At 37.6% G+C, this 72,089-nt stretch overlaps 5 protein-coding genes across 9 annotated transcripts; 3 read left to right on the top strand and 2 right to left on the bottom strand.

The window, feature by feature from the left end:
* The first annotated feature begins 454 nt into the window (after window positions 1-454).
* si:ch211-196f2.6 (immunoglobulin domain-containing protein) lies at window positions 455-5,570 on the top strand. The gene is made up of 5 exons (XM_060874473.1): window positions 455-721; window positions 2,553-2,912; window positions 3,024-3,171; window positions 3,768-3,822; window positions 4,215-5,570. Exons 1-5 carry the CDS (start codon window positions 670-672, stop codon window positions 4,470-4,472), a joined length of 873 nt encoding a protein of 290 aa, XP_060730456.1. The 5' UTR covers window positions 455-669; the 3' UTR covers window positions 4,473-5,570.
* Window positions 5,571-6,105: 535 nt separating this feature from the next.
* nat16l (N-acetyltransferase 16, like) lies at window positions 6,106-9,886 on the top strand. 2 transcript variants are annotated; one of them, XM_060874470.1, is made up of 4 exons: window positions 6,106-6,232; window positions 6,822-7,017; window positions 7,642-7,866; window positions 7,993-9,886. In XM_060874470.1, the coding sequence occupies exons 2-4, from the start codon at window positions 6,829-6,831 to the stop codon at window positions 8,572-8,574; spliced, it is 996 nt and encodes a 331-aa protein (XP_060730453.1). In that variant the 5' UTR covers window positions 6,106-6,232; window positions 6,822-6,828; the 3' UTR covers window positions 8,575-9,886. The 2 variants fall into 2 exon arrangements, with proteins under 2 accessions (XP_060730453.1, XP_060730455.1); XM_060874472.1 differs by lacking the exon at window positions 6,106-6,232 and adding an exon at window positions 6,280-6,421.
* Window positions 9,887-39,783: 29,897 nt separating this feature from the next.
* On the top strand, window positions 39,784-45,358 carry vgf (VGF nerve growth factor inducible). Its single transcript, XM_060874469.1, has 2 exons — window positions 39,784-39,973; window positions 41,729-45,358. The coding sequence occupies exon 2, from the start codon at window positions 41,761-41,763 to the stop codon at window positions 43,708-43,710; it is 1,950 nt and encodes a 649-aa protein (XP_060730452.1). The 5' UTR covers window positions 39,784-39,973; window positions 41,729-41,760; the 3' UTR covers window positions 43,711-45,358.
* Window positions 45,359-51,727: 6,369 nt separating this feature from the next.
* Window positions 51,728-59,507, bottom strand: ap1s1 (adaptor related protein complex 1 subunit sigma 1). Of its 4 annotated transcripts, XM_060874466.1 has the most exons (6): window positions 59,321-59,507; window positions 57,013-57,044; window positions 55,305-55,483; window positions 53,835-53,943; window positions 53,430-53,567; window positions 51,728-52,900 (listed from the first exon to the last, which is right to left on the bottom strand). In XM_060874466.1, the coding sequence occupies exons 3-6, from the start codon at window positions 55,481-55,483 to the stop codon at window positions 52,853-52,855; spliced, it is 474 nt and encodes a 157-aa protein (XP_060730449.1). In that variant the 5' UTR covers window positions 57,013-57,044; window positions 59,321-59,507; the 3' UTR covers window positions 51,728-52,852. The 4 variants fall into 4 exon arrangements, with proteins under 4 accessions (XP_060730449.1, XP_060730448.1, XP_060730451.1 ...); XM_060874465.1 differs by lacking the exon at window positions 57,013-57,044 and having other exon boundaries at window positions 59,321-59,505; XM_060874468.1 differs by lacking the exons at window positions 57,013-57,044; window positions 59,321-59,507 and adding an exon at window positions 58,655-58,871.
* Window positions 59,508-60,481: 974 nt separating this feature from the next.
* On the bottom strand, window positions 60,482-63,932 carry serpine1 (serpin peptidase inhibitor, clade E (nexin, plasminogen activator inhibitor type 1), member 1). Its single transcript, XM_060874464.1, has 9 exons — window positions 63,820-63,932; window positions 62,798-63,039; window positions 62,458-62,682; window positions 62,145-62,339; window positions 61,790-61,988; window positions 61,586-61,683; window positions 61,416-61,502; window positions 61,235-61,318; window positions 60,482-61,149 (listed from the first exon to the last, which is right to left on the bottom strand). The coding sequence occupies exons 2-9, from the start codon at window positions 63,036-63,038 to the stop codon at window positions 61,103-61,105; spliced, it is 1,176 nt and encodes a 391-aa protein (XP_060730447.1). The 5' UTR covers window position 63,039; window positions 63,820-63,932; the 3' UTR covers window positions 60,482-61,102.
* Window positions 63,933-72,089: the final 8,157 nt, after the last annotated feature.

The following is a 72,089-nucleotide window of genomic DNA, read 5'->3' as shown; positions in this document are numbered from 1 at the left end:
CTTTGCATCATCATTAATACACAATACACAATGAATACTACTTATACTGTGTCCCCATAAAATACATGTACATAGCAGGCTGATTGGCTCACATACAGAAGATATTATAAAGCAAACACTGTAAATATAAACTCCAAACACCACAGAAATGTACTAATCTAAATATCTGTAAAAGTCAACAAAACTTGTTTAGCAGACCATATTAGGTTTCCCATGAGGTAAGGTTAGTTTAATTAGGGAATTTGCTAATATCTAAATATCTAATATTTAATTATTAGCATATTCAAAATCTGCACACCACAGAGCACACATTCTTTTCTTACATCCTGGTGTTAAGCTGAAAGTGATAGATCATCACACAACCAGTATGGCAGAAGTATTTGCTGGTACCTTTGTGGTAAGGCCTAAGCTTAATGGAAACTCCCACATGCTACTTCCACATGTCATCACTTCCTTTCTCTAAAGACCTGCTGAAATATGTTTTAGCTGACAGCGGAAAATAATAAAAAAAAAGACATCAAGATTTTGATCTGTCACCAACTTTGCAAGATTATTATAAACAACAAGTTTTTTCCCTTCTTGTCGCTTACATGTCCGTAGTAAGCTCTTACAGGGGGAATAGATAGAAAGGAGGAAACAGCCCAACATTGTTTTTGTAAAAGAGCAGCCATGAGTAAGAACATTCTCTGTGTGATTTTCATTGTATCCTTCCTGCAAACAGGTACGTGCTAATTCCTAATTTGTACATGACACACATACACATACTGAACATTCCTACATCACTTTATCTTCTTTAACTAGAAATACAGTTTGAACTTAAACACTACTTTAACCCTAGCCCCGCTGCACAAGTGGTTTAAAACCATTTAAAACCTTTACATTAAAGCTTAACATCTGGGACCCTTTCTTGAATTTTATTAAATTCCTGCTCTGTCACTCAGATTCAGACTTAATACAATTCAATACTTAAGAAAAGTCTTTTTTTATTTATTTTTTTTATTTTACTTTTTGTTGTTTTTTTAAAGGTTTGGGCTTGATTTGTGCATGACAAGGGCATTTTGTTTACTGTTAAGTTTGATGTAAGTGATACTTAAAAATGGCAACAAATAAAGATTGAAAAAAAAAACACTAATGAAGATTGTCTTGCTATGAGGTAAATTCGGGCAATTTGTAAATAAAATGAAAACCAAATTAAGTATTATTAAATTGTGCAATTCAGTAGCATTTATTACAAGCATAATAAAAATGGACATGAAATGAAAAGGTGAAATGAAAGTTTTTTGGGAACTGCTGAACTAACTGACGGGTTGAAAAGACAAAGCTGAGAGAAAAAAAATCACATCATAAAAAATAAAATTAATTTTATTAATAAAATAAAAAAAATATATATTTTTCAGTTGCGTTCAGTTAATTAAAGGTAATACTGTGCTCAAAAATTAATAAATCTAGCATATCCATAATTTTAAGTTAAAATTATTTGAAAGTAAATGTTAATCCTATAGCCTTGATGCCCAATGACGCCTGAGATAGGCACAGGCTCCCCGTCACCCGAGATAGTTCGGATAAGCAGTAGAAAATGAGTGAGTGAGTGTTAATCCTATATTCAAAACATACAAGTAAATAAACAAATAGATAGATTTTCCACAAGTATAATTAATAGTTAATATACATAAAGTCCTCAGGGACTGACGAAGATTTTCCAAACAGAATTTGGATCTGGTCTGATCACTTATGACACATACACAAAGGCTTTATTTAAAGCCTAAAATTCTAAGTCAAGTTTAGTACCATTCAGGTAGATACATTTTTGCTGATATACAAATGCTGACTTATGTCAAAAAATGTTTACGAAAGATTTACTAAAGAAGTTTACTATTTTAAACAAATAATTTTACCTATTGTGACAATATAACAGAAATCAGAACTTTTATTTTGAAAGTTTTTCAGTATTTATAGTGCTGAAGAGAAAATGTTAAACAAACCAACAAAATGAAATTCTCCAATTATATGAATTGCAAAAAGATTGTAATGAATACATGAATGTCAGATCAAGACATCTGAGTATTAAATCAGGAAATATTTGCCACAGTAGAGAGAAAACACTCTGAGAATGCGGGTACAGATCAAATATAGGCCATAACTGCAATGTCAGAAGACACAAAGATATGATGGTTTGGACCTTTTGTAAAAGATTTCAGTGAGTCATGAGGTTACATGAGAGAATGTACTATTAGACATGCAAACCTTCATGTCAAATCCTTTAGAGACGCGGTTCATCTTCACATTTCCAACTGCTTCAGTCAACTGCTGGGTAAAAAAGTCAAAATTAGTCAAAATACATAGTAAAACATTAACTATCAAATATTAAATTAGATTCTGGATACTGGTTTATGCAATGCACAATATTAGAAGTTTCTTAAGAAATCATTATAAGACATTATTAGTTTTGCAGCTATCTGTGTATTGCATATTGCCATAAAAAGAAAGACAGTTTTCTAGCCCAGATCCAACATACAGACAGAATAATTCATTAGCTTTTTCTGTTTCTGCAGGCATCTCCAACAACCAGATATCTATCAGTGTCAGTCAGGAGGGAGATAACATAATCCTGACCTGTGTCCTGAATGGGAATGACAGTCTAACTCAGGTTAACTGGGAGATGGTACAAGGCTCTAATCACACCAAACTAGGAATCTTCCATCCGAGGCAAGGCTTTCACATCTTCTCTGAGCACTCTGGCAATGTAAAGATTCAGGGGCAACAACCCCCCCAGGCATCCTCAAGCCTTTCTTTCCAAAGAGAGTGGAAGTTGTCTAATCTGAAAGAAAGTGGTCGAATATGCTGTCAGTTCGTCACCTTTCCATCAGGCAGCATGAAGCAATGTACTGACATCAGTGATGCAGTCATAACAAGTAAAATGATCTTTATACAAATCTTAATGAATCTATGAAACACTCCTCACATTGGTTATACATAACAAATATTTACAGTTTGTTAAAATGCATGTGTTCACAACTTTCTAGGTGTTCTTATATCTCCAGCTGAACCCCATGATGCAGGACAAAAGCAGGGTTTATTTGGGCAATTTGGAGCTTTGACTGTCGGATGCATTCTTTCTCTTTTATTTCTCACCATTTCCATCTACACTTGCCGAAGGTGTTTCTGTAGGAGGTACTTCAATTTACCACTGATGTATATCTATAATGATTTTGCCAAGCCTATACCTATCTTATATAATAATAAATGACCATAATATGACAATAATATTATGACCATGACAATAATAATTTCAATAATCAAATTCAGAAATGCCAACAACATATAATGCTGTGCAAAAGTCTTAAGCATCCTTTAAAAATGTCATATTGTTATGTTATGACGTCTGCATTATTAAGGGAAAAAAAGCATTGTATGTCAGGAAAAAAAGGCCAAATTTTGTATATAATACTGCACCAAGTGTACCTGAGACTGCTGATATATTTTTGAAAAGCAAAGGTTGGTCACTCCATATATTGTGTTGTTCATTGCATTATAGTTTACTACTGTTTTTGGTAGATTGTTTTGGCTAGAGATGTTTAGTATCCTTAAATTCTAAGTCATCTATGCTTTACAGTAGATGTGCCATGTGTCAGACATTTGCAGGGTAGACATTGGCATAGAGGCTATAACACACACATACACACACATGCATATATGAAAGGTGTGTGTGTGTGTGTGTGTGTGTGTGTGTGTGTGTGTGTGTGTGTGTGTGTGTTCCATATTCTTAGAAGGCAAGTGCTTGAGATACAGCATGTGTATACAGACCAATCAATGTTTTCAGAGGTAAGATTTCAAACAATAAATAAAATCAAACAATATTACATTTTAGCTGCACTATCATGTGTTAAGTTTCACTTCTTAACTGACCTTAGATTAAAGAACTTGCACTAGTGGTATCTGTATTTCCTGTTTTTCTGACGCACCGGAACTGTGGTTGAGATTTTTTGGCCAACCTAGCTCAGCATGTTAAACAGAGATAGATAACACTAACATTTTCCATTAAGTAATGGAAAATGCCTTTATTTAAATACTTTAATTATAATGTACTGTTCTTTAAGCTAATAAGATTAATTGATGCTATGATGTAAGCTTTAAATACAGAACATTACAGAACATTAACATATTCCTAATAAAAATATACAATTAATGCTAATATTTTGTCTATATTGCTTTAGATGTACACAGAGGAAGCACGTGAAGTACAACATACCCCCTCTCCCTCTGGCTTTGACCCCACAAAATTATATGCAAAGATTAAAGAGGATTTATATTATGGACGGCTGTGGAAGTCCTACCAAGGAAAAGCACGAGTAGCACCACAAGGGTGTCTGGCTGGTCCAAGACAGATTTACTATCGTCTAGGAGAGAATCCTCTACTACAAAGGGAGCAGGAACACAAACCAGAAATCCCAGATGTAACGACAAGGCCTTGATCAAACAGCAGTATCTGAATATACTGTCAAGAAAAATGGCTTTTAAAATGTGTCTGTGTTACTATGGACCACATCACAGCTCTTATAGATGAGAATGTCTGTGGGTAATTTAATGAATCACAGCATGCATGTGATCCACTAAATTTGGACCAAAATCACACTCTCTTAATGTATTCCAAGGCATGGATCAATCATCACATAATTCAGTGAAAAAAATGCTTTGTCTTTATATGTGAAATGGATTGGGTTTCTATTTGATGCCTTAAGTGCCTGTGAATGTATCAAGAGACTTTCAAGTCACAAATGAGGCAGTTTTTGCACAGTATTTGCTATTTTATAGTCATCCATTTTCCAACCACTTATACAGCATATAGAAATATTCATGTCACAATCAAATCCATGGATTGACTATACTTATCTTAACTTGACTATACTTATCTATTTATCTCTTTTTCCTCTGTGAATACCTTGGGCTGGGTGCATCTCAGCTAGTTTAAAGGTCTCACTGACGGTTTGTACTGTAACTATCTATGGCAGCCACAAATGTGCTGCTTTGCATTATGGTAGTTACAAAAGTATTTACAATATCAAAGTACAAGTCTGTTAGGAAATTATAAAGGATATTTAGACCAAGACCTTACCTAGGGTTAGGGCCTAAACTGTCTGTCTAATCTGTGATGTATTTTATGTATGCAAGTGACATATGTCTTCATGATGGCACTGCCCTACTTAAGCAACTGTTTGTGGTCTTAAGGCCCACTATGGTTTTTCTAGTGGGTAGAACATTCTTGCAGTGTCTTTCCTAAACATGGAGTGGAGTGATTAAATAAATCCTAGTTAGGAATGTTACTGACATTATATTAAAAAAGGTTATTGTCTTTTGTAACTGATGCTCCGCAAGGTGGCTGTGTGACAGAAGCATTTATTGAAAATAATGCATCAAATGTCACTGTGTAACTTTGTTGAAACCTATCAGTTTTCATATTTGCACTAGAATTAACAGCTCTGGGGTTCACACAACTATTTGTTGTAGTAATTTATATTTATATTTATAATTTATATTGAATCATCCATGATAACACATACCTGGTTGTATGTTATAAAACACGTATATATATGAGGTTTTATGTAATAATTTAACTATACATGAATCTCTTTTGCAATTTTTTTTACTTTTTTTTTACTCTTTGGATCTCTGATTTACAAACCAGTAAAAATATCAAGAAGTATTGAAGACTTAAGGGAGATAGATTGTTCTGCATTTTTGTCACAAACCAGACAGAGGTAGGATTCAAGTACAGGTTGAGTTTAATAAACAAACCAGGTGCCAAAATGGAACGGTGGCAAAAGGTAAATGAGGGCCAAAGGGCAGGAACACACAAAAAATTACAGTTAGCTACTGTATATGCAAGCAATAATGAGATTCAAAAACTAGAAAACTATAAATAAGGTCAAAACTGAAGGCACAACAGAAATACAAAGGCTTAGTGGATTAGATGGTAGGGTACATGAAAAGGTCTGAGAGATAATTCAGAGTAAAGACCCTATCTGGCAGTTAAAATGTCTGATGTGACTTTAACACAGATCCAACATGGCACTGCAAAAAAAAACAATAAACCCAGTAGTTTATGACTGACAAATGTGTAATAGCGTATCAAGCAGTTGCTAGTGGGTAAAGTCCATCTAGGAAAAACATCTGTGAGCTTTGCCCACTTTAACTTTTTTCTGCCTGTAATCTAAGGGATACCATATAATTTGAGGTGAGGAAAAAAATCTTAATGCAAATTATAACCTAATGATATTCAGCAAAACCTAGTATCGCTGTACTATCCATCTAAGGATATTTAAATTTGGCAATAATGAATCGAACTACATCTGTGTATCATTACACGTTCTTTTGAATAAGAGACTTCAAACTGGTTTGTGCTGAGGCTGCTCTAGTGTCATAGGTTTGACTTTCTTGGATCTTTATCTTGCTTTCAATTGGCATTCATGTTTGTTTTTATAGACTTAATTGTTGCCATGTGCTATAGAACATGTATACTTTTATATACTGGGTAAAACAGGTATACATGTATACCTAGTAAACCATTCACATACTTTTAACTGATGTGTGTAGCATAAACTCATTGTGAATTCCAATGTGTTTATTACTTCCTCGACATCACAAAACATCTCCTCGTGGTGAGTCATGGACCATTTAAAATGACAAAAACTGTGCTTCTGTGCTTTTGAAGCATTGCATATAATGCAGAAATATGTATATAGGCTCTGTAGCCATTTCAATCCTAAGCAGGACAACTGCAACCATGAATGACTGAATGACTGAATTAATTAATCTATCCTCAGACAAGCAATGGAGGCAAAGTTTGTAGATGAAAGTGAGGGTCTAACTTTCTGGCTAGCCAGACCACAAGACTATGAAGAGGTGATGGCCATATCACATGACATCTACCAAGGCAATGACTACCTTCCACATCGTTATCACACTTGGATGACTGAGCATGACAGAGTGGTCATAATTGGCAGGAGAAATGGAAAGCTGGTAAGAAATTCTGTTTAGAATTATCTAGTCATTTCCAATAAGAATGTAAAGGACAGCATGGACAAAACTGATCACAAAATAATAGCTACTCTAGTTTCACCCCAAAAACATAGCAGAATATGTAATTATAAAGTAGTTATTAATTTTTATTAATAAAAACAACTATTTTTATTTCACATTTTTATATCTCAATTAAAACTAGTGGCACGGTGGCTTAGTGGTTAGCACGTTCGCCTCACACCTCCAGGGTAGGGGTTCGATTCCCGCCTCCACCTCGTGTGTGTGGAGTTTGCATGTTCTCCCCGTGCCTCGGGGGTTTCCTCCGGGTACTCCGGTTTCCTCCCCTGGTCCAAAGACATGCATGGTAGGTTGATTGGCATCTCTGGAAAATTGTCCCTAGTGTGTGAGTGCGTGAGTGAATGAGAGTGTGTGTGCCCTGCGATGGGTTGGCACTCCGTCCAGGGTGTATCCTGCCTTGATGCCCGATGACGCCTGAGATAGGCACAGGCTCCCCGTGACCCGAGGTAGTTCGGATAAGCGGTAGAAAATGAATGAATGAATTAAAACTATTTTATTTGTAGTTCTACATGGCTGAGATATCATGCTCATTCCCTTTGCCGGTAGGTGGCACTGGACTCTGCACTGGTGGTTGATGGAGGGCAAACAGTGGTGTTGGAGGGATTAAGAGTGTGTCCAAGTGAAAGGGGACATGGAGTGGCTGGAGTTATCCAAAGAGTCACTGACAGCTACATTAAGCACGTGTACCCAAGTGTAACAACTAAACGACTGACAAGAAATGATAACCCAGGCCCTGAAAAACTCTCCAAGTTTACTTTTCTGGCTTGTCGGGTGAGTTATAACATTCTGATTTTTTCCGTATGACTGATTTTTTCACAAACTGTATTTACAACTCTCTCTCTCACTCTTACTCTCTCTCTCTCTCTCTCTCTCTCTCTCTCTCTCTCTCTCTCTCAGGCTATTCTGTCTTTGTGCGGAGATGCTGAGAGTTTTGAAGGATTTGTCTCAGGCCTGAAATCAAAACTAGAAAATACAGAGAAATCAAATGGGACCTACAGCAACCACCAAAAACTCTTTGTTCTAAAGGACAGCTATCAGCTTAAGACTCTAGTCTTGGACACTGATCTTTCCTTGAGACTTCAGCTTCCTGGAGGTGCCATCATCCAAGACTGGCAACCCCTGAAACCAATGGAAAGCAACCTGGAAATTTTAGAAAGGCGAAACCTAACTTGGTTGGTTGACTGTGTAAATGAAAAAACAATGTTTATGAGCTTTCACACACCGCCATATCCTGTGCCATTTAGCGGAGGTTCTTTGCGCTTCAACATAGACATGTTTGGTACTGATGTATCTATTGCAAGAAAGGCGCTGATAGCACATTTAGAGCAGATACTTGAGGAGATTCATGGTACAGTCTTGGTTCATATCTACATGCCCCAAACCTTTTGGGAAGACATGAGACAGTTCTGTGATGGAGATGATGGAGTAAGGCAACATAGGGATTATGGGGAGCAACTATTTCTGGAGAAAGAGATGTGATAATTCATAGACACAATTAATACAGAATATTCTGTATTAATTAAATCAATAGAAATCTATTTCACATTTTATTGTCATGCACGTGCTCTATATTGTATCATATAATATCAAATTATTTCATTTTTTTAATTATAATTTTTATTAAAGTTGTTGAGAACCAGTGGCATGCACGAGATGTTATCAGACACTGGCAAGTACGGGATGGAGTTACAGGACTCTACATATGTGATACCGGTTCTCTTAATACTGGTTCTCAGCAAATAAATAAAAATAAATATACCGATACACCACGACCAATTATGAACTTATCCGTCAGTAGACAGAATGATATAGATAGTGCAAAGAGAAGAAGAAATAGGGAAAGAAAAGAGAAACGTAAGGTGAATAAACAAAGAAAGATTGATGTAAAAATACAAAAGGTTGAAGAATTGATTGAAGAGTTTGAAAGATTGGAATATGAGTGTTTAGAAGAAGACACCAAGGGATCAGACGCTGTACCTAGACAGCTGGAAGAAGATTCCAAAAGAAAAGAAGATTATAATGCATTATGTGTTATTATGTTTTATTTTCAGAATGTTCAAGAAAATTCTGAAATGCTTTTCTTTTTATTATAATCATGTATTCGCATGTAATAGAGTTGGTTAGATTAATATTGTTTATTTTACTGTAAACTTTCTTGTAGTGAATGCTTATAAATTACCACCAGGGAGTATCTGCACACAAAGTGTTTCAAGGCTTGCTGTTGAAATGAAGCTTTCTGTTTATCCGTGGGGAGTGACCTGCACGTGTAGTGTTTTATAGCTCGCTGTCAAATTCTATGGCGGGAGAAAGCTTCAGTTCTATATAATCACAGCCTGAGAAGTCGCAGGAAGTTTGACCATATATAGACATTAGCAGCGCACACAGAGTCGCTGGCGAGATATGTTTGGGAAACCGAGAAGTGTTTATGAAATAATATGGTAGCCGTCTAAAAGGCACAAAGCCAATCAAACTGGCCACAGTAAAAAAGTATAAAAGCCCGTCTTGAATCACATTGTGTGTGCATTCTATTGTAGACAGCCTTAGTGCATGTTATACTTTAGGTGTATCATGGAACAAATGCTAGTTTACACTTGGAGAGTGCTTCTTGGTTTGTTATAATCTTTGCATCTTAATACTTTCTACTTATTTTAGTACTGTTTGATTATTTGAAGGAAGATTTTATTTGCAACTTTTTATTTTTATTTTACATATATTACACACACCTATCTGTATTACACTACTTTTAATAAAAACAAGGCCTCCCATTGTGAGGATCCTGAAAAGACAAAAAGTCTGCCTCCTTCACTTAAAGATTCAAACAATAGATTAAGTAGAAGACCTTGGAGAGGAGCCTTTGTTAGAAGACCAAAGGGACTTCGAAGGACCCCTGCGTTAAAGGTAAGACCAACTTTGATAGTTGATCTTGTGTTTCCAACACGACTCCGTGCCTATTAGGACACATTCCTTAGCGGGGGCGCGCAGGGTTTAGCGACACTTGTCGCTAAGGGACAAGTACGTCAGTATATAAATTACATCATGGTGGCCCGTACGGGGAATTGTTGGAAAGATTAATACATATAGAGTGTCTATAGTATTAATGTGAATTTCAACGTATCTACAAAGTATCTGCGCAAGGAACTATAAAGTATCCGATACAAGAGATAGTTGAAAAACGTCCATTCCATAGAAATGAGCAATCCACTTGTGATATATTGGGTGTCAAAACTACCCTGTGGCCCTCACCAGTAGAGTGGGGAAGAATCGGTAGTGACATCAGGGGGAGAAATGTACGCATTAACTCCTCAGAGTATCAGAGATTTGTGTAAATCTCTGGGAAGGGATGTTACCGTCAGAGTGGACGATATCATGCCAGCCCCCACAGAACATCCAGGTTCAGCATGGATAAGTAATATGGCCCAAAGATCAAACTCAGAAGTTGTAACTTTTACCACAGCCTTAGAACATATCCATTCTCAGGCAGGATTAGTATATCTACTAATCAAACCACACAATGTAGAAGTATCAGTCTTGATGAAGGCAGAAGAGTGTAGAAAGATGGGGAGGAAGATGGAGACACCAGAGAGGGTAGCTGAAAATAAGAGCCCATATCACATAGAGAACTGTGTGTTCTGCAAAAGGCACACAACTAAAGTGATTGGGAATAGTGAGAAAGCAGTGAGATTTAAGGCTCACTGGGAAGATGATGATAAAGGAGTTGGTGATTGTGCCATTTCAAAGTTAACATCCTGTGGGGGATGTAGGGTGATGTACCCTAAGGTGATACTGATAGAAATGGAGGAAATAATTCCTTGTTTCTGTCTGAAGTGTATTAAGTGCAAAGATTATTATGGTTTGAAGAGCCGTGGATGTGGATGCTCATGGGATGGAAGAAGTTTAGAGTCATGTACAATTTGTGTGAAAATGCATGACTGTGGATGGCTAAAGCAGAGAAGCTTTAGACCAATGTTTTCAGTGGGGAAAACTGAGGGATGTCTAGGGCTGATCACCCAAATGGACATCAAAGGGTTCCTGGCTATGACAGCAGGTGACTTATAAAGTAGAGAGTGGCAGGGAACTCAGGGGTTAAGCAAAAATGGCTATAATCCCCTGATTCCATATAGAGACCAGGAAAGAATGGAGCAGAGGCTTCACAAACTTTCATTACAGGAGGGTCCAGGAGAAGGACTATGAAAGAAAAACAGGAAATGTTAGTGTTACACACAGAAGAGGCGGAGACTTCTGGTGGCACATATATTTTTTATATTGCTGTAATAACACATAAACAAAGATAGAAAGTTATCTTTTAGCTGTGTAACAGTGACTGCCGGAGTGGCTTCTTCATCTATAAATGAAGCTCTATGTCCTCAAACTCACTTTGCACAATCGTATGACAACACATCAAAAGACAATGAGAATATATTGCTGAATACTGTCTGTAACACATTAACATTCCAATGACATCAGACAGACAATAATACTCACAATAATACTCATTACTCAATAACCATACACCAACGGTGTATAAGCACTTTGTTTTCTTTTTAGTATTTAGTATTTCTCTCTATGTGCTCTGTTGTACACAATCTATATCAGCAATTTAGTTGTCCCTTTCCCATGACAGATGTACAGAACACAACCGTAACAATAAACAAAGATCAACTCTTTCATAACACGAGTGTTTGTAGTTATATTTTCTGACGACATTAGGCATTGAAGTTGTAATGCATCACGCGGTCTCCACCAGCGCAGCGGCGTCAGCCACCTCCCAACCACGATTGCGCAATCCATCGCGCGGGTGCAGCCGGCCGTACCTCCACCGCTCAATTTATCAATTTAATCTACACATTCATCAAACTAACACATATAACTAACGTATAAACATTTTATGAACACAAACTATGATGCCACATCACTCATCTTACCTGTAAAAACACATAAACAAAGATAGAAAGTTATCTTTTAGCTGTGTAACAGTGACTGCCGGAGTGGCTTCTTCATCTATAAATGAAGCTCTATGTCCTGCGGCTCACGATCATCCCCTAGCGTCACCCGCCAGCGTCTACAGGTCTAAGTGATGTTCAAGTACAAATATATTTGCATATACATTTAACACAAGACCAATATTTAACAAATGATAACTAATAATACTAAGGAGAAACAACACATACATGGCTACTTGAATCCATATCACTACACCCTCCCCCACTTATAAAAATGTTCTTTGACATTTTACCACAACTTTAGAACTGTTGTTTTCAGGCTGACCCATTCATCGCTGCAAGACAAAAGGTAGGTTTTCAGTTTGTTTTAACTCTGTGCATGAAATCAGTTATTCCCTCCTTGCCATGGCTTATTTTCTAGAAAAGGGGGTCAGTGTCAGGGATCAGCGCGGACCTTTGGACACGTGCGAATGTTTTTATTATTGTCACGTGTCTCGAGCCGAATGTTTTTATTATTGTCACGTGTCTGCCCCGCCTTCGTCCGCTCCTCCCTGTCTCCTCACCTGTTTCCCATCCTGTGATTGACACTGTGTGTATATATGTGAGCCGCGTTGCCGATGGCAGCGCGGATTCATTAGTGTAATTTCTGTCAGGCCCCCGGATACGGTGGGAAGGAGACAGACCCGTAGGCAGGATAGCTTCAAATGAAAGGGGTTACAGTAGGGAAACAAACAGACATCCACACGACACGGGGATCTAACGGAAATTACACTAATGAATCCGCCTTAAGATCCAGCAGACCCAGCAGGATAGCTTCCAGCTCGGACCGGCCTTTTTTTTCCTTTTTGCCTTTTTTTCTCCGGGGAAGGACGCCGCTCCGTTTCCGGTTTTTCCCGAGGAGGACGTCGCGTCACTTCCCCCTGGGACTGTTCCGTCAGTTCTTCCCGGCCTGAGTCCAGAGACATCGCTCCGCATTTCTCCGGTGAGGGACGCCACTCCGTTTCCGGTACAGATCCCGAGGAGGACGTCGCTTCACCATGTTCGCGGAGGATGTCGTGATCCTGGTTGGCCCCCCTTTTTTTCTTTTGTTTGGCGCCCTGCGGCATCGCCCCGCATGTTCCGGTGAAGGACGCCGCTCCGTTTCCGGTACAGATCCCGAGGAGGACGTCGCTTCACTATTTCCGCGGGGGGTGCTGCAGGTCCGAGGAGGAGGATCCTTCCCCCCTGGACTGTCCCGTCAGTCCTTCCGGGCCTGAGTCCAGTGACATCCTCACCACGTTCGTGGAGGATGTCGTCATCCTGGTTGGCCCCCTTTTTTTTTTGGTGCCCCGCGGCATCGCCCCGCACGTTTCCGGTGAAGGACGCCGCTCCGTTTCCGGTACAGATCCCGAGGAGGACGTCGCTTCACTCATTCCGCGGGGGGTGCTGCGGGCCCGAGGCGGAGGATCCTTCCCGCCCTCCCGCCCCTTTTCTCTGGTCGCCGAGGCGGGGGTTTGGCCGCGGTGCGTCGGGGGATGTTGCTCGGCACCTCAGTTCGGCGGTGGACGTCACTCGGCCCTACAGCTCGGCTGTGGACTTCGCTCGGCCCTTCAGCTCGGATGCGGACGTCGCTTCGGCCCTTCAGCTCGGCTGTGGACGTCGCTCGGCCCTCTTTGGCTGCGCCGCCGTGTGCCCTGCTCCCCCCACCTACCTCGCCGTGTGCCTTGGCTCCCCTCGCCTACCTTGCCATGGTCCTTGCTCCCCCCACTGGCCTCACCGTCGTCCTTGCTCCCCTCACCTGCCAATCACCGTGGGCCTCGCCCCCCCTCCTGGACCTTGTCGGGTTTTGGCGCTTCGGGAGCCGCGCCTTAAGGGGGGGGTTCTGTCAGGGATCAGCGCGGACCTTTGGACACGTGCGAATGTTTTTATTATTGTCACGTGTCTCGAGCCGAATGTTTTTATTATTGTCACGTGTCTGCCCCGCCTTCGTCCGCTCCTCCCTGTCTCCTCACCTGTTTCCCATCCTGTGATTGACACTGTGTGTATATATGTGAGCCGCGTTGCCGATGGCAGCGCGGATTCATTAGTGTAATTTCCGTTAGTTCCCCGTGTCGTGTGGATGTCTGTTTGTTTCCCTACTGTATTAAACCCCTTTCATTTGAAGCTATCCTGCCTATGGGTCTGTCTCCTTCCCACCGTATCCGGGGGCCTGACAGTCAGTCACTATCGTGCTACATTTTCTAACTATTGCACTGTACCATTTATCTGACTATTCTTACCAACAATGTTAGCATATATGTAAACAGTTACATCCTAATTAGACAAGTCCTACCATGTAACCAGATTCCATACTATTCGGCCACGTATTCACTCAATCTTGTTACCCCTGTTTTCTTGTTTACTGTACAGGTCACCGGTCACTGGTCTCAAGTCACAGGTATGTATCCTTTTTATTTCCTCTTTCTATCCTTTTTTTTTTGTTTGTGATATTTGATTGTCTTTAGTGTACCATCCTGTTGTGTAGTAAAGTCCACGGCCTCCACAGATTCTGACCACAAGCAGGCTGGAAGTTGACATCCTTTAGAACTACATTTCTCCGTACTACTGTCGGTTCTCCCAGTTCATTATAAGTCAACATCTTTAGCTGATGTCTCTGCCTTTGCGGATAAGTACATGACTGTAGTACCTCCAGTTCACTCACAGAATCTCGATTCCCCTCTTCAGAATCGCTGTTCTCCTGTGGAACATTCTCCTCCCCCGTTCCTGTGACGTCTGCATTCTCTCCTCCTCCAGCATATTCTCTCCTCCTATTCTCACATTCTCTCCTCCTCCAGCCCTCCAGGCTGGTATTCAGGTAAGTACTCATCCATCACAGCCGGTTCAAATGGTTCAGCTGCAGGGTTCAGAGTGGTGAGCTTTGCACTGTGTTCAGTACGGGGTAGAAATTTACAGCACAGTTCATATCTGTCATCATCATCATCACTGCCTGAGTCTAGGTTGTGTTGTTGTTCTGGCACTTTCCTGCTCTTAACACTGTGCTTTCTTTTCTGTGTTTGACTGTCTTTTGTGTCTTGCTTGTCTACAGGTAAACTGTCGCAGGGCAGCAGGAGGTTTCTGTGTACCACACGATTCTGTCCTCCTTTCTCTGGTCTCGTACACTGGACTATCAGGGCTTTTCCGACTTATCACCGTATACACACAATCTTCCCAGTGCGAGCGCAGTTTACCTGGTCCTCCTCTTTCGCTTAGGTTTCTGAGTAGGACTCTGTTGCCAGGCAACAGCTCAATACCATGAATTTTCTTGTCATAATATTTTTTCCCTCTCAAGGCCTCTTTTCTTGCAGTCTTTGATGCGATATCATAGGCTTCCTGTATTCGTGTTTGCCAGTTTGCAACATATTCAGCATAACTCTGCTGTTTCTCATTCGCCTGCAGGTTGAACATGAGATCAATGGGGAGCCGGGGTGAACGTCTGAACAGCAGGTAATATGGAGAGAAGCCAGTTGCTTCAGAACGGGTGCAGTTGTATGCATGGACCACTTTGGACAGCGAGTCCTTCCAGTCAGCCTTCTTAGTATCACTCAGTGTCCTGAGCATGGACAAGAGTGTCCTGTTGAACCTTTCAACTTGCCCATTGCCCATTGGGTGATATGGGGTTGTGTGAGATCCCCGCACACCGCAAACCTCTTGCAACTGATCCATCAGGTGATTCTCAAATTCTCTTCCCATGTCGTGGTGGTTTTTTCAGGGAAGCCAAACTTGAGGGCAAAATCACCAAAGACGTGCTGTACCACTGTTTTTGCCGACTTATTTCTTGTGGCGTAAGCCTGGGCAAAGCGTGTGAAATGATCCATCACTACAAGTATGTACTTGTAACCATTTTTGCACCTCTCAAGATGAAGAAAGTCAATGGACACAAGCTGGAAAGGGTAGGTGGTTTGAATTGTAACCAATGGGGCTTTTGTAGTCTTAAGAGGTTTTTTTTTCTTTTCAGGCACTCACATACATGCGTCACAAAGTGTTCTGTCTCTTTTTGCATGTGGGGCCAATAGAATCTTTCACGAATTAGACTTAGAGTCCTCTCCGTTCCAAGATGCCCCATCTCTTGATGCAATTCTCTGTAAACCGTTTGATGATGTTCTTTCGGTAGAATAAGCTGGTTTCTCTTTCCTGTTTTTCTGTATAGGACTCCTTCATTGCTCATGTGCAGTCGTGTCCACTGTTTCAAAAGGAATCTGGTCTCCTGACATTCTTTTTTGAGGGTGCGGCCGAATGGACGACTGTTATTCTTTTTGTACTCCAGGACACGGCTGATAACTGGGTCTTTCTCTTGGGATTGTTTGATCTGCTCCTGCGACAGACACAGATTAGTGGGCAGTGAGATGTTGTCTTCCACCAGCTGTACAGCTTGCAAGTGAATCCCACTTGTCCACAGAGGAGCATCCTTGAAAGTTAAAACCACACCCTGCACTGCAGCACTTATCACATCTTGGTTTATCTCCTCTGTGCACAGTTTCATGTACTGGTCAATATCAAGCGGCATCCTCGACAAGCCATCTGCATTTGCATTGCATCTCCCAGGCCGGTATTTGATGGTGAAATTAAAATCGGCCAGCTCTGCGACCCAACGGTGCCCTGTTACATTGAGTTTGGCTGTTGTCAAAATGTACGTTAAGGGATTATTATCTGTGTACACTTCGAAATGTGGAGCATGGAACAAATAGTCTCTAAAGCGTTCACAAATGGCCCACTTAAGAGCAAGGAATTCTAGTTTTCCTGAATGCATGTGGTAGTTTTTCTCTGGTGGTGTGAGAGTCCTTGACCCATATGCAATTACTGACATCTTCCCATTTTGTTTTTGATACAGGACTGCCCCAAACCATCCTGTGATGCATCGCAATGGAGGACAAACGGTAGAGTCAGGTCAGGATAAGCAAGAATTGGTGGCTCTATTAAGTGGTCGATCAGTGTGTTCAACACATCTTGATGAGTCTGTGTCCAAGTTATGGGTGTGTTGGGAGCTGCCTGCCCTTTTGACTTAGTACTGACTCTTCTTTTCTTTCCCTTAGGCTCAGCAGGTAATGTGCTTTGAGGTGGCACCGTTATCAGCTGATAGAGAGGTCTTGCCAGGCGAGAGAAATTGGGTATGTAGGTCCTATAATAGGAGAGGAATCCCATCATTTTTCTCAGATCTCCCACTGTAGCTGGTTTTCGGAGCTTCAGGGCCTGTACCGGGGCTATTTCAGCTGGATCCATGGAATATCCATCCTCAGACACAATCCGGCCCAAGAACCGCACTTTCCTTTGGAACAGTTCACATTTGTGTGGACTGAGTTTGACTCCATGTTTCTGGTATCTTTGTAGGACTGTGCGAACATGAGCCACATGATTATCAAACGAAGTACTATGTACAAGATTATCGTCCAGGTAAGGCTGACAGATAACATCTCTCAGATCTTCTAGGCAGGCTTCCATGTTCCTCTGGAACTCGGCTGGAGCTGAACTAAGGCCAAATGGTATCCTGTTCCACTGAAAAAGTCCCCAAGGTGTTATAAAGGCTGTTAGGGGTTGGCTCTCGACATCAAGGAATCCTTGGTGATAGGCCTTCCCTTGGTCCAAGACCGAAAACCAAGAACTGCCGCTCAGGGCATCCAGCATATCCTGGATCCTGGGAATGGGGTGCCTGTCAGATACAGACTTGCGATTTAATTCACGATAGTCACAACAAAGTCTCAGGCTCCCGTCCTTTTTCCTCACACATACTACTGGTGAGGAGTAATGAGATCTTGATTTGCTTATCCACCCTCGGTTCAGCAGATCTTGAAGGTACTCCTTCACCTCCTGTAAAAGTGGCTTGGGCACAGAAATATAAGTCTTTTGCACAGGTGATTTGTCATGGAGTGTAATATGCATGTTGAGTGAGGGGATGCAACCAACATCATTATCATCAAAAGCAAAAGCATTGCACTCTTCCTTTAACAATTGTCGTACAATCTGTTGTTGTGACTCTGTTAAGTGTTCAAGTTTTATTGGTGGATCCCACTGACTGGGTCTCTTTGATTGATGTGGTGTAACACTCACCCCACATGTCTGCACTGTGGATGTTGGCTGTTCTATCACCTGCTCCATCTGAGTATAATTTCTCTGGAAAGAGTCTGTTGTTATTGGGTAAGTTGTCTTTACCACTTCCAGGTGGCCAAGGATGAGTCGTGGCGTAAGTATGACTGGGTGACTGGCTGTATTAGCGATGGCAATCGGCACTTTCGCTGTCTTTCCATTACCAACTTTGACTATGCCTTCCTGCATTACTAAACTCTCTGGAAGTGGTGATGGTTCGCTTGGGGTGAATAACAGGCTTTGTACTTGAAATTGCCCCCCAATGTGTGCTTGTGCATAGACAGTGGTTATTTGCCCTGCATTGAGCTGGATCCTTCGTTTACCAACTTGCACCGTTCCAACTGTCACATTTGAATTTACAGTCTTCAACAGTTTAAGCATGGCTTTTGCCTTATTTATTGAAATGGAGAAAGCTTTGCTTACCCTACAGACCGTATTGGACCGTGGTCTCTGGTTCTCTCACCTGGTAATTATCTCTTCAATGATATTGTAAGCGATGATAGGGTTTTCAGCCACGCTAATATCACTTGCCACGAGCATAGGTACCTGCAGGGTCCCTTCTGTACCTGGATCATCACTTAATCGGAAGCTCACTTCCACCCAGCCATCAAAAGGGATCTCTGTGCGATTGGCGGCTAATCCAGTCAGTGTCCCTGGACCCAGGAGCTCCTCAATTGGTCTGACGGTGGTATGTGGTAAGTGTTGTTCTCTCCAGTCTGCGTTGATAATACTGGCTTGGGCTCCTGTGTCCCATAAGGCTTCAACTGCGACATCATTGAGCTGGCAGTGGACCAGGCACCTTTTTCCAATGATGTTCAAAAGTTTAGGCGTGGCAAGCGACAGAAACTTATCAACAGAAATGGTCACATCTGGGTGAGTAACAGGTTGAATGTTATTTCCTTTACTGTCTTGCTTGCTCTGTACAGGTCTGGATGTCCGTCGCACTTCTGAACTCGTCTGGGACCCGATGGCGGAATGGACTACTGGGGGGCCCAGCTCAGCAGTCCAGTCCCGTTTCCCGATGCCGGCCTCTGTTGTCGACAGCCCTGTGACAGATGTCCATCTTGTCCGCAGCGATAACAGTGCCTGCACTCTTCACCTCTTTGGGCCTCCTGGCATGAACGGCAGCCTTTGGGTCTCCTCTCAGTTCGAAGTGGAGTCATGGGTGGGTGAAACTGTGATATGGTCGCTTCCATTGTCTCTCTGAACATTTTGGTCATTTCCATGATGTTTGCTCTGAGGTCTTCAATTGCTTTAGCAGTGTCATTGTCAGTCACTTTGTTTTGTATCTGTTTTTTCTTGTCTTTGCCAGTGATAATGTCTTTCATTAATGTCTCTTTCCTCTGTCCTTGAATCTCCATCTCGCTACTCGGATGTCGCTCAGTGTTGCAGACGTGTTCTACTGTTTAAACTTCACTTAGTCTAAGAGGCTTTGGAGTCACTGCTTTCTTTAACTTTGTTTGTCTCTTCAATTCCAGATTAGCAGCTTCACCTATTCTCTCAATCAACACTTCATCTGCTACTTTAGGATCACTGAGGTATGGTTTAACTTGGAACTTAACTGCATCATTTAAAAGGCCTGTCTCCACAGAGCGAAGAAACTTTCGTTGGATGAGCTCAGGTCTAAACTGTTCTCCATCCTGCTCATCTCCAGATGTCCACAGTAGTTTCTCCCTCAGTTCAATGGCTCGGAACAGAAAACTTTGAGCAGACTCCTTGGGTTCCTGAGAGATGTTCATGAGCCTGTGTAGTAGGTCAGATGAAGAGTCTATTTTATAATGTCCTCTGAGGATAGTCTTTAATGTGGAACGTGTGAGATCTCGCTTAATTTCAAGGAGTTCCCTGAGGGGAAGGCCAGGACTCACTGCTCTGATAACTGCTTCAATGATTTCCGCCTCTGCGTACCCCTTTCTCACTCCTGATTCGATCTAGTTGTTGAGGCTAGTGTATGAAAATTTTTCCTTTTGGCCAGCCTCCCCAATCTGTCCGAAGACTCGGAATTCCCTCCTCAGAGTAACTTCAGGAATCGGTTCGTGTCTTGTGACTTGTTCTTTCACACTCATTTTATCTTTTCCTCTCTGATGTTGTTCTTCAAGTAGCCCAATCTGTTCCTCTAATGCACGACGAGCATCTGCATGTGTCTGCTGTAGTTCTGCATACTCTTCTCTTAGCTTCTCTATCTCAGACTGGGTTACTGGTGACACTTTGGGCTCGGCTGATTTCTTAAGGGACTCAATGAAACACAGAAGTTCATTAAGGTTCTCTGCATATTGTTCCTCTTCTAAACTTCCCTCAATTTCATCCAACGTTCCCTCTGATAGCCTTATCAGCGCCCGCCTCGTTTGGCCTGGGAAACCTTCACCCGATGGCTGGTTGCACTTTAGATAGAGGCTGACTTTTATCAGTTCAGGCTTCTCTAGCATCAGAAACTTGGAACTAACACAGTCTTGAAGTTGTTCCATTCTTTTTTTTTAGTTTGCTTTCAGTCTCTTTAATGTACTTTATATAATTCTCTGTATTGACAAATCTTCTGTTATTTCTAGGTTCGTCTCAGGGAGGAACTGTCTCTCTCACATCCAATCAGCAGTCCTCTCCTGGCTGGCTCACCATGATGTTACACACACAGAAGAGGCGGAGACTTCTGGTGGCACATATATTGTTTTATTGCTGTAAAAACACATAAACAAAGATAGAAAGTTATCTTTTAGCTGTGTAACAGTGACTGCCGGAGTGGCTTCTTCATCTATAAATGAAGCTCTATGTCCTCAAACTCACTTTGCACAATCGTATGACAACACATCAAAAGACAATGAGAATATATTGCTGAATACTGTCTGTAACACATTAACATTCCAATGACATCAGACAGACAATAATACTCACAATAATACTCATTACTCAATAACCATACACCAATGGTGTATAAGCACTTTGTTTTCTTTTTAGTATTTAGTATTTCTCTCTATGTGCTCTGTTGTACACAATCTATATCAGCAATTTAGTTGTCCCTTTCCCGTGACAGATGTACAGAACACAACCGTAACAATAAACAAAGATCAACTCTTTCATAACACGAGTGTTTGTAGTTATATCTGACGACATTAGGCACTGAAGTTAGGCACTGAAGTCAGCCACCTCCCAACCGCGATTGCGCAATCCATCACACGGGTGGATCGTACCGCCACCGCTCAATTTATCAATTTAATCTACACATTCATCAAACTAACACATATAACTAACGTATAAACATTTTATGAACACAAACTGTGATGCCACATCACTCATCTTACCTGTAAAAACACATAAACAAAGATAGAAAGTTATCTTTTAGCTGTGTATCAGTGACTGCCGGAGTGGCTTCTTCATCTATAAATGAAGCTCTATGTCCCGCGGCTCACGATCACCCCCTAGTGTCACCCGCCAGCGTCTACAGGTCTAAGTGATATTCAAGTACAAATATATTTGCATATACATTTAACACAAGACCAATATTTAACAAATGATAACTAATAATACTAATGAGAAACAACACATACATGGCTACTTGAATCCATATCACTACATTAGCATCCATGATTAACTATAATCACTGGATGAGACAGGCGGTTGGCACCACAATTCTTCCAGAAGGCTTTAAGTGGCGAAGGGAGAAGGGAGAAATAACAGGAATTGTTTGGTGTGCAACTGGGCCTGCTGTTTGGGAGAAACTCCTATTAACTGACCTGATGGTGTAGTTGATAAGAGAAGGAGAGTCGCAGAATAGTGAGGGGGAAAAAATCCCCTGGAAGATATTGGAAACCATAAATTATGGTCCTCAGCCAAGAGTAAAACCAGAAAAAACCAGGCTCAACTCAATGGGGATGGAAACAGTGATTTTGTTGGAGTATTTGTTTTAATATTATTCCCAGCAGCCGACAAGATGAGAGACATCAACCTTCCCAGAAGGAGAACTCAGGGAGAGTTCAGGTAATGGTAAAAAGGTCAATTGGTCCAATGGTTTTAGGATTGTATAGGACAATTGAAGGCATGACTGCAGATATAGCCGTAGTAGAGGGGAAAATGTCCCTAATTCAACTAGCAGCAGAAGGAAATGCTCCGAATGAAACCCCTAAGAATGAGGGAAGAGTAAAGAGATAGTTAAACAAAATAGGAAAACAGTTGAGTAAAGAAAACTCTTAATCTGTGTTATAGAATGAAGAAAAAGAAGGAGCACCAGTGCTTTGCATCTAGCATAGGACTGATATCCTTTATAACCCTGTTTTTATTATCAATAACCGTATTAATTATAGGAATAAAGGAAGAAGTGACTGTGATTCCTCAACTATTTCAACCATGTAATAGAACAATTGAAGAGATTGATCCCAAATGTCCTGATCAAATGGGAGACATTTCGGCTCAACAAATAATGACAGCTCTAGCAGCACATGTAATAAATCCTTTGCCGGAAGAAATAATGAATTGCAGTAATAAAGATATTAAGGACAGTATATATGTTATAGTTAACCTGTTTAAGACAATAGATGGACCTAGTAATCTGACAATAAAACAACTACAGGAAATACAAATAGTGGAAAAAGACAATGTAACTAAATGGAAATTTCATTGGAACATATATGCAAGAGAATTAATAAATGTAACTAACAGTTTAACTGTTATAAAGATGTATGGAGCAACTATAGGAACAATTACTCGTAGAATAAAGAATCAATGTAGTTGGTCACCCCAATCTATTGAAAGAGTTATTACATTGCTAAGAGGCCCAACTGACCTCCATGTCAAATTAGGAAAGGAAGAATCTACAAAGGCACGCATACAGTAAGATAAGGCAAGTAATAAAGCAGGGAACCTTAATCATACCAACCCAGTGGGGATGGAAGGGGCAAATTTTTTAATATTAACTTTGCACCCAAACCATTCAAGTCTTGAAATCCCCAACAAATATGCAAACTGGGTGACGTGTGCCAACATCACAATACAAGTTCCAGTGTGTGATAGACTTGGAAACTGTAGTCAGAAATATTGTCAGTCAGATAAAGAGAAGCAAAGGAGACCAAGGAAGGACCATTGTAAAAACAATAAGAATAACACAATGTTTGGTTGTTATGTTAATGCAACAGAATTTTATGATCTAACTCTCTTTAAAGAGAAACTAACAAACCATTCTCTCAAAATAATGAACATATGGAGGGAGAGACATAATTGTTTAGGTCCAAATGCTACAGGATTGCACAAAGTGCGGGGATTCAAAACAGGATTTATGGAATGCATGATCAGACCTAATGACTCTGATGATATTATATGATTTTATCAGAATCAGTGGAAGCAGAAACCCCTTTCTGGACCTCATTGGTTGACCCAGAATGTTGTATGGACCCGTGGTCCAACTGAACATGGACTGCCGATGGAGATAGCAAAAGAGTTTGGAATTTTGGACTATCTCATTAACAATGTAACAGACCAGGGTATGAGAATATATCTGTCTTTACATATCTTTGTATGGCCGAGGATAAATACTACCACCTCATGGACAACAGGTAAAACTAAACAGCGAAAAGTCAATGACAGAAAAATTGTTTATCCAATTGGTGCTTATTTTACAGGAACAAACTGGACTAGTTATATGCCATTCAAAATAGATGATTCTGAAATAGAAAAAGTCAAACTAAAATGTAATGGAATTCCTTTAAACAGAAAAAGAATGGAACATGTCCTGGGTTAATAGGTAAAAACAGGATATCACTGTGGACTAAAAATGATAATGGAAAAATTCAAGTAAAACCCAATGTTTAAATCATACAGAGCAAAATGTAGTAGAGTATGAAAATCTTATAGATATTCTAACGGTTAAGAATATAACAAATAAAGGAGTTCCAAAAGAATATGGCATGAGTCAAAGTTACGTGGTTGCCCACCAAGACTGTTTACTGAGTGGGTCGGGCAACCATATAGAGAATCTTCTTTTGATAAAGAGGGAGTGAGTTACTCTGGATATGGGTATAATCACACTTCAGGAGTATTAATTATGATGCTTATGAATCAAATGCTAAAATACTGTGCTAGTGGTTTGGTTGATAAGACTGTCTTTGTTCACACTAGCAGAGATTTGTACAATCTCTACACTACTTATATGGAACCTGTAACGGCAAGCCCGAATTGGGCTTGGGTTGCTATAATGCATAAACAAGTAGCTAAAATGAAAAGGGAATATATTTGGACAGCTGATATGGATATGCCCACCTTTGTAAGGACGTTTACCAGAGGGTGGAGAACTTTTGAAAAAATAGCAAAAGATACTGGAAAAATTTTATATGGCTGGGGAGAAAAACTTTGGAATCTAGTAGAGACAATTTGGGGAATAATCGTAAAATGGTGGTGGATTATTGTTGCTATAATAGGAACTATAATAACTTTGATAATAACAGTGAAATGCATGCAATGTTGTGTACAATGTGCAAGGTGTTCGCGGCTTTTCAGCTCAAGGATGTCGTAAACTCAAAAAAAAAAAACCCGCCTTGAATCACATTGTGTGTGCATTCTATTGTAGACAGCCTTAGTGCATGTTATACTTTAGGTGTATCATGGATAGGGTTGCCACCCGTCCCGTGAAATACGGAATCGTCCCGTATTTACAGGCAAAATGATTTTGCATATCACCCGTATTTTGCATAGGTCCACATTATACAGCATCCCATGCAAATCACCCCACCCGCATTGTGTGGAGACGCGTCCTATTCTGAAGTACAGACGTGAAGTACAGACGTGAGTGGGAGGAATCGAATACTTGGCTGGAAAGTGTCAGCAGTAATGAATATCAAGCCAACTGCACAACTGTTAATTTAATAATAAGTTAATAAAATATGGTTCACATCTCACAAGTTCCTCCAAAAGCTTATTTTTTGTGTTCTTAGTCACACTTTGTTGGCGTATATTTATTATTGTCATAGCTGTGTATTCAATATGACCACTTAAGTTGTGATAGTGAGAGACTGAGTGCATCTGTTCACACTGATTTCAATAGCAGAAATCATATTATAATGTCCATTGGTATCAATCTTAATATTTTTATGAATACATGTTTTAAGGTATGATATACCACCACTGGCACGCCATCGGGACTGTGGTCATCGTGGCCCCGAGGGTGTGGTCCCCACTGCGGCAGGCGTCCCTTATTTTGCTGTATTGAAGGTGGCAACCCTAAACATGGAACAAACGCTAGTTTACACTTGGAGAGTGTTTCTTGGTTTGTTATACTCTTTGCATCTTAATACTTTCTACTTATTCTAGTACTGTTTGATTATTTGAAGGAAGATTTTATTTGTAACCTTTTCTTTTTATTTTACATATATTACACACACCTATCTGTATTACACTACTTTTAATAAAAACAAGGCCTCCCATTGTGAGGATCCTGAAAAGACAAAAAGGTATAAGTCTGCCTCCTTCACTTAAAGATTCAAACAATAGATTAAGTAGAAGACCTTGGAGAGGATCCTTTGTTAGAAGACCGAAGGGACTTTGAAGGACCCCTGCGTTCAAGGTAAGACCAACTTTGATAGTTGATCTTGTGTTTCCAACACGACTCCGTGCCTATTAGGACACATTCCTTAGCTGCGGTGCGCAGGGTTTCCTACGCAATCTGAAAACACGTGTCGCTAAGCAACAAATACGTCAGTATAATTACATCAAAGTGAACTGTGAGAGTCTGTTTCAGTACTTGTTACAATATACATGCATTCAGTTCAATTAAATTAGTTCACTAATCTCATCCTGCCCAATTTATGAACAACTAATGAAGGTTAAAGTCCTTTGTCATTTGATAATCAAATTTGCATATGCAAATAAAAAACACATCGATATTACACTTGGATGACTGAGTGTGACAGAGTGGTCATAATTGGCAGGAGACATGGGAAGCTGGTAAGAGTGGTTTGTATCAATAAATATCTAGATTAATTTTTACAACCGACATATGGATGTTCTTTACGCTCATTTAATAAAAGAGGAATAACAACTGTAAAAAGATTTTACATGCCTTAATTACTCTGTGTTTGCCTGTAGGTGGCACTTTACTCTACACTGGTGTTTGATGGAGGGATTGTAGTGTTCTAGGGATTAAGGGTGTGTCCTAGTCAAAGAGGACAAAGAGTGTCTGGAGTTATCCAAAGAGTGCAACCTTTAGCATATCCCAAAAAACTTTAGTTTTACTTTCTTGCATGGTGAATTATATCATCTTTCACATATTGAATCAATATATTTTGATACATTTGCTTATTACTGTTTTCCCGCATATATTGTACCTGCCTATATGTGTTCCATACAGCTCTGACTCGTTGAGACATAAGACCTTTGAAGGCGTGTTGTGGTATCTGTCACCAAGACATTAGCAGCAGGTCCTTTAAGTCCTGTAACTTGTGAAGTGAAGACACCATCTATCAGACTTATTCAAACATGAAGACAACATTTTGTTGTCATGTTATAACTCTTAACTCTTGTCATGTTCTTGTCGATTTTCTCTAATGAGAATATCGTTCCCATGAAGTGTACTTGGTCTGCAATAATGTTTAAATAGGTTGTACATGTAAAAGTAACATCTATATGAATGACAATGACAATAATAATAATAATAATAATAATAATAATAATAATAATAATAATAATAATAATAATAATAAAAACATCACTGCAAACCACTGTTAAAAAGTTATTAAAAATGTATATATGTTAACATAATTAATCAATCTTATTAGACAATAGCAGGCATAAATGTAGTACTGTCAACTCTTTCACTATGAATAAAATGAAACAGGTTAGAATCTTGCATTGTAGCAATGAAGAGTAAAGGTCCTTTGCCAATATCATGAACAATTTTATAGCTTCTTCTTTAAATTAAATTAGCAATTTGCATCCATCCATCCAAATTAAAAGTGATATTTCAGGTTTTAATCCTTAGTATAATGATGATGATGATGACGACGATGATGATGATGATGATGATGATGAATTATTATTATTATTAGTAGTAGTAGTAGTAGTAGTAGTAGTAGTAGTAGTAGAATCTATTAGGTAATTTATTAATTTTACATTATTTTTCTATGTGTTTGTTTATTGTTTACATGTTATTTGTTTACATTGTTATGTTTGTTTACAAATGTTTACAAAAATCAAAGGTTCAGTTTTCTATCTCTCTTTCTCTCTTTCTGTCATAAACATATTATTTATACTCTAAATTTTATTTTTTAATGAAAATGGGGTAAATGTAACTACTTCGAATTCAGCAAAGCTATAGCTAGGATAATGTTAGGATAATGTAACAATCTCTGAATGGTTAATGCCAATGCCAAAGTAAGAAATGTAGCATTTGGCATTCGTTGTGACTCATTCACATACAGTAATAACTAAGTTGAGAGCAATCATCAGGGGAAGAGGAAGGAGGACAATGATGCATATTACACAACTGCTTGCCAGTGGCTTGTTAGAAAAAAGATATATTGACTGAAACAGACAATAAAAGAATACAGACAGTGTTCACTTTTTAAAGGCAAAAGAGGGAAAAATGCTAAAGGGGAAATTTAGTCAATCATCAACTCTATTAGGTGAGAGAAAGCCAAACTACATGTTTACCCCTGCTCTCTTATTTTCTTCCTGGCTCTGGTACACACTGACCTAGTCATATGTTGCATCTCAAAGATGGAAGAAATAAAGTAAGAGGGGAGAATAAGGAGGAGTTTCATAGCTGCTGGGACAGATAATTATTATGCTTATAATAATGGTGATAATGGTAATAACCTATTTCCTTCATATCTTTTTGGTCACACAAAACATTTTACTATTCTGTAGACTCTCGATGAAGTTGTAGCATCTCATTCTGCTCTAGAACAACTTTGATCCTCATAGTATGTAGGAATATGCTTTATTATTGTTGTTGTTATTGTTGTTTCTGTCGACTCCATCGTATTTATGAAACCGTACTCTGGTGTTTATGATAACCGTACTCTGGTGTTTAGAAAATAGATTTTTTTTTACCAAATAGATAGATAGATAGATAGATAGATAGATAGATAGATAGATAGATAGATAGATAGATAGATAGATAGATATTTCCATATCATTCCTCAAGCAGCATACTGTAGGGTCCTTTTTCTAATTACTCAGTTCAGAAAAAACAAAACCGTCCAGGCCAACATAATTTCTCAGTCCTCAATTTAGCCTCACTCCTTCTTCAGTTTAGCACGACACTAATTATCTGGCTGCTTGGAGAGAACGGAAGTACTTTAATTGATAAACGTGGGTACATGAGTGTACAGAAGCAACTGCTGTGCCATGACGGCTTAATCACAGGAAATAAGCCCAGGAATGGGGGACATGAATGCTATTAATCCCAGAGCATGCTGGGTAAAGAGACAGTCATTAGAGAAACATTAAATTAAGTTAATTCTCACTTAGGGAGGAAAATACTAGTGTGATGGTAACAGAGGTAGCAAGAAATGAATGAGCAAGCAAATATGTGTGGGTCAAGTGGAAGAACTTGAAGAGTAAGTTTTGGAACAGTTGCAATAATTGTGCCTGTTTAAATAGAAGCACATGGAATTGATATTCAAAGAATATACACAAGACCAGAAGGCTATGGAGCTAAGCAGATAAATACCATTGCATAATACAGCTTTGACACACAACAAGGTTAAAAAATGCATTCTGTGTGAGGTTCTACAAAGCTGTAAATAATGAGATATCAAAAAAGGATCATCAAACCCTAGGGATGTAAATAGAACCAAAAATAGAATAGACACAAAAGACATACCAATCTATTTCAACATTTCTGAGCCATTCTGTTCAAAATTATTTTTCCTATTTGATTACAGTTTTTCACTGTCATAATATTTACTCAGAATTTGGCCAGGACAGTAGGAAAGACAGAACGAAGAACTAATTCGTTAGTTCTTCGTTCCAAATAACAATACCTGGCAGATGAACAGCTCTGATTTCTCCCAGGTTCTCGTTAGCTTCACATCATTATGCTGATGTCCATAATTCCTTTCTCTCTCTTCCAACCCTTTCACATTTAAATCACATTAATTTGGCACTAGGACCACCACAACCTGCTCTAATTCAGAGTGAATTACATTCTAGGTGTGACTCCCACTATTTAGTCGAAACTGTGGACAATTCCTGATTAGTGCTGATCCACATATACAGTGGGGTCCTATATATTAGACCACTACTGAAACATTACAACATGAGAAAAAGTACAATCTTTTGAATATATAAATTAACTTCTTAGTATTAGGGATGTCCCACTTTTGCTTTAACAACAGCAGGTACCCGAGATATGACATGTCTTTTACAAAACCTGATTGTCCATGTCACGATACAGAGGCAGAGCTACAGGACAGGCAAAAGCAGGCAACTGCTTGTGGCCCCAGGTTTTGAGGGAAGAGACTGAAGAGAATTTACTTGACTAGAAACCAGAAAAGCAAGACAAAAACAAGAGAAGATAACTTATGAAATCATTTGCTATAATGTGAATTAGCTTAACATATAAAGTAACGTAATGATAGCCCAACATAATTTTGGCAAGTTAGGTAGCTGGGAGTTTGTGGTCAGTTTAAGCATATAATATTAATATTAATGATTTCTTAGTAAAAATTTGCAATTTTGTTAAAATTGCTTTGAAAGCTCAGGCTTTCAATGTATATCCAGAGTAAAAAAAGCCAGCAAAGGTGTTCTGTTCTAGTCTACTTAAGGTAATGATGGTTTATCTGATTGGGAAGCTTAACATAGCACTAAATCCTGCACGCACAATATAATGCTAACACTTCAATACAGTTATAATTTCTTGCCTAGAGTTTACACCAATAGTGAAATAGAAAAAAAAAACTGAAAAATATAATGCCTTGGCCCTCATATATACAGAAAGGCATCTGAATTATGGTGATAAATACAAAAAATGCCATGAGGACACCCATATTTCCTATTTGTTACTCCCATTTTCCATAGAATGACAATTGATTAGATTTTCATGTTATGTGTATGTTTCTATGATGTATATCCACCTTATTCCACTTGTCGTGTTTCCTTTGTGAAGTCCTATACAGTATTTCTCTTTGTTCTCTCTGTATCTCTTCATGGTATAGCAAATGGACTGCAGGCACTAAACCTCATTACAGAAGGAAGAGTGAGAAGGAATGAGCAAGATAAGAGAGGGTGGGAGAAAGAGAAAAAACACACTATGTGTGTGCAGGAAGGGGACACAGACAAAGATGAAGGGACAGCAAGATGGCAAGGGACACAGTAAGATTAAGTGTGTGTGTGTGTGTGTGTGTGTGTGTGTGTGTGTGTGTGTGTGTGTGTGTGTGTGTGTGTGTGTGTGTGTGTGTGTGCGTGTGAAAGAGAAAGAGAGAGAGAGGGAGAGACAGAGAGGGAAAATAAAAGAGAGTGTATACTACATGATTTAGTACAGACCTAGAACTATAGCTAATGAAGGCACTTTGATGTCATTACATAAGAAAAAAAATAGCTCAGTGTAGCGGTAAAATCTTTGACAGTAGTGTTATTTACCACATACTGTAAACAATATACAGTTTATATACAGACATATACACAGTATAGCAGTATTTATTACTTGAATTAAGATTTTATGTATTTATCATTCATTCCAGCTGTGAATAGTAATTATAGTTCTTACTGAAAACAATATACTGCTGTATTAAATATCATTCATTGGATATTTTCCTTTAGAAAGAGTAGTATTACGTGTTGTAGAATATAATGGCAGAATATGCAACCTTGTGTTACAAATGTATGCAACTCTGTGTTACAAAATCAAAACCAGAAACATAAGAGGATTTTTCAGCCACAGACATCTTAGGAAACATAATGTCAATTGGCCAAACCATCTGCTTGGACTATACCTTAATTACTAGTTAATTTCAGCCATCTCTTTACCAACGCATGTTTCTGCATTAAGTATTACAATGTCATTTTCTTTACATTCACAGCAGCATTGGCAATATTTTGGTCAATATCACTGCCAAAATGGTTGCAACAATATTATTTGATGGTGTTCAATTGAAAATGCAATGCTAGCATTTACATATTCTTGTTCACTCTGTAATGTCTTGCATTGCATGTGCATGTAATTTTATGAAACCTGCCAAACACTGCATGCTGGCAGCAAGAAGCTTTAAGCTGCTTTGCAATGGTATTTAATATCGCAACAGTACTGTATGTCATTTGTAATTGTGTAAATACTGGATGTGTTTGGTAGAAGCAATGGGATCCATTCCCAGAGAAACAAAACATGGCCCTTCACTGTCACTGCAACAAGCTGTTCCCTCGTCTGCTTCAACAGTAGTTTACTGAATGGACAAACAAGAGCAGTATGTCTTCTTCATATACAACCAGAGTACATATTTCAACAATGACACAAAAAGCATTGTCCCTTAGATATCTCCTTTGCTTTTATATATGGATTATCCCTTTTCCCCTCATTACTGACAGCAGGACCATTGTGTGATCGGTGTCCATGTGTGGAACTAGACTTTGGTTGCAGTTATAACAGTTACAGCACTGTGCCACTGCTGCATTTGTGTGAGCTCAGGCACAGCTGACCTTTTTCAGCTCCTTGATTGTGTGTGTGTTTGTGTGTGTGTGTGTGTGTGTTTGCATGTGCATGTTTGTGTGTGTGTGCGTATGTGTGTGTTTGCGCGTGCATGTTTGTGTGTGCGTGTGTGTATGTGTGTGTGTGTTTGTGTGTGTGTATATATCTCTACAGTGTGTATAAATTGGCAGGTGGTAATTAAATGCACAGAGCACACTATCTCCTCCTCCAGCCCCGCGCCAGTGACGCACAAGCCAGCAGCAGGAGAATGAGTCATACAGCCCCCGGGGATCCGCACCCCTCTTCTTCCCTCCTATCTCTCTCCCCCTCCCTCCCTGTCTCAATTACTGCTTCTGCTCTTGCTTTCTTTCTCTCCATGCTCATTTTGCTCACTTTAACATTGCAAACCCCATAAGAATATCCTTTTATCTTGTTGCCCTTTCACCTGGAGTCATATTGATTATTTAGATTGTCCTCACACAGCACTACCCTCCACTTTGCATTTCTCCCTCTTATGCACTTCCATCTGTAACTGAGTTTTTTCAATATAAGCACTGCAACCTGTGAGCTTGTCATACTGCAGACAAACTGCACTACTGACTGTGGTTTTCCTGCTGAGCAAAACAGCTTTTTTCAGGCCTGCTTCAACTGATCTTAGAGTATCTTAGTGTGACTAGAGGTATCTGAATGGCATCACTTGCATGCCAACCATTATAATAAATAGCAGCAAATTTCCTCTAAAAGACAATGTGAATTACAGGCAATATATTCCCCTTTCTGCTAGTCCAGAGGCAGGATCTTGTGCTGTCATTGCAGCAGTTTAAGAGTGACCGTCACTCTCAGTGCAGGTCCCAAGCCTGGATAAAATGGGAGGGTTGCGTCAGGAAGGGCATCCGGCAGAAAATCTGTGCCAAATCAAATATGCAGACCAGATGATCTGCCATGGTGAACTCAAATAGGGAGCAGCCGAGAGGACAACAAAATAATTACCTCTGAATATCCTATAAATGTACATAGAAAAAAGATAGAAAAATAGAAAAAGAGACATTTGTGGAGTGTCCTAAGAGCACATTTTGGACCTGTGTATGTAATTATCTGTGTAAAAAGTGTTGCTGACACTGAAAAAATGTAGACCACATGAACCACTTGGCTATCCCTCTCTTTCTTCGCCCACACATATGCAGTGAGGGGTGAAAATGTGTGGGAGAGAATCCGATAGTAAAGTGTCTGTTTTAATAACATCAACTTTCTAACACTGTTTCAATGAGAGCAGGAGAGAAGAGAGAAATTAAATCAAATTTAGACTTGACAACTGGAAATGGCAGTGAGATACACCATACAATTGTATACTAAGCTCTACAACAAACTATTATCTACATAAAATAATTGCATGTCTGCATACACAAATTTTTATTGCATAGGTCATATTAACCTGACAGAATTTCATATAATTTTCCATTCATCATTTCCACTCCACTCTCCGTACTCTGACTTTGTCACACACCATAAAGCTCCCATCTTCCACCCTGCCATCACTTCTAGCTTCCAGACAACTTTCAATTTCAACCCGTTCCATTTTTCTGCTATTTTATATTCACAATAAATCATTTTTCAATCAACTCAAAAAGAGAGTGCTTCAGGCTTGGGTAAAAGTCAGGGACCTTTTAAATGTAAAGTTTAGGATAAATGTCAAAAGAAATCTCTCATTATCTCTTCTACTAGTGATAAAATAAAGTTTGATATAGAAGTGGAGACTTTTCTCTGCCTGGAAAATAAATTCATTTTTATGTTGTTGAGTGAAAACATGATTACAAAGTGCTGTAAAATTAATAATTAGAAATAGAAATAGAAAATAGAGGAGGGAAGATAAGCATCAAGATGCTGCAAACGCTTAAAGTAAAGGGAAGAAAAGGAAAGTGTCAGTGAAAATGACAAGCATGTGTATAAATCTGAGTAATGCATTAGGCCAAGGGAGGATTGATATGAAACAAAACAAAATGTTTCTAGGATTCCTTGCTGTAATATCATGCTAATATTCACTAAGGTCATAAGAATGAAAAATGATAAAACAAATAATAAAGGAAATTCTAAACCAAAGAATTCACAATCTGCATCATATGCCCTGTGACTATGTGATGTAAGTACATCTATATAACCAGAAGTCTTTTTATCAGCTTGTCTTAACTGCATTTTCACTGCAGTAGAACAGGATGCAGCACAGTTGGAGATTTCTCTGCTCAAAGGCACTTGAGTCAACTCATTAATTAATTCATGGGCTTAATTTGTGTGTTAAAGCAGGGAAATCCCCAAGTTGTGCTATACTCCACTTCCAGGAGTGTAAGGAACTATAAGGAATTAAGAAAATTATGGATAGGGGCTGCTTGCTATAACTGCACCAAATTACCTAAATGATTTATAAAACAAAAATATCAACATGTCCAAGATTTCAGACTGCATTGTCATAATCTACTAATAACACTGATATGATGTGTGGATGTTCTCAGGCATACCTTTAAGGGCCATACTTGCTTTCACATACAGTACTTTAACAAAAGTATGCAGACTTTATAATGTTAGGAAGATAAAATTCTGAATACCACAACAAATTTATTTTATGCTGAGTGTTATCATTTTTCTTGCTCTGGCTGCCTGTGTGTGGCACACTGCTGAGCTCTGAGAAAAGCTATATGATCCCAGCCAAACAGTGAATCATTCATTTATTTATACACTGATTAAAGATAAAATTCTTTTTGCAAAAAAAAAAAACAAAACACTTGAGAGGCTGGGAATGTCTATAATGCAAAAAGAGTGGCATGAACAAAATAAGGTTTAAAAATGATGAGATAATTCCTTTAAAATATTATTTACCCCTGTAACAATGTTTTTAAAAGCACTGACATATTTCATCACAAAATAAGATAACATTAAATTGGGCCTCTTAAAATACAAATGATAATCTGATGCGTTCTACTGCCATGTGATACATCACCTAGTGCACAAGCTCTTAAACAGCTGCCAATATCAGGAGTTGCATTACTGAACTATTTGTAATAAATGGCAGATTTTGCAATGTTTCAGTGTGCAGAGATTGTTCACAGCATGCAGTACCATATGGTACCATAAATACAGACTTGCAAAAGGATGCTGGGAAAGGAAAAGCCACAGGGGATGTGGTAACTTAGTGGTTAAAGTGTTGGACCACTGACTGGAAGGTTGTGCTGCCTCCAAGCTGCCTCTCCTGGGCCCCCAACCCTCAATTGCTCAGCTGTATAAATGACAGTATAGTAAAGTCATACTATTTAAGGGAACAAAACTTCTGAAAGTATTTTATCATGTAGCAAATATGTTTTCATTTTCTGTTTCTTTAAATGATGTGTGGTTGGGGGTTTTTCAGCATGGTTTTATATCTTGTTAGATACCAAGGATATGCCCCACACAGGGTCAGTATGTCCTTAGAATCTAAAATAAAAATAAAATTAAAAAAGTTTAAAAAAAATTAAATAAAATAAAAATGCTGAACATCGTTCTTAGGGTAGGGTGTATGCATGACATTGACTAGTTGCAATGTGTGGGTGATGGTGTTGGATTCAGATGCTTACATCAAGAAGAGGATCGTCTTATCTACATGCCTTTTCCTAATCATGCCTTTTGCAATTCTATCCTCTTCCGCGAATGGATGCATTTTCAAAACCAATACATACCAGAAATTGTTTTCGATATGTACATAGAGATGTCAACATACACGCGCGCACTATCAGAAAATTCGGGGAAACCCGGGAAACTCTGCTTCTTTTTGTTTTCTGTTGTCTCGTGCGTGTAGGCGGGTGGCACACGACTACGAGTCTCCCACGGGTTTGCCTCGATTATAAATTGGTTCATTTAAAGCAGAGCGCCTTCGGAACGGTTGCGCAGGGTTAAAAGATGGCTGCCGTGAGTAAGAGATTGATCTTGGCGGTAAGAGCATAACGCCTCATTAACTCTGTCTCAGAGGCGCGAGCGCTGTTGATTGGGCTCCAGCATCAGCAAGCGCACAAGCCGCCAACGCGGCGAAATGGCCATAGCGGTGTAATGGCAGTATTAAAGTTCCACAAACAGATGGCTTCTAATTCTCTGTAGTTTTTAAGATCTTTCGAATGACAGGCTCTGTGTAAGTTTAACGTACCAAGGCACGGTGGCAAACCAGTCCTGATAAACATGCAACAAACATAAACATACAAACACTGCCGGCCATTTTTTGTGTGACCGAATCCAATTAATCCCCTAAACACTGTCTACTTCCAATCCAAAAAGCATACCGACAAAGATTAGGAGCTGCTAGTAATGCTCGTGTCAATTATTAGAATGAAGAAAAATGATAAACTGTGGCAAGATTGTTGGTACCAGATGGGCTGGTTGAAATATTTCATAAATTGCTGATCTCCTGGGATTTTCAGACACAACCGTTTCTAGAATTTATTCAGAATGATGTGGAAAAACAAGAAATAATGAGTGAATGACAGTTATGTGGGTGGGAATTCCTTGATGATGGAAGACAACTACCTGAAAGGACATAGTGACTAACGTAATCACTTTTTACAACTGTGGTAAGCAGAAATGCATCTCAGGATACAAACAACACTGACAGTGGTGGATTGGATAAAACAGCAGAAGACAATAACAAGAATCTTAGGATATCATGGCCACAGGCTCACCCAAACTGGACAGTTGAAGATTAGAAAAAAATATCATCTGGTCTTCTGAGCTCTGAGTACACCAGGCTTTCGATCAGAAACAGGAAATGGATGATCTTAGGCTATCTGAATATGATCACCTGCTTCACAGCATTCATGCCAAGTGGGTGACACCAGAGACCCATGTAGCCGATTAGCCTATGCAGCTTGGGGCTGCATGTACGGCTCAACAAAGCGGCAGCTTCTACTGCGGCCAAGCCAATAACCTCTTTAAGCAGTGTCTTCTACATATAAAGACCAGTGCAGCCACAAACAGTGAATTGACCGAAATCACAATACTTTTAAATAAGGTAAAGGCTAGCATGCTCCCAACAACCTTATGATTGTGCCATAGACCAGCTGCCTGGAATATCATTCCCGTAGCTGAATTTAGCCCATGTCATCTGCCGAACAAAGAGCCATGGAAAAGTACATTCAGGATGTGGTATTAGGCCATTTATGTCACCCACATCAACAGAGTTCTCTGTTGTGGCCTAAAAACTGGGTGGTCTTTGACCGTATGTCAATTACTGTGGCTTAAACCAGTGCACAGTCAAGTAAACCTATCTGCTGCCACTAGTCCACTCAGCCCTTGAGCCGGTAGTTCACCGAGCTCAACAACTGTAGAACATACAGCCTGTTGAGAATTATCAAGCGGAAGATTTCATTTATCACCGTAACCCTTACCCTCTAGTGGTTTCTTTGAGTACTCCATAAATGATGTGCTAAGACACATGCTAAGACTTACATCTATGATATCCTGGTATTTGTGATTTCATCACAGACATGCTTAATTGCTCAGGCCACACTACAATTCTTGAGGTCATAGGGTATTAGCCTGCCCTGCTTTTGCCACTGCTACATTACTTTTCAATCATGTTTTACATTATATTGATATCATGGACCATGATGTATTTTTTGACATAAATGTATCCTTTTCGGCCTTTTGCTATACAATATATATATATATATATATATATATATATATATATATATATATATATATATATATATATATTGTAATATATATATATATAATATATGTCCTCAGATTTTTTTTTTCTTTTTTTATTATTTTTTGATTTTTTATTCTTGCTCAATGATATTGTAGATATTTAGACTGTGAAACTCTTTTTTGTAATTACAGTGGCAGCAAATTGCAGAGAGAAATGTTACAGTCCTGTACAGGACCCTCATATCAGTTTCACCCCTTCCTGAGAGGTCTGTTTTATATTTAATAAATGGTAAATGTCTACATTAATGTCTACACCATCCGTCTTACATGAGGATGTTTCTTACTTGTTCTAGCTAGGAATCTCATTTTGACTAAATGATCATTATTTAAAATGGCTTCATCATAAAATTAACACTTGTCATTCAAACTAAAATCTTTCAAAGTACACTGAATCTGCTTAACTCTGGATTAAGGTTTACTGTCTGTAAATATCAGTATGGCTACATACTAAGCACAGGGTGTGAAAGCTGGCACATTTGACTAGATCTTGCCATTGCAAGTGCTCTGAACTCTGACCTCAAACCACACCTATACAATTCATTCAGACGTAATGAAAAATAATTAGATAGTGTTGAAATGTAAAGTCATGCATATTTTAATAAAATCTCCTGCATATTGGGAAGTAGCATACTGCACAATGAGTTCCATTTAGTTCCATTTATTTTCCATAAACAAATCAAGATATTTTGCAAATGCCATTTTCTCTAATACACAGAGAATTGTTAAAGTAACACGTTTTTGAAAATCGTAAACAGTTTTTTTTTTAACTATGATCACATTGACATATAATCTAACAGCATAATATGCCACCTCAAGCCTATAAAACATAGGCCTACATTTATTTTAAAATCATTAATAAAAATCCCTCAAACAAAAAAATAAAAATTGGCAGCACAGACTAGACCAACCTTCCACACTAAAGATGAACCTACCACCTCTGGTCAGAAACATTAAATCAATACAGCTATGGTCACTAGCAAAACAACCACTGTACAGTAATACCATTTGTCATGCTTGGGTCCTCATTCCCAGTAAAACAATTGAATGTGAAAAAGCAACTCTCAAAATATTGATTTAATTGTCAATATATACACATTCACATTCATAACAGTGGTTACAACCTGGAAAGAAAAAGAAAGAAAGAAAATCCATTACCAGGTTATATTCTGGCAGGTCTTTATTCGTGTCTTGAAGTTATGCACTTATCTTCTGTTCATTTTCTCTTCAACAAATTAACAATATTGGGTGTTCAAGTGCAAATTTAAGGAGCGAGAAAGAGAGTGAGAGAGAGAGAGAGAGAGAGAGAGAGAGAGAGAGAGCTGAGTCACTGAGTGTGAATAAGTACTGAAACAGCTTATTCTCTGATGTTATGTGGTAGGTTATAATCTATAATATAGTCGTACCTACCAACTTATCATCAACTTTTTCTCCTACAGACATTTCTATTACTGTCTAAGTGTACTTGTGTATCAGTAACAATTTTCCTGTTGTAGTTCAGATTCACACCAAATTCTAGAGCAAATGAAATATTATATGAATAATTAATACTGGACACCTAACAACAAGAGAGATCCAAATATTGTTCTTGTTATTTTTGTGACTGATTCATTTTGGTGGATGTAACAGCTGATGGTAGCAGCAAAGGCTTTACTTTAAACTTTTATTCAAGTAAAGCGAACACGTGCAAAATACATGTCACAAGCAATCATATGTCACAGCAATCATATGTCACAAGTGATAGGACCTGCAGTGATGACCTGCAAGTGCGCCTATAATAAACTACAGTTAGGTAACATGTCAGTAATGGTAAAGGTTAAAGAGTATTAATAGGTTAGATTTATTTCTATGAGACGGTTAAAATGAATAACAGTAAACCTTCACAGACACATGCTGTGCCAGCATTCCTCCGTCCAGCGGAGAAAAATAACAGTTATTGATCGTCGTGCCCATGATTTCTTCCTTTTCAAACTCAGTTTGCTCACTCTCTATATTAAGTAGTCTTCATTGCTCGCCAACTGGGCATGGGATGGAGTTAAATCTAGGGGGAACAAATCATACATTTCTTGCGGGAGGGACTGGCCCCTATCCTTCAGCCGTAGTGTTATCTCTAGGGCACCCTCCAACAGGAAAATGCTTTATTTCATTCATCTCGTTTCCGTTCATTCATCAGGGCACTGCAGCGTAGCGAGCGCTCAGGCTTAGAGCAACACCGAAATTCTTATCAATGGAGTGCTGACGTCAATGAGCAGCGGTGACGCGCGGTCACGTGTGCTCAAGAGGGTCGAAATATAAACATGAGGAGCTGGCCGTGGTCCTGAAAATATCTTCAGCGCCGTCACGAAGACACGAGTCTAAGACTTGAACAAACGAGTCGTATATTTTTTCACTAATCAAGTTAATTCAAACCATACCTTTAGTTTCTAAAAAGAAAGCATATTCGCTAGTAAAGAGAGTATCCAATAGTGAAGTTCGAAGAACAAAGAGCGAAAGTGCGTCGGACCACGTCACGCCTGGGATCCCGGTAAGTCCTCATTTTCATAAAATACCATTATAGCAAAGCAGAGAAAGCTAGCTTACTCTGTGGTAGTATCAGAGTTGTGTGTTTTTGTACCGTTTAATGTGGATCAGCAAAATAAAGTGTCAAATCAATGGGAATTTTACTAACGTTAAACCTAAAATAAATTTTGTTCCAAACAAAATTTGGGAAAGGAAACACCACTTATAATCCACAGCAAAACAAACAATCAAACAAATAAAAAAACAAAATTAAACATGCAACTATCTTCAAAGAACCAACCATTTAATATGGAACTTGGGTGGAGTCGGAACTGATGCATCATCGTCGTGTTCATTTTGATGGAGCTCAGATGTGCCTGTAAATGACGCCATTACTGATTGCTGATGCATATCATGATGACAGTTGTGGAAATTATGTTGATCAGTAACAATCACAGAATACTAACTATTAATACCCCCAGTCCATAACATTATTTTCCCTATAACCATAGCATATTTTCTCAGCTGTCCTGAATTCCAGTTAGATATGCTTGGCAAAACAAGGCACTATATATCAAAAATGTTTTGTTTTGTTTTTTAAAAAAGGTAACATTATATGCTTATAAGATCAACGTTTAGTTTCTTCTAATTATAGGAAGTATTGACTCAATTGTAGTAAGTATTTACTACAATTAGCAGGTGATAAAGTAATAACGTATTGATATTTCGGTATATATTTATAGACAACTGCGCCAGGGCTTTCCCCGGTCTTTAAAATAGACTGTCTTGGCATGGATGATTACGTGAAGAGACGGCGTCTTAAAGGCGGCTTACTAATGTGCATTAGCGCCTACTGACTGTTTTAGAACTGAAGCAATGAAGCAGATGATACTTACAAGCAACGGTTTCCTCTAATGCGCGGCTGCAAACACAATAGTGATGGTAGACATAGGAATGCTTTAATCTGTAAACTTGGATGCAGCAGCGAAGGTTCTAAGGTTTAAAAAAAATTAACAAATTATATTCCAACAAGTTATTTAAAAATTCATAACACTTATTTATTCTGCTCTCTCTGACGTTTGTCCATATTTGTGCCTTTTTAGCCTTTCAGATTACCGGTGTTTTACTCAGTATTGCTTTAATTTAGGCTATTGTAATGAGACCGATAACAAACTCGAACACACATGTACATGTACGTCATGTTTGCCTCAGTGTTCCACTCGCCTCCAAATTCTCCGCTCTTAAGCTTTTTCTTCTGGTCAATTATAATTACTGTAAATATAATTAAAACTACATAAAATTCCGAAATTCGTTCTTTCTGCATGATGATGGTGAGTGATGCTGAAATTCTGTTGCTATGATCTGCAGACAAGAATCGTACGTGAATAATATGTCCAATAAACTGACTATATAGATAACTGGATAAGTATTTTTTAAATAACAAGAAAACTCAATTTCTTTTGTTTGCATTGTGTGTGTGTGTGTGTGTGTGTGTGTGGTGTGTGTGTGTGTGTGTGTGTGTGTGTGTTTGTGAATCATGGAAAGGGATTATGATCATCATGATATGGGAGCAATGTTACACGTCAAAAAAAATCTAATGGTCATGTTATTCTGTATTTATCCATTGTGTCACCATGGTGATTAGCAGTTGTAACTGTCAAGTTAATGTTATGTAATGTTATGTTAATCATCAAGCATACAGTGGGCATGTATAAAACAAACAAAAAAAGATTGCTGTGCTTTATAGCCTATTATTAATATTTTTTTCTTCCTATGTTAGGTGCATCATCATTTTCCTCACTCCTAATCTGCATGGTCATGATTCGGTGCAAACAAGTCTCTAGAGCCCCACTTGTGCTTCTCTTCTTCCTCTTCAGTATTACATGTGAGCCCACAAGCAGCAATCCTGTGACTAAACACAAATTGGGTAATCAGTATGAACCCTCCTATCCTGAACTTACACAGGCACAGTTTCAGTTTACCCAAACTGAAGATTTTTTGCCAGGGATATCAGATGAAGAGGAGGATGAACTTTTCAAGGATGTTGACCCCAAAACCTTAGCAGCAATCCTCTTAGAAGCCCTCAACAAGCCTCAGGATGCAAAGAGTAAACAAGAGAAGAGGGAGGGAGAGAATGACATGGTAGAAGAGGACAGAAAGGCACAGAATTTTGACAGACAAAGAAATGCAGATCAAGAGCTGGAACTTGTGAGAGCAGCTGCTGAGGAACAGGGTAGAGAAGAGAGAGAAAGGGAACAGGATGAGGAGAGAAAGAGGGAGCATGAAGAAGAAGAACTTCTTACAGAAAAGGTGACTAGTCATACCACCAGTCAAACAGTGCCTGTCAATGAACAAGAAGTAGTTGCAAAGGAGGTGGCAAACAAGGAAGAGCAGCAAGAAACAGAGGGAGTCACTGATGGGAACAAAGATGAGCAGCTGAGTCCAGAAGAGTTAAAGAACCTGGAAACCATGTTAGAGAAATTTCAGAGCTACAGTACAGCCACAAAAAGAGAACGTGATTCCTCATCTGGCCAGAGGGAGAGTCGTGGAGATTACTTTGATTATCTGGATCGTAATGGCCTCATGAACAATGAAATCAAACCCAAACCTAAGGGTTATGACTTGGCTCTGTCTAAAAAGAAGCTCAAATGGCAGCAAGAGCAGGAAAAGAACAAGAATAGACCATTGTATAAGGGAGGAAACTTCATGAATGATTTTAATGATAATGTTGAAGACCAAGAGCAAGAAAATGGAGAGGATGAAGAGGATCTGCTAAGTCCAGAAGAAGAAGAAGCTAGGGCTAAAGCTGAACAGGAAGAGGTGCGTAGACAAGCAGCTGAGGCTCAGAGAGCCAAGGTTGAGGAAGAGAAGCTTGCCGATATTGCATCAGATATGATCTTGCAGTATATGGTCAAGCAAGATGGGAAGAAGTACAGGGACAATAATGCTGCAGAAGACAAACGCTCAGAGGAAGATGGTGCCAATGAGGATGATGACGATATTGACCCACAAACTATTGATAAGTTGATAGAGATCTCTAGTAAGCTGCACTTGCCTGCTGATGATGTTGTAGATATAATCAGTGATGTGGAAAAGAAGAAAAAAAAAGATGTTCCTGAAACTCTGCAATGGCAACGACCTCGTGTACCTTCTCCAGCATCTGATGTCCCATCTTCAGTCTTAAGAGCATCGCAACCCTCAAAGCCACCTAAGCCTAACACAAATGTACTGAAATCATGGTTTAAGGACAGGGCTCCTATTAAGTCCAGTCAACAAGATTTTTGGATCAAGCAACAGTGGCCCTTTTGGACCTACCCTGCCTATCGGCGCTATCAAAAGCCCTACAGTAGTTATTACACCATCTACATGCCTTCTCCCCAGCCTAAACCACATTATTATGCTAAACCCTCCTACTCCTTTAATAGCATTCTGGGGAATTCATTGGACTATGATTACCCTCTGAAACAAAGGTATCTTCCCTGGACACAAAGTCGTCCAAGGGCTCCTCTGGCCTTCCGGCGAAACCTCTACTTCCCTAACTACATTGTCCCTCAACCGCAGACTTTCAAAGGCATACCTATGCCCAAACCCCGGTCACCCCTGCGTCATCGATCTGCTTTCTTTTACTCACCCACAGCTCCAGTAGTTGCCACACAGGATGGCTATTATAGCCAGATGGAGCAGCCACAGCCAGACAGCAATGAGGAGCTAGGGAACTTTATTGAGAAGGTTTTCCTGAAACGTCCCCGCATGTTTCAGTGAAGGTGTAAATAAAGAGAGAAATAAAGAGGAAATGTAGGTGACCAAGAAGAGTACAACTGTGAGACTGTTTTGCCACATATTTTGGTTTCATTATCTAGTCTCATTTAACTGCCCTTCGCTCTTCAGTTGAATTGAAAAAAAAATTGCCTGAAGACTGGTGACTGTTGCCATTTTCAGTGGTGTTTCTCCCTTCCTCATCTATTCCCTCCTCCCCTACATACACTGATAGACAATGGAAATGGTGTGAAGAAAGATGCTTTTGTCAATTATGTGGGGTACACACATGACTCAAATACCCAAAGACAATCCTAAGATTTTTCCACGCTTCCAGAAGGCCTTTCAAAAAAATAGAGGAAGACAAAAATACAATAGGACATCTTTTGTAAGCCTTATATTTTAACATTGTTTTTATTATTTATAATATTCAGAAGCCTTTTAAACCATGTTCATTTTCTCTAATTATGAGAAAACAGCAAAAATATTTAAAATAATACCTTTAAAGAATGCATGCATAAACACATGTTTATTCCATGACACTCAGTCATGATGAAGTATTAAGTGCCATATTCTTTAGAAATCTTCATGTTTGGTACATCCTACACAACAACTGTCTTAAGTGTACCTTGTAGTAATCGGACACACTTGGTCCTGTACATAGAATTAATTGTCTATAGGCTAACAATTTATTTTCTTTGAAGTGTTTTTAACATTGTTTTTCTACGCAAAACATAGTACATAGTTGAACATAGTAGGTGCAAAGAATGCTCATACATTCCAAAAATTTCTATTCCTAAGAAAAGCTTTTTCATATAAGCTGTTTTGACAGCAGTTATTTATTGCCTTATTTCCCTTTTACAAGTAGCAGCATTTTTGTCATTGATGGGTTGGCAGGATTAATCCTAGTCATCAGAACATTTGGAGACAAATTCATGTTAAATTACTAGAAATTTATGAATTTAATTGTGAAAATAAATATATAAGTTAGGGGTGTAAATGCAGCAAAACAACACCTCAATATGCACATTCCCAGTTACCTACTTAAGTTTAAAAGTTTAAAATGGCATTGACAATCTTTTAATTGAAATCAATCAGAATTTCTTAATGCCCCTTTAAGTATTTGATCAACAGTTACCTTTAAACAAAAGTTTAGTACCTGGTACCAGAATCAAAATTAGGTCAAAAACATAGAGGCACTTTAAACTATGCGTTAGAGATTCTTCACCACTCAACTAAGTGAAGCCAACAAAGATATTTTGAGCATATTCAGTGCTGAAATGCTTACAATTTAAGTACCCAAGTTTGTAATACCTTACCCAAAGGACTGTGAGGGAGATGCAAAATGAGTAGAAAAGGTAAGAAAAGGGGAGGTGCTTGACATTCTAATTAATTTAAGTAAAATGTGGATTGAGAGATGGACATAGAGGAGACAAGTGTCTGCACGTTTATGTGAACTTGCATCTAAAATGCATCTAAAATGTGTTTCTTCTCTAAAGAAATTATGAGCATTTAAAAAGCATAAAAAAAAATCAAAAGACAAATGTTTAGCATACCAGAGTTAAAAAAAACAACTGTCAAGTCTTGTATAAAGAAAATCAGCTGTTTGTTAGTTATAGATGTATCTTGTATGTACCTTAATAAACATGCGTTTGCTGGATGTAAATAATCGCATGTTGATGACTAGTTTTGCTACACAGAGATAATTCAATAAAAGTTACTATTTTTTATTAAGATTGGGTTTTTAATTGTGTTTTGAGGAACATGTGAATCTGAGCTCTCACTTATATCAGATCTGATACCAACCACACATTCTATTGTTGCCAGATACAATGTTGTTGACCACAAAAAAGATCATGTTATAATTAACAATTAGGTTGCTGTGTGTCAGAGCAAGTTAAGATAGCATGTCAAACATGCACCACTCATACCAATATGTTTAAATACCAAAAGACAAAGTCCAATTATTTCCAGAGAGACACAAGTATGAGGCTATTTAAGTGTCTTTTATGCTTTGTAGGGAGTCTTTCATTTCTATCTAGTACATTTGCCGATGCTAAGAGTCTTTGATTCTGCTCAGCAGTCCTGTGGCTTAGACAGTTTGCTTAGATAATTACTTTATTAAGCAAGAATCCCTGCAGCACTATAGAATGATCACACTAGAGCCCATCATTAGTAGGATCCTCAGGTGCTCAAAAGGGAAACACACACATCTGATACTAAACTTAAACTAAAATATATTTCAAATATATTTCAAACTGTAAACATTGTGAAATTCTTTCAAATAATCGATTCATGATATACCTGGCACTCTTTCATCTCGCTCATGGAGAGCACACAAGATGGCTCCACATTGTCATTTTGGGCTGAGCCCAACAAGGTTATGTGGGTAGTCAAGTCACCAAACACTTGGCTGTGGACACTAATCTAAGGCTTGACTCTAAGGGTGGGTTATGGTAAACTAATCTTGGCAGGGTACATTAAGATCAGTCACTAGGTCACTAAGAAACCACCCAATGTTTTAGTGAATAAATAAATAATAAATAAATGAATAAATAACTAAAAAACAACACTGATAATAATAACAACAATAATAATATTAATAATAATAATACCACTACTACTATTACTACTACTACTACTACTACTACTACTACTAATAATAATAATAATAATAATAATAATAATAATAATAATAATAATGAGAAAGCAAACGCAAGAGCAAGTAAAGCAAGTAATAAAAACACAGGGAGAAATGAGAGGGCGAGATTGTGGGGGTGGAGAGGTTGATGAGAACAGCACAGCCCACAGAGGTGCAGTAATTCATGAGTCACATGGTTGAGGTGTGAGTCATACTCCTTCCACTGCAGAACCCCCATCCACCAACACACATAAGGTTTGCCCTTTTGTCATATTTACTGATGCACGGGCACATGGTCCTTATAATTCAGCTAAATAGGTAACATTCTATTTTACTAAATTTTTACAAGAGAGACATCTCACAATAACTATTCAATACCCATGTATATTACTATATGTTGTGTTACACAAATAAATTGCTAGATAGCTTCTCCCCTGTTAGGATGACCTCTTAAATGCACAAACACACATATCTAGGCACAAACATTTTCCATTATAAGATAATTATTATCTTATTAAATGGAGTCTGAATCATGCAACAAAAGAAATGTTGTTGTTCTCATCAAATATTGATTTTTCTCCACATTCTGTATGAGTCAACACCAGAGAGAAAGAGAGAAAAATACATAATGGAAAAACCCACAGTATGCCAAATTGCTCAGCTTCCAATACACCACCAGTTCATCATCATCAGGCCTGTGGCAAATTCAACGCAGTTTTAAATGTTTGGAAGCAGCCTCACCTGCAACAATAAGCTATATCTGGCATTCTGAGACAGAATAACAATATAGTGTACAAGTGCAAGCATTATGTTGGTGTTCAACAGTAGATACTGTAGCCAGTTGCAGTCCATATGCATAATATGGGTAGGCTATAAACCTTGACATTAAAAATTCATGCTGATGAGTGTGGAGGAGCCAGTTCACATGATGTGTGGAAGCAGCAAAGGGCAGAGATTTTTGGCAGAATCTCAGTCACCACTGGAGCTGAGCTCACACTAGATTAATCCAAATATGTTTTTTGTAGGAGAGAGGTAAAGGCAAGCTGATGCAGATCTCAATTTATGGGATTTCAAATTGGTCTGTTGTCAAAATAAAAATATAGTTTATTTTACAAAGAAGGCATTTCATAATTTAGATATGTTTATATGTATATACTGTACGTCTGTGTACATATAATCATATCCAGAATTATACAAATTCTGGAAAATCACCTGCTATAAAATACTGAGGTATGTAATACTGAGGTATAATACTGAATATTGAAGTTTTACAACCCACTCTTTAAAGGTCTTTGACTTTTACCATGGTAACAAATGGCAAGGTTGAGTTTGTATTTGTTTAAACAGCCTAGTAAAAATAGAAAACTGTGAGATCAACAGTGCACTGCTACACAGTACAATGGAATTCAGTTCTGCTTGGGATCTATCACATGGCATAGTTTCACCCCATGTAACATTTGTTACAGCCAATGAGGAGTTTAATTTGTATATTATAGGATGTTGTCTTATATAAAAGCTGGAACAAAAACAGCTTGAACTGAACTCTAATAGGTGTTGGATCCCCAGAAAAATTATTAGGCACCAAATGTAGATTTTAGGCCCAATATATCAAAGATTAAAATGAATAACAATAAAATTTAAATAAAATCTCTTAAATTAACATCTAGACTTGAGAATTTACACACTTGTGAATGAGTCACACACAGTTCACAGTCCATTTTTAATATTTTTTAGATTTTACAGCAGTTTTATATGCCCAGTTTTTGTTCACAAAAAAAAAAAAAAACTCTGAGCAATAGCTCCTGTCCTTTATACACCATTTCTGCACACTTACAAAGTACTTTAAGTCAAAGGCTCATTATTCCAACATTGTAGATATTCCTTTCTGCTGGCTGCTAGCAGCTGTATTAATGATGTTTTGAGATGATGGATTGGCTAATTAGATGTTTATTAATTATCATTGTTTTTGAAATAATTACTGTTATTTTGTGGATAAAAGGCTGTTTTATGGGCAAACAGAATAGTTCTAAAAAATAATTCACATTCAAAAACATATCAATGTAATGTTTGTTTCTAATAAGAAACTATAAATTATTCATAATACATATTACTGTAAAATACTGTAATATAGGAATTTATAGCTATATTGTTCAACTCTTCCATTGCTAAATACACTAAAAACTGAAAATTAAATACATTAATATTTAAATGTATATTTTTAAAAACGATTTTATTAAAGCAATCATTTCTGTTCACATAAGAACAAACATAAAATATCCAAGTACACAATAAGAACTTGCTACATTACATAATATTAATAAAAGAGACCACTGAATCCTATTGAGATGCTGTGGCATGACCTTAAAAAAGGCGGTTCATGCTCGAAAATCCTCTAAATCTGCAAAGATGAGTGGACCAAAATTCCTCCATAGCGCTGTAACAGACTCATTGCAAGTTATTGCAAACGCTTGATTGCAGTTCTTGCTGCTAAGGGTGGCCCAACCAGTTATTACAGTAGGTTTAGGGGCAAGCACCTTTTCACACAGGGCCATGTAGGTTTGGATTTCGTTTTCCCTTAATAATAAAAACCTTCATCTAAAAACTGCATGTTGTATTTACTTGTGATATCTTTGACTAATATTTAAATTTGTTTGATGATCTGAAATATTAAATTGTGATAAACGTGCAAAAAATTAGAAAAGCAGGAAGGGGTACTTCACGCTACTACACATATATATCACCAGTTGCTGGGTTTCTTACCTGGTGATACTCCACCGAGCCTTTGGGTGCTTGAGGATGACTTTACCTGCTGAAAGTGACATGTATGCTCAATTGACATCAAGTCAGGTGATTGACATGGCCAATGCAGAACATTCCTCTTCCGTGCCTTAAAAAAGTCTAGCGTTGTTTTTTGACGTCTGTCCATCTGCACTGTGAAGCAACATCCAAAACATTGTAAATTGGGCAGATGTGGTAACAGTGGTTAAAGCATTGGACTACTGCTTGGAAGATGAATGAATTTGAACCCCAGGTCCACCTAATGTGATCTATGTAAATTTAAAGGAGGATGAACGTTTGTGCCCACTGGGCTGATTTAAGTATTTCTAAATCTTCATTAGTAGCATCTTCTAATGGCTTCTTCCAGCATGATAATGTACCATATCAAAAAGCAAAAGTCATCTCATCTCATGAACATGACAATGAGTTCAGGGTTCTTCAGTGTTGTAACCAGCTGTGAATACAGTAGAACACATGCGGGATGTGGGTAGAACTGCAGATTTACAGTATGAACCTGTTCCTGAAAAATCTGCAGGAATTGTGTGATTTAATCATTTCAACATGGAGCAGAATCTCAAAGGTATATTTCCAACATCTTGTGGAATCCGTGCTATAAAGAAATGAGGCTGTTTTCAGAACAAGCGGGGTGCTCAGAAAGAACAGTATTTATTATGCAGTATTTAATTATTAAATTTATAATTATGTTGTTAGTAAAAAAAAGTTAATGTTTGGTATAATATTTAGCTATTGGAATGTTGTACTTCATTTAAAACTATACAAGTCTAAGACTCATTTAAGATTAATACCTTTTATACTTTGCAATACATCATGAATCAGTTTCTTTTATGTTAAAAAGTAGCATATTGGAAAAAGCAAATACCCCATTGTCATATTTCAGTTTTCTGCTAAGTACACATTGGCCCACTCAAGTTGGATCATGCAATTTTCAAAATGAATGCTGCTCTGTTTGATGTCCTTGGTAGAGGAAAGTGCAAAAAATATATGACTCAGCTGTGCCAAATAAGATGGCGTTTATGTGTACGCCCACAGATTATTAACCAGAATCCTATGCAAGTGCATAACCAGAGAGCTAATACAGACATCATATTTTATAAGAACCTGTCAGGAGGTAAATATTTACATTACAAAACTAAGGTGACTGTATAAATGTTTCTTTCTTACAGATGAAAATATTAGGATTATGCAGATGGCATGTGATATGTTTTAATTGGTACCTCTATAACTTTTCTGTCCAAATAGTAATCTAATAGAATGTTCAAGACAGTATGGAAACTTTAAATTTTAAACCACTGTTGTACACAAAAATGTCTGTTTTTGAGAATTGTTTTAAAGGTTTTCTTATATCTAATTCCACATCATGTTAAGAAGTATCCTGTACTCATGAATAGCTTGTGTTGCCCCAGTGTAATACATCAATTTCTAATTCGTAAAGTAAAATAAAGGTAAATAGTAAAGTAAAAGAAAGTACAGCTTTAAAATATTCTCTGGTAAATTACTTTATTTATTAATTACTGTATTTGCATCCAAAGATTTCTCAGTGAACTGTTTGAAATGACTTTTCTACATAGTTAAAATAGTATTTGTGTCGGTTAATATGAACAGAACACTTAGTTGTACTTTTGTTTAATTGTGTTAACAATTACTTAAGCCAGACATTAACTTATTTTTTTGGACAGTGGGTCAAAGAACCCAAGAGGTAAAACTGCAAAACAATATGAGAAGGAATAAAAATGTAGACTTCCCTTCTCTAAAGTGAAGCACATAAGTGAGTTCAGAGAGTTCAGTGCGTTCCAGTTAATGTGAAAATAGATTTTCTCCACTCTCCCTCACACACATCCTATGTCTTTCTTGTCGTGATGGTGCAGTCAGTTTCACTGCACCACTGTGACAAAAGACTGGTGACTCATCCACTTACATGCTCCATCTCTCTCGATCCCATTTTCTCAGTCACTAACTCTAACGCAGTGTTACATCTCCTCTCCACACAAACAGCCAAAAACAAAGGACTGGTTTCTACAAAGAAACTGCCGTTATTTTCTTATCAAACACAAATTTTATGATAAGAGTCAGTTAATTCAGCAACGTAAAAAAGGCAAAAGAAATGCTCAATACAGACCCAAAAAGATGGTTAAAAACATTTTAGACTTAAAACCAGTTATGGACCAAAAAAAAAACAAAAAACCACATTTAAATTGTTTAAATAAAATATTAGGGGCAACACAGAAAATCGGACTGCAGACCATTTCTCTATTATTTTAACACGAAAAATAATTCATAAATACCTCCATAATTTTACCCAGCAATGGGTAAATAAAGCTGTCAGATTCTAAGACCTGGAGTTGAAGTTTTAGCATTTAGGTTTTGGTTTCATTTGAGCAATTTGCTATGATTTATTTTTATAGAGCTTATTATTTCTGTGAGAACTTCTCTTTGCATCTAATTAACACTCTTTCAGTTCTTTCAGAATCCTCATCTTCATGTAACTTCTTAAGAATCAGCTCCAAAACATGAGACAGGTGTCATGAACACCAGCAATTTGACACAGAATAGCTCGGTATTAAGGAAGAAACATATACAACACTCCTCAAAACATTCTTTTTTTTTATTTCAGACAATACATTAAAAAACTTTTTTATGTTTAAATTGTATCCTAACTACGTCACAAATGATGCCAAAGCCCTCATTTTTTAAAAAGGAGTTATTCAAATATTATTCCCTTTTTATTCCTAGACTACGCATTTACAGTCAGACGTATCTCTTTGGAAAGCAGGAAGTAGAAACAGACAAAACAGAAAAGAGGTTAGGTACCATTTTCTGGGTATTTTTTCCCTCTTGTTATTAAAATAAACATTCAGACATTGCAGATGTGGTTCATAGAACTAGAACTGAATGAATAGACCATATGCAGCAGTCTATTCAATATTCTACTGACTCAAAGGCCTATTCAATGTTTCTCTTCTATTTCCTATGTCACACATCACAGTTTATTTTTAAATCTGGCTCATGGAAAACTGCTTTAATGGTAGACTGTGCAAGCGAAAAGCACAGATACACCAGATACGCCTCCCACTCACTATAAACACACATACACTTTTTTTTTACGCATACACTCACACATACACAGATTTACTGTGTGGTCCCTATACTGCAGAGCAAGCAGTTCAGGACTGATAGGTTATCTACTTTAAATCTTGCATCACATTTAAAAATAGACATGCATGAATGGTTACAGCCAATCTTTCCTGAGCTGCAAAAATACAATCCAAGTATTTCTGAATATATTAATTTGAGATTGCAGAAATAAATAACTGCTTCTCATTGACTAAAAGCACATAGTACAATTGTCTCCTTTTGTTAACATGATAAGGCTTGATGTACTTTCAGTTCATTACAAATAAATGGCTGTGTATCGAGTTCAAGTGTCTAATCTGTATCACACTCTATAATCTGTATAGCGTGTCTTCAGAAAGAAAGTCCTGGTTAGACGCAGCTATTTAAATATTCTGAATACAAATGGGGCTGAAAAAAGTACAATCACATGCGGAACTCGAAGTATAAAAACTGTATACACACTTTCAAAACATCCCTCTATCCTGTGTCCTTTTTCATCTCATCCTTGTCCCTCCCTCCCAAAACATACTCTAATAAACTCCATTAACCTTGCCAAATGCAGTAGTAGTGGTAGTCCCTTCTAAAACTCAGTAGATTCTATGCCAGGCCCATTTCTTCCAGTACACTCCTTGGAGACTCATCCTCCTACAACAGACCAAAAAATTAATCAGGCAACAATAATTTAAGGTCATTTTTGACATGTTCATGTTTAAAATATACGTATCAACATAATAAAAAAAAAATCTAAAAATCGTTTTTAATTATAATAAAGGTTAGAAATAGTGCATTTGCTCTGCTATTTTTTGCTCATTACTGACAGGTTCACACTAAATCACCACCTTTTCTGGGTTGCTAAATTAGGCAGCATCCGCTGAGATTAGGATATTTTTAAACCATCTTGAGCTGATAAAAAGGCCCATGGTTGGCAATATACACTATGTAATAGTACAAAAATAAATCAATTATAAATAACAATGACTATATATTTGTATAGTTTAAGTCCATTTTATTTCACTGCATCTCTATATCAACCCATAGCTATATAGGCTATATATATATTCAAAATACACAGTCTTAACTAGAATGTATAGACTACAGATAAGATAAAATCAGATTTTTTAAAACCTTAACATAAATATATTTTGTGTGAAATGGCACACAAATACATACACACCTCTTGCAGCAGGTCAGCCTGTTCAATAGCTTTGAGCACACTTTTTTTGGAAGTGTCCTGAATTTCTCCCCCCATCAGAAATTCATCCAAGATAAAGTAAGCCTTCTCAAAATTAAAAATAATGTCAAGCTCACACACCTAGAGGGGAACAAATTAAAAAACAAATTAAAGAATCTCCTTAAGACTTGAAACAAAAATGCTACAGAGAAAATAGAATCAGCAATGAAGAACAAAATGGTTGGAAAAAATAAAAAAATAAATAACAGAAGAAATGGTGTGCTGAGGCCAAAACTGTGAAATGTACAGAGATATAGAACAAAGCTAATAGCAAATAGAAAGCACAGGATAGTGAAAGTGACAGAGAGATGGAATAAAAAAAAAAGGTAAACTTGAACAATAACTCACACTGCCAAAGTACTTATCCAGCAGCTCCACAAAGCGATGTATGACCTCTAGGGTAATCAGCTCATTGTCTTGCTCTTCAACTGCACAGCAGAAATAGAGACTGGCATATCTACACACACGCACACACACAAACTCCACAGGTAAGAACAGAGTCTAACCAACATGTTTCCAACTACACAATTTTATCGTCTTTAATGCGCATGCAATTTACTGATTCAATGGATTCAACCTGAATTACTGTAAAACTGTTTATCAACTTTCTGCTCTTTTTGAATATTGCAAAGCTTTGTGATAGATAACAAACAAAACAAAAAGTTAACATTACTTCATTAATCCATGTAAGAAAAAGCTACATTTTACTATATGATGGATTGTACGTTATGCCGGCTCACAACGGCTGCGTACACTGAAGTCTTTTCTGTAAGAGCCCCCTAGTGGACGTGTCTCGACATGCTACCGAACGTATACAATCAAATTTAACATCATCTGCCGTGTATTGTACAGTCAGCCAGATCAACAGTATGAAAGTAATCAAATAAACACTGAGACTGACTGCAGTTAGGTTTGTGCTGGCTCATGGAACTCAGAACAGCAGGTAAAGTGTAATAGGTGTCATGATTTGATGTGACTTGTGGTTCCTCACTGACACACAAGCAAGTCATCACACAGCTGATGTGGCAACTTCTGACATTTAAGATCAACTCAGTCCACAGAACCTCATAGAAGTGCAGAGTTTCACACTTAAACGTTACATGTGAGCATTTTACACAACTGAAGAGAACACACAAGAAGAGTTTAATCTCTGCATTTGTACGAACTACATTTCACCAGCATATAGCTGAACTTCAACAGTACCTCAAGTAAGTGTGCACATGTGGCTGTGTATTGTGCAACTATGAGACATTGTGTGATCTGTAATTAAACAGACAAGCAGGTCACCCATGTGTATACATGTTTACTAATAGACAGTGCAATAGATCTACAGTACAAAGGCACTAACTCTATAACTCTAACATATAAATTATTAAGCTGGACAAATAGTTCAGAGGCTATAAAATAAATTTATATCATATTGTAGCAGATTCTGTGGTATCAGTCAGGATAAAATTGTTGCCTTGTGAATGAAAGTCCTTTTATTTGGAGGCCTGAGGTTTACATTCCTACTATTTAAGGCAGTTATCTATTTCTGCCTATATGTAGTTGGAAGGAATAATATTTTTTTATTGAAACCACTTGGTAGATACAGAAATATAATATGGATAAAGTTTTAACAAAAGAAAAACCATTATGATCTATAAGCACACACACAGAGATATTTTTCAACAAAACTAACAAGGGGTCCAGTAGAAGTATGTCAACCAAAGGGAATAATTTAGCAATACATATATAGAGTATAATAAAATAAGCTCTATATTTGCCTCACTTAAGCCTCTGTGACACAAAGTACATATATTTATTGTGTCACCTCACCTCTTGTAGACTATCTTTAGATCTCTCCACTCCAGGAAGCTGCACATTTTGGGCTTCCGAGCCAGCACCACCTGCATGAGTTCTCGCACCATTTTTTTCTTATCACGCTCAGCTGTGGCTGTATACCACTTCTGCAGTCGCAGCTTCCCCTGCCGGCTAAACAACAGCATGAAACGCATCTACATAGAGAGACAGATGGGGGAGGGAGGGAGTAGGAGAGAGAGAGTGTGAGAGAGAGAGATTGAACAAATAGGGGACAGTTATTTATCGTTTTTTTTCTTTTGTAAGTGCAAATTTCCTTTCAAACTAAATGCAGCAGGCTATACCAGTCTACAAGCTGGCACTGCTTACTGACAGTTCGGTGCATCAAATCATTCTTGCAATGCAAATAGACCAAAGCATTCTAAGACAGGAAATAAATGTGGCTAAAAAGGAAAACTGCTAATAAAAATGGTCAGCTTCGGCTTATACAAATGTTAGGTCGTTTGGCTCCTCTGCAGCACAATTTCAACATCATTCATCATTTCAAAATTAGACCATTAGCTGGGTCGATATAGTTCACATCTGTTAAATATTTGAGAGAGTTGGAGAGTGCTGCATTAGTCCCTGTGGCTCTGGCCTACATATAACATCCTCCATTGAGCTCACTCCATCCATAACTAGCAGGATAGGTCAGAGAATCTCAATTCCATTTGTTGTTCTCTACAAGCCACTGATTATAACTGTACTAGGACAGAACACCCCATGTTTAAGTGAACCAGAGTAAATATGCACACAACACAACTGACAATATTTCTACCTCCCACAGAGTAAACTGAATAAAATGTGTGTACTGTGAATCAGTATGGATACACAACATTTATTCTGGATCATAAGCTCAACATGTATGCAGCACTCCTGACTATATATTAGACACAATACACCTTTAACACAAGTAGCTCCTACGATATTTGCCTGTGGTGATATATGATTAAAACTCATGAACTGGAGGCAGGGTCTGCGTTAACAGATGTTTTTTAGGGATCAGGGAAGTATACACAAAACAGAATTTAGAGGTTGATTTACATATGAAACAAACCTTCAGAGGCACTGGGTGAAATAAACAACATGTTATGGTCTTCGGTGTAAGAACTCTTCATAAAAGTGTAATGTTCATACAGATATTATCAATGCCAATTAAGCTAAATGTGTGACTTCGCTATATCCAAACCACAGATGTATGTCCACTCACTCTGTCTAATTAATATATTACTGTCCCCCAGGTATCATACTGATACAAGATACAAAACTATTTTTTTTTTGGGTGTCATCCTTCCTCTAGCCTGGTGTTTTCAGGAGTGTAAGAAAAAGATGAATTGAGGCCATAACCAAAAATAGCATTCTCCAAAGAGGGAAAGTCTACATTGGTCTGCTCATGAAGAACATCAGCTCTGCTTGTTCTCATTTAAAATATATATTTACCAGAATTCATCAAGAAGCATTTTGGCTATAAGAAACACACAGAGACACAAACTAAGACACAAATGAAGGCCAAAAAAGCCAAGTAATGCCAAAACAGTGTATAATCTGATTGAAAATTAATTAGTTTCAAAATAACATGCAAAAAAACATCAGCTTAAAATATGTGTTACAGCTACTGTTAATATACAAACATTTGTACAAACATAACCAGACCACAGTTTACAGCTAATCTAATGATCTTACTTACTGTGATGAATGTTCTCTGTTGTTTGTGTATGTCTAGTTTCACAAAAAAAAGGAGAGAGTACTTATATTGTAGCAAAATGAAAAGTCTACAAGATTCTAAACTGGCTAAATAATGAAATTATGCTAAAGGAATAAATGTTGAATGATATTTAGTTCATCAGGTCAAACTAGATTTAAGAGCCACAAATGAAACCTTATCTTCTTGAACATGAGGGACATAACTTCCTTGCCAGGGTAGCTGTTGAAATACAGGAAGTCTACTGATAAAGTTCCCTCTAAAGTGCACTCTGCCCGGTCATATGACTAAGCTAATAAATAAATAAATAAACAAACAAATAAATAAATTCACAAAAATCAATTTCATCAATTTGCAAGAATCAATTCCTGCTGCAATTTACATCTGGAGTAAACTACAGCACATCCGGGGAACATTTTGTTCTGTTTTATATATACTGGAATTGGTGACTTGGTAACTAATTTCGGTACGAACATACCCTTTAGCACTAAAAGCCTTTGTCTTATTTGAAAATCTTATAAATAAATAAATAAATAATCTGCTTATCGTTTATGGCAAGTATGAGTGCAAATATGCTGCTGAAGGGTCAGTGACAAATGACTAAAACAAGGACATACAGTTCCATTTTAATGTTGTTGGTATACCTCTAACCAAGATCAAGCATATCTATTAAATAACAGTTTTTGGGACCTCATTGTCACTATTTGTTGTAGGTGTCCTGTCACATTTCTTGCAGATTCCCCATGAACATCCTGACAAAAACAAACTTATTATAAAGTGCTGGCAAGCTTTTTGATAGCTTGTTTAACACCATGGAGTGGCTGTTAAATCAGACGCACTGGTCTCAGAAATTAATTTAGAATCATGTTAATTTTAAAGGGTAGGAATTAGTTTTATAGAAGTATTTCTATTAAAAAAGTATAAACATCTGAGTAGACTGGAGTGTGTTGGGACAGCGGAATGGGACTAAAATTGATTGACAATTTAGATAAATCTACCTTGTATCTTGACTATAGGACCACAACTAACACACACACACACACACATACATACATACATATACATATCTATATCTATATATATATCTATATCTATATATATATATATATATATATATATATATATATATATATATATATGATTTTAGGGGTTTGAACATTCTCAGCCTAGTAGTGACTCTTACATTTTAGTAGCAAACGAACCAGGCGGAACAGCATTGCTGCCGTCTTTAAACACTGTGCACCTTCGTAGATGTACTGTTTACAAAAACATCTTATTTTTTTCATTGAGATTGTGTCCTACCCAGTCATTATGGTTCAGTTTCTGAATAACAGGTTCAAATTGGCTGGATACACTATGGAACCAGTAAAACTAATATACAGAAACATTCCTTCACCAAAGCTGTGACTAATCTGCTCACACTAGTGCAATAGTTATTAAAACGTCACTAAAGTTATTGTCACTGCTGATGAAAATAATTATTGGTAATAATTATTAGTAATTATTTATTAGTAAATAATAATAGTAATTATTCATAATTGTTAGACAGGATCTAGGGGAGCTGACAGATGGCACAGAGCAACAGATGGGCTACGTTCATTAGAGTCAATCCTTCATAAAGTTTTACCTCCTCAAAATGGACCAAAGAATATACAAGATAGGCGTAGTGGTGACGTCACTGGGTGCAGGTAGGTTTCCTTATTTTGTTCACAAAAACTCTGCAGTTCACTGAAAGTCTGACATTTTATAAAAACATTTTAAAACAAAAAATAAAACTGTTACTACTCTTTCGGGTGATGACGCTGTGAAACGTAACGTGAACGTGAGAGATAAAAAAAAAAGTTGGCTCTTATCTAACCGGTTACTTAGCTAGCTATGCTAAAATGTTGAACTAGGAAATTAGTGCACGGGCTTTGCTCTAGCTATCGACACATACAGTTTGACACATTCGGCACATCCAACATACTGACCTACCTGTCTGTGTCTGTCTCTGTCTCTGTCTCTCTCTCTCACTCATATATATATATATATATATATAAAATTACATTACACTACACACACCATATAATAAAAAAGACGCTGAGCTAGACAAATATATATAAAAAAAATATATATAAATTGCTGTAATAATTTAGATTCATTTATCCGTTTATCACGGGCGTTACTTTCTTCTCGTGATAGTTATGTAGGTTATGATGAGAATCTAAACTAGCTAGCCATAATGCTAGCTTTAGCTCATCCGGTAACGTTAGCCGACAAAGTCTCTCGGTTTCCGGCAGGCGAATTAACTTACCATTTTCTCAGGTTCTCAAGAGCGTCCAGTGCAATCAAAATATACAAGAAAACCGTTTTAACCAGAAAGGTAAAATACTAGGTATTCATGTCTATTTTAGACTCTTAGTAGTTCGGTGGGTTCAAATGCCCCATTGAGACTGGAAAGGAAGCGTCATCAGCTCCTGTACGCATGCGCACTGCGTAATACCGCTTTAAGACTCTGTTTTCGAGTACAGAATATTCACATCATGGCTCGGTAACTAAGAGACCCGCCTTCCTGCCGTCACACGTGTGCTTTACGATTGGTTTTACGATTTGGTTTGCAGGCTACAGTTTGCTGCTCTGGTTTTATATCAGTCTTTTTGTATTTGTAATAGCCGTTAGTAAGTGTCGTGAACGAGGTGTTGTTGCCATGACAAACTCGTAGGCTGATTTTGGTTTCCATGGTGACGGACTAGGACGATCTTACGTATGCGTCTGCAGAAAAAAAGTGTTAACATCGAGTTGACGTGCAAACGTGAGATGTTGTTGTGAACAAGGACGTGTTAAAAAGTCCAACTACCGAATGTAAAGTTGAGCTATAAACGTTTTTTCTATCCCCACTCTTATTTCAGTAGAGTTTGAAACAGATGTTCCGATTTACTCTGATGTCCAAAGGAATGGAGGTTTTGAATGTTTTGTCGTTTTGCATTCATAAGGAATATTCTTCTTGAAATACCTCAAAGCAATATAGCAAGTCCAGGTAATGTACCCCAAGTCAGTCCAGATTACCCTTGGACCAATTAGTGTTGTTTCACAATACTGCAATATTGATTTGATAACCGAATTTAGCAATGGCCCCAATCCTCTCTCTCTCTCTCTCTCTCTCTCTCTCACACACACACACACACACACACACACACACACACACACACACACACACAGTATGAAATGTGTGAACACCAGGTGTCCTCAGTTGCAAATGAAATGCTGTGGGGATGTGGTAGCCTAGTGGTTAAGTCATTGGATGACTAGAAGGTTGTGAGTTTAAATCCCTGGTCCACCAAACTGGGCCCCTGATCAAGGCCCTTAATCCTTAATTGCTCACTTGTATTGAAAAATGTTGTAAGTCACTCTGGGAAAAGGGCATCTACTAAATTCGAGCAATGTAAATACCAAAATGAGCAACAAAGCACGCTGCTTTATTTTTTCATTATAAAGTATGTTTATTATAGTTTAGTACACTCCATGTACAAATATGCCATCTTCACACAAATGAAAGTATAAAAATCTTCACAAAGAAATAAATACGATCTTTAAAAAAATACAACTTTGCACTGAATATAATATGTAAAGTAAACATTTGCACACATTATTATAATATTTTCTTGCAAAAGTAAAAAAAAATAGACTCCAGGTTAAAAATATTGTTTTAGAATACTGTTTTCTTTTTTAAATTATAGGGACAATGGCTTTATAAAAACCTTAAAAATCTGTCTGTTTTTGAAAGTGCCCATATAAACATATAACAACACTAACATTTACTGTGTATTTATCTAGACTTGTGTTTTCCTTCATTGACAAAGTCTTCCATCACACACAAGACTTACATTTCCAGTTAAAAAAATACCTAAATTTAGAAATAATTTGTCAAACTTATTGACCAATTTGTTTTAGGTTTTTGTTTAAAACACTTTATAGTGGGGTTTCCTGGCAGAATTTTATATTATTGACTCTTTATATTGTTACCAATCCTGCTTACTCAGTAGTCATTTGTTTGGAGACAGTGACAGTGATCTTGGACTTAGTGCTTCTGGGATTGCTAATGATTCTGAGGTTGATTCACTTGACCTATGAACAGCACAGCACCTGTGAAATTAAACAGAGACGTCAGAATAAGCAACAAGAAACTGTTTACAAAATCCCTCACAAAAACCCCAACAATAAAACTGACCTGTTGGCTTGTGCTGTATGAGAAAGAGGAATGGACGGTTTAAAAGATGTTCTGCTATCGCCATGCGAGCGTAGATGATGACACCTACAGAGATACAGAGAAGTGATAAGATTGACCTTCTTTATCAGTTCTTATATTTAAAGAAGCAACACAATTATATTTAGGTGGATGTTATCTGTACCTCCAGCAGAAGATCCTTTGGTTCCCTCTTCATTCACCTCAAACTTTACTCTCTGTAAAATCTTCGATACATACAAAGGCTCTTCAGCTGAGGGTAATAGAGAAAATAAATAATTAATAGCAAATAATAAATATACAAAATGCATAAAGAATATATTTTTCTTTACTTACAAGTAATGCGGGAGAAATCTGCGGTTTTACTGAAGATCTCCCCAAGACCCAGTCTGCTCAGTGCTGACTTCAGATCAACTTCTGCATCTAAGGTAAACCTGGACATACGATTGGCAAAAACACCAGTATTAGGCTTGCATATAATAAACTTGAAAGAGATGCCCATGGTGTAATTTATTTGTAACATTGTAACATTTATTTTACCTGGGAATCACCAGATCTCGAGTAACCTTCCTCAACTGATCTCTCCAATCCTGAATTTTGTTGTTGCTCAGCTCTTTAGTTAGGGCAGAAAGTGGTACATCCCTCTCAAATGGTGATATGATGAGCATGCTCAGCGAGTCCCCATCATATGGTACCTCAATAACATCATATTCAATGCCTTCCTTTGAAACAAACTCACCTGGGTGGAGAGAGATAAAAACAATAAATAAAACAATATTGGCTGAATACTACTAAGATCTAACCAGTCCTTTAATTTGTTCATTCACTTATTTACCTATCTATCCAGCTTAATTTATACATTAATTCCTATTCATACTCATATATTCATACTCACCATAGTTGAACTTCTGTGTTGATCTCATCATCGGCACAGACACTTCACTGCCATTAGCTGTGTGGAAGGTCCCTTCTGCAGTCAGCCTAGGGTCAAAAGGGTTCTTCCAAAGCCCATGGAAGTGGAGAGCGTTCAACAGCACCAAACGTGTCTGGTCACTCAGCACTCCAGATTGTAGGAAATTTGGGATCATGCCTACACAAAGGTAGATGAGAAAGAAGAAATTAACTTCACGATTAACTTCAGACTTCGAAAAATATCAGTTTCTATGAGTTCAATCCTGCTCCCAAATTTGCATCACACACAAACACACCTCCGGTGTTGTCTGACATCCAGGAGTTGATGACTTTCAGGGCACTGTCCAGATGACTGAAGTCAACCTGGTGCGGTACACTCTGAAATGCCTTTGACATGCTACGTCGGAAGACCTTCTCCAAGATTACCTTCCTGTCCACAATTACAGCACTTGCCACTTCCACTCCCTCTTCACTCGCCAGGTCTCTCTGAAGAAGCCTCTGTTTGCGTGACATTCCACGATCTGTAAATGTAAGATAGTATAGGAAGTTGGAGAAATGCATAAAAATATTTTACTATATTTTATGATACAACATTTGCAAATTAATTATGTTTTAGACTGTTTTCTTGTTTCCCACCTTGCAGAGAGTAGCCCATGTGTTGTTTGAGAGTCTGCAAAGTGGAACCTTGGGCTCCCACCTGAGCCATCCCCAGCAGTGAAGATATGCCATAGGGAGACAGAATGAGATTTTGATGTGGATGGGATTGGGCAGCTTCTGAAAACACACGTAGCCCAAAATCTGTCTGCTGCTCCAGCAGATGGTTTCCCAGAGTTGACCCACAAAAGGTGAGGATCATCAGTAAACACGGTCCCTGCATCCTGCATTATGAGAGATAGCACATGCTTTTATATCATTCAAGAACTAATAAATTTTAGCGAACAAAGAAATAACATCACTTGAAAATCAAATCATTCAAATCAGCAGAGCAACATGGATGATTAAGGATACTCTTACATTCATAACACTAATACAGATTGTTATTATAACGTTAAAACAAGTGAAAACTGTTAAAATCTTAAGTGCATATGCATGTTTGAGAGTTATGCTTTTTCCACTCAGTTACAATATACAAATGGTTTAAAAGCCATGTTTTCATTTGGCTGCCTTGGCTCACCTTTCTTTTTTCTCAAAAGGTTAATTCGTAAATGTTCTGAAATACATTTGTCCACAGTGGAGATATGTCCATTTATTATATATATAATTTATTTTTAATTTGTGCCATTGTGGTTGGTTCATTGAGGTGCCTGATCACATGAGTTTGACTATTAATTCAATCGGCTTTGTTAACTTTCTACCAAAGTTAGCAAAACTATAGTTTTATCATATTTTATATTTAAATTTCATTAATTAGCATTAGTTCTTCAATTATTTTTAGAACCAACATAGATATGTAGATCAAATTTATTTCTCGGTTTAGATTACCAAACAAGTCATCTTCACAATATTAAGTGTAAGCTGGTTTCCCTTTTCTATCATTCATTAACTGACTGGACAGCAAAGTCAATTTGGCAATACAAGTATGTTTAGGCATTTTTAAAATGTGCAAAATATCAAAGCAAACTTCAGAACAAAAAACTGTATGCGAACCAAATCATTACCTGATAGTAGGTTTTGTAGGCTCTTCCAACAATTTCAAAGTCTTCTAGATGTGCCTGTCTGGCATGAGTTGAGTCTCAGCAAATTTCTCTTGTATTTAAAGGACTCAGAACTCCGCCTCTCCAGCTAACGGAAGTTATGAAGTCATATCTGTCTCTTTTTCCAGTCTGCCCCATTCCTCCTCCCTTGCTTTCACTTTACTTCACTGAGACTGTAGACAAAACTGAGTCATATGCATTCAACTAATAAATTCCCTGCAGCCGAGGATTTGGCAGTCAGTGAAACTTTTGCATGTGCTTCCTAATTTAATTACTAAATAGTTTAGTACATCGGTATTGTCTTGATGCCAGACTAGGGAAAGCAGATATTCCGCTGACCATAGATTTACATATTATGTATTACTTGGAAGAAACACAGATAAGATAGGGAACAGATAAAAAGCATGTTTTACACATGCTTTTAATGTGTATTAACAATATTCTAATTAAGCCATTCTTCGGCATCATTAACTATTATTTTGTCATTATGATCAGAGATTACACTGAAATAAATTTTCTGGCTCAAGCTGGATCCTACAGTGAGGGTAACAGACAGTACTGTACTATTATAGTTTGTACAGCATTCCAGGGCACATGCTCATGGAGAGGATCTTCAGAGGCCTGAGTTCACTTAGATGACTGAGCGTCTGGTGACACAATGATGAGAAAAACAGAACTGATATAAAATTGAGACAACTGTGTTGCTTCACATTTTGGGCAATAGTTTGTGTGGGATAATAGATAGTGGGATAAAAGGAGGTGAAAATTATGACCCGACGATAAAAGTGACCACTTGAAAGAATTAAGCAAATAAATTAATGAAAAATAAAAGAATATTCTTTTCAAAAAGTACTACAACACAAATGTAATAATTAAATGGTTGTGTGTTTGACATAAACTTAAGATTTTGAGGCTAAAGACACCCCTATAAAGCACACCACCAAATAAAAGTCAAAACACTCTATAAAAGTGATGTCACACTCTGACAGATTTCAGATGTCTACACGAGCTCTATATCACTATATCACATTCATTTCCTTTCCATGTAATCATGAAACAATTTTTTTTATTATGTACACAGTATTCCTAAATTAGCACCATTCCATATCACAAATGGAAATAAAGACCTCAAATTCAGACCCCAGTGAGATCGCCCACCTCTTTCACATTACAGACAAACATGGGAACTCACTTTGGCTGATGACTCATTGTAACCATATGGGCCAAAGACCAAGGGGATTTTTTAAAATCCATTAATGAAAGCCACTTTCTGGAGCAAGTGCGGGATCCTTTTAGATCATTTACAACTATGACATCTCTTTAGTTTTACTAGCTCATTACGGTGTCTAAAGTTTATAATATACAGTACAAGTTTAACTTGTACACAGTTACAGTTACAAGTTCAATTAACATTACTATGATCAGCAGTAACACTTTTGGTGTCTATGAAAAACAAATTAATAACTAATAATAAACAATCACTGTTCATTGCTGCAATATTAATATGTAGTATGATGTTCTCCTGAAACATGAATGGATGAATATATAATATAAGTGAATACTTTATAGTAATGTATTAGAGCATGAAGAATCAAGTATTAAATGTTATCTTGGACAATTCCATGTTCAGACACAACCGAATAACAAAATATTGAATCTGTGGATGAAGAGACAAAAGCATTAATTTGGAATTAAGGTTAATCTCTTGTTGATTTTTAACCCAAAACAGAACCTTGTAATAATAAGGTTATGAAATGCATGCATATAATTAGACTACATTACTTCATTTGCAATACTTTTAAGATGAAAATACAATCAATATGCCTTATAATGTTTTTATAATATGTTTTTACCTGACACTTTACAATATAATCTCTCTATAATCAAATAATAAAAATATATTGACCCAATGTACTTTGGTGGATAAAATCCCAAGAAACACCCAGTGCAAGTATCTCAGAGGTGTGTGTTCTCCTCTGTTACGACACAGACAGTTTAAATGTAATTTGAAAGCTGTCTCTGTTTACTTAACTTGACTCAACTTTCCATTCCTCAAAAGGCTTATTCACAGTTATTCTTAAATACACTGGTGACATGAGGAATTCACACAGATACTATTTTTGTTTGTTTCTATCTATTTGAACTGTTTGTTTGACCAAGTGATCAGATATCTTTATGTTTTCCTAAATTTTCAAAATGAACAATAATAAACTAGTCTAAATTAGAGATTTAAGCACTTATGTACGTCGCTCTGGATAAGGGAGTCTGCCAAATGCTGTAAATGGAAATGGAAATGTAAATAATATTAGCTATTTGTAACTGCAAAAAGGGTAACTATTAAAACAGTAAAATGATATTGGGTAAGGAGTAAATGAGAGAACATGAACTTAAGTGAGAGAAGTAGTGAGGGTGTGTCCAAAGGCTATGAAAGAAAACAGGAAATCTCTTCTGTATGTAACAGACAGCATACACTCCATCAGACCTCTGACCCTAACAATTAATGTGGCAGAAGATAAATTTGTGTCAGCTAATGATGACTGTACTCTTCCACATTTAGTGGAACACCACTTTGTCTGAAATATTTTTAACTCAAATAGAAATATCTGTAGATTTTTTTTTTTTAAATGCATAAGTCTTAGATGTTCATTAGAATTACTGTGTATCTAAACAAAATGCATTCATAACTACTGTATCCCAAACACACAATCTGAAGGGTCTAAAATGTGACAAGAGTCTAGAGACATCCTAATGATAAGACACTTTTAAATATTATGTGAACCTACTGTAAAATCAGCAACTATTTAACCGGGACCTTGGGCCAATACACTCAGCATCCAGTAACACAGAATTGCTCAGTAATTCCAAAATTTCTTAATGCTTAATCAGATATAAAGCATGCAGTTTTTGTTAAAACATTCAGCACAGGATGTGACCAATGGAGCAAAAGAATGGAAAAATACTAAAACATCTCATGTCATGTACACTCAGAAACAAAAAATGTTCTCTATTTTATTGTCTTTGCTTTAAGATGAGAGAGGTTAAAAATGAACAAAAAAATAATTAGTCAGTATATCAGTACGTGTTTCACATTTTCTTTTCATTGTCAACAGTAAACAGTAACATCTTACTTTTAAATTTGAGTGCTCTGACCATTGTTCATGCATTAAAAGTTAATTGACTAATGGCACAAGACTGGTGGCACCATGTACTAACATGGGCTGTGGTAGCTCAGCGGTTAAGGTGTTGGGCTACTGATCGGAAGGTCAAGGGTTTGAACCCCAGGTCCACCAAGCTGCCACTGCTGGGCCCCTGAGCAAGGCCCTTAACCCTCAGTTGCTCAGTTGTAAGTTACTCTGGATAAGGGTGTCTGCTAAATGCCGTAACTGTAAACATGGTGGAAAAGAATACAGGTATATGGGTGGCTGAATGGGTACAGATTGTATGAACTTGTTTTGTGGTTGTAGTGACTAAGGCAGGAGGTTGTACATACTGTAAATTGAAGTCCATATCTCTCTCTCATCTTTACCTACATGAACACACCATTCTGTAGACATACAATTAGGGGTGAGAAACACATTGCATCTACTTGTATGGTCTGTGCTGAAAGCAGGTTTAGAGAGCCTAATATTTATATATACAGTTATTTTTTCTTGTAAGTTAGAACTCTTAGAATCTTCTTATCTCAACTCTTATCTGAGTTATATATTCTGTTTACAATGTTATATATATATATATATATATATATATATATATATATATATATATATATATATATATATATATATATATATATATATACAAACCTTTCAAATGAATTGGATTGTGTCACCTCATTAAGGGTGTGTGTGTGTGTGTTGCCATGTAATTCCATTAAGGGTGTGTTCCTAGGATGAGTTCTGGATCACCACAACATTTATCTGGATTTGATTTTATCTGGATTATGATAATAACATAATAGTGTAAGTTATTTCTGATTTAACCTGGTTGTGCTTACTTTTACTTGTGATTCTCATGTACAGTATATGTGAATAAAGTACTTTGTTGTTCGAGTTGAACCAAGCACAGGAGCCACACCTGGTTCTACTTACTGAATCCGTCTTGGCCTTCAGTCAGTTTCTAACTGTGGCTCCTATTTTACTGAAATGAAAACCTGCAGTCATACCACCCTTTTTTGGATATATTTGGACACCCCTTTTATTACAACATACTCAAGTACTTTTCCGACACTGACTACATAAGCATTCACTATCGGGTAGCATTAAACATAATGACTGGGAAAAAAGGAACTTTGTGCCTTTCACCCTAATCAAAGCACAGTCAGCTGCACACATGTATCATTAGTTGCCACCACATGCCATTTATATGCAAGAGGAAAGACATACAAACACAACAGCTCAGTAACATGTTTTGTTGGTGAACAGTTGGTACTGTTTTGGCTTTTTTTTTTCTTGAGTATTACAAGACACTGAAAGAAATGAAAAAGAATTAGTCACTGAAGCATTAGTTTAAAGCTCAATTGCTTCAAATTAAAGCTGACTTGATTAAATGTACTCGTATAATCATGTTTCTTTCAAAACTAATGGCTTGAGACACTAACAAAGCCTTGTGGTACTTTCCTGGTGCACATGAGGTGGTCCAGGAAACAACTTCCAGACAGTTACATAACATTTCTTTGCTCTGTGTTGTCTAGACATGCACCTTGGTGACACACTGAGCCAAGATACACACCCAGTTCACGAATACAAAATACCTGTTAAAACATTTTCCAATATAAAGCAGTTCTAACAGCATAAATTTGCATAAACCAATTGAACAAAGTTTCTAATAAAGATAAAGTACATTACTCTGTGTGTGTGTGTGTGTGTGTGTGTGTGTGTGTGTGTGTGTGTGTGTGTGTGTGTGTGTGTGTGTGTGTGTGTGTGTGCGTGCTTGTGTTTTCCTAACAACGGGCTAACACTGCCAAAATCATACCCACGTTACCGCCATGTCCTTGTATAACAAATATAACCCTGTCACGGTTTGATGTACTTAAGTAAATATTAAAACTTTGAGGAAAGTAAGTGAAAGGCATTGCTACTGCAACAAGCAATTTTCCACCACAAAGAGAAAATTACTTTCATTAAAGTTTGCTAAAGTAAATTCTCTAAATACTTCATTTCAAATGAAATGTTGTGGGATGCAATAGATAGATAAAAATACAGCTGTTAATGGCAAAGTAGCAATCAAATAGGAATAATTGCTATGACACTAAGAAAAGCATTTCTATAGTGCAATCACTGAAACAATGAGGTCAAGCACTGATGTTAGCCAAGGAGAACTGAGGCACAGTCATCATTCCAGTTCATCCCAAAGTTGTTTCATAGGGTTCAGATCAGGGCACATCCACTGCAGCCATGTCTTCTTGGACTTTGCTTTATGCAGTGTGAAGAGCATTGGGATACTGGAAAATGTTTGGGTATAAAAAGAGATAAATAATGTGCTTCTATTGTGTGCAATAACATTGCAAGCAATTTTCTATAGTACAGTAGAACATAATACATCCTAGACAGAGCACAGAACCGCAGTCCATATTAGTCAGTGAAGATGCTAGTAAACATGTAGCTACCAAAGCTACAATAAGGCTTCAGATACTTTTCCTCCTAATGGCCTGGATTATGTATCATTTGTGTAATATCACAGGATTTTATGTTTTTTGTATTTATTAGTAATATATTACTTATTATTTTCTGTGCTTTTCATTCATAAACCCAGGTCAAACTGATTTAAATATTTTCTCACAGTGTACATACTATATGTATACCTGCAACACAACAAACAAGCATGCCTCATGGATTACAGACACTTTTGACTAGTTAAAACTAGTTTAGACTGGTTTGAAGCACATTCAATATGCAATTCACGGCCCAAAATCTATTGTGCAATCAGACTTCTCTGGTAGATTCCATTAGAATGTCACCAAACCTTTGTAACACAAAACTTTGTGTCTCTACTTATTGCCAGGTTGCCCAGTAAAAAATGACTGTTGACTCATAATCTGTAAATCTCTAATTTGTAATCATTGTAATTGTGTGCACTACTAAATGAGTGCCCACATTTGCCAGTTTCCAAGGGTGATGCTTCCTCAAAAACACCCTGTTTTCACTGTGTAATGTAAATGGTATTCCTTTAGATGCTTCATGCCCAGCTGCAAAACAGACTATAAACAAAGAGGACACCATGTTCCAAAGGGTTTCCTGAGGCAAGGAAAAAATATTTTGAGCATATCAACAAAACAGAGTGGATGAGTAAGTGTAAGAGAGACAGGAAAAATAGGGAGAGATTTCAGTGTGGAGAAATGTGAGCATAAAATACAACAATGTGACCCTGAGCCATTTATAGAACACTTTTAGATAACGTCTAATAAATGTAAACATAGAATGATATCAGGTATATTGGGGTGTCAGATAAATTCAGATGCTTGTAGCAGCATTGAGTTTTTGGCCTGTGAAAACTCATCTCTATGCCCTTGCAGTGGAGCTGCTTGATAGGAATAACATGTCCTAATTCATGTGGTATTATATAAGGGAGTGTGGCCAGTATCAAACAGGGAGTTGACTGCAAAAATCTTGAGGTCAGGAAAATACTTTGAAATGTTTCAAGGTGTATTTGTTTTAATAAATGAAATAAAGTTTTTATAGTAATGGTATTGTAATAAAGTCTTTCAAAGTTAAAAAGGCAGTAATTTTATTCCACTCTTCCTTGCAGAAGTTCCCCAAATCTATGAGATGGATCAGAGGTTTGCTGCTGCACAGATCTCTTCAAAACATTCCAAAGACCATTCTAAAAACTCTTCATTTTCAATTCCTTTGCTGACTTGGATTTACAGTATGCTTTTGTTCATTTATATTCATTTGCAGCTTTGTAACAGAGACGTGCAGATTAGCACGTGTAGAGGATGACCAGTAGTTGCCAGATATTTCTGGAGCACCTTTAATGTTGCAGTGGATTTCTTTCCAGCCTAACTTATTTAAGTTTTCATCCAGTGCATTCAGCAATTTTGGATGCAAGTCATGTTTGTTGTAACTGTGGTGCTCTATTTTTATCATTGTGAACCTGAACACATGTACCATTGTTCATTTTCATTTATGACGAAGTTCTGTCTCATACTTTTCCATGTGTTTTACCATTCTCCCATAAAATCTCTCCTGTGAGTCATTACCACAGTCAATATATACCATATATAATTGTTTATGATAACCCAGCTTACATAATAGCAGTTCCACAAGACAGTTACCGTACTGCACAGAAAAAGAGTGCTCATGTTAGCATAACATAATGTTTGTCCAATAGTGTTTCTGGAACCACATTCTTTGTAATCAGACACGGGTATCTGACACCTTCAGGGTGTCTCATTGCTCCCATTCCTGAGCTGGTAACATTCTTATAAAATGTATAATTTTCCAGCTAGAAAAGTCCTTTATTCAGCCCTGCATTCTAACATTTCTTTGTTCTTTTTTTTTTTACATGTACTTCAGTGTTTTTTGTGGTCATTTTTAACAAAATGTGCAGCAACACAATGTTTTATCACCCTCAACAACAGCATGTTCTGGAGGGAAGTTTTTGAATGGCTCAGCTAACTTTAGGTAATTACACGTACTAAATAACCACTTTTTTGGGCTTAAATCGTTGTCGGGGTCTACCATAATTTAATTGTAAGTTTAATATTATTATATTTTTAATTGTATGAACTGAATGAAGAGCTACACAATAATTTTTCTGTCTAGAATCTGACTGTGTGGGGAAAGTATAAGCAGCCCAGAAGTGGGAGGAGTCTGAGGCTCACACTCATGACTTTTGTGGTAGCAGTGGCTGGATAAAGGGAATGCTATTCCAGGAACAACAAAGGGAAACTGATCCAGTAACATGTCTCACTTAAGGAAACCACACTCACCAGTATGAATTTACAAAATAATCATGAGTCAACTATTTAAATTTGAAAGTCCTGCATTTTTTTCCTTATCTTATTTTAGGGACTGAGGGTGGATTCTTTAGTTACAGTATATCTGGGCTTTGGAGACTGAATGAACAGTTTAATCATGTACTTGTTAATACACAAAATAACAACAGAGAAGGACAAAAATTAAAAGCGGGGGTATAAAAATTGACTCACATTTGGTTTTCAGCCAAATGTGTTGGCCTAAATTATGCTGTGATTGTGTTAAAGAATAAAATGTTCAGTAACACCCATTTTTTAA

Source organism: Tachysurus vachellii, chromosome 7, assembly GCF_030014155.1.
Source record: "Tachysurus vachellii isolate PV-2020 chromosome 7, HZAU_Pvac_v1, whole genome shotgun sequence".
Classification (NCBI taxonomy): domain Eukaryota; kingdom Metazoa; phylum Chordata; class Actinopteri; order Siluriformes; family Bagridae; genus Tachysurus; species Tachysurus vachellii.
Note: the sequence above shows the minus strand (reverse complement) of the source record. Positions and strands in the feature narration are given on the sequence as shown.

Bases quoted from the DNA above. Each gene is read 5' to 3' on its own strand.
- si:ch211-196f2.6 (XM_060874473.1), top strand. From the start codon at position 670: ATGAGTAAGAACATTCTCTGTGTGATTTTCATTGTATCCTTCCTGCAA. The intron at 722-2,552 runs GTACGTGCTAAT...CTGTTTCTGCAG, and splicing joins TGTATCCTTCCTGCAAACAG to GCATCTCCAACAACCAGATA. The intron at 3,823-4,214 runs GTAAGATTTCAA...ATATTGCTTTAG, and splicing joins ACCAATCAATGTTTTCAGAG to ATGTACACAGAGGAAGCACG.
- nat16l (XM_060874470.1), top strand. From the start codon at position 6,829: ATGGAGGCAAAGTTTGTAGATGAAAGTGAGGGTCTAACTTTCTGGCTA. The intron at 7,018-7,641 runs GTAAGAAATTCT...CTTTGCCGGTAG, and splicing joins GCAGGAGAAATGGAAAGCTG to GTGGCACTGGACTCTGCACT. The intron at 7,867-7,992 runs GTGAGTTATAAC...TCTCTCTCTCAG, and splicing joins TTACTTTTCTGGCTTGTCGG to GCTATTCTGTCTTTGTGCGG.
- vgf (XM_060874469.1), top strand. From the start codon at position 41,761: ATGGTCATGATTCGGTGCAAACAAGTCTCTAGAGCCCCACTTGTGCTT.
- ap1s1 (XM_060874465.1), bottom strand. The intron at 53,568-53,834 runs GTGAGTTATTGT...GTTCCCCTCTAG, and splicing joins TGGATAAGTACTTTGGCAGT to GTGTGTGAGCTTGACATTAT. The intron at 52,901-53,429 runs GTGTGTATGTAT...GGTCTGTTGTAG, and splicing joins AGGCTGACCTGCTGCAAGAG to GAGGATGAGTCTCCAAGGAG.
- serpine1 (XM_060874464.1), bottom strand. From the start codon at position 63,038: ATGCAGGGACCGTGTTTACTGATGATCCTCACCTTTTGTGGGTCAACT. The intron at 62,683-62,797 runs GTGGGAAACAAG...TTACATTTACAG, and splicing joins CATGGGCTACTCTCTGCAAG to ATCGTGGAATGTCACGCAAA. The intron at 61,319-61,415 runs GTACAGATAACA...GTATCTCTGTAG, and splicing joins CAAAGGATCTTCTGCTGGAG to GTGTCATCATCTACGCTCGC.